The sequence below is a fragment of the Callionymus lyra genome, chromosome 12, assembly GCF_982586985.1.
Source record: "Callionymus lyra chromosome 12, fCalLyr1.hap1.1, whole genome shotgun sequence".
Classification (NCBI taxonomy): Eukaryota; Metazoa; Chordata; class Actinopteri; order Syngnathiformes; family Callionymidae; genus Callionymus; species Callionymus lyra.
The window spans coordinates 26908072-26980160 of record NC_141829.1 but is presented as its reverse complement, the minus strand read 5'-3'; the positions used below and the strand labels follow the sequence as shown (position 1 = coordinate 26980160).

Below are 72089 nucleotides of genomic sequence, written 5' to 3'. Positions count from 1 at the left end.
GACAGTGAAGTTGTTAAACTAAACTTTTTTTCAGGTGTCGTCACTGAGGGACACCTGTCGACAATAATGGATGGCTTCTCTGGAGGTAAAGCCTTGAAAACATCTGCAGCTGAATCGCTCAACAAAAGGAGATTTCTTGATGATGGTCCTCTGGTCAACAGCAACACAGTCGAGTTCCCTCTTAATGGAATTTCGCTCTTTAAATATTTTTTAAAACAGTGCCTGAAAATATTGTGAAAAATGTTGGGATATTTGTAAAAATGTATTAGTATAGATCATATATAGTTCATCTATAACAGGTCTATTCAACTCGATCCTTAAAGCGCCAGGTTGGCCCAGGTTTTTCATCCAACCAGTTAAGGCCATGTAGTAAAACGGATCAGGTGTGTCAGTCAGGTGCTGCTTGTATCAGCTGACATTTGTTTCTTAACTCATATGTGGTTGACTGGTTGGAACAAAAACCTGCACCATCCCAGCCCTATGAGGACTGAGTTTAATGGCGGAGATCTATAAGATTAAATAAGGTATTCCGAGTGCAGTACATTTTGAGTTTTTAAAAAGTATTAATAAGATATAACTTGACAAATGTCCTAAACTGAATATATGAATAAACCTTCAATTTATGTATTTGTAAGTGTATGATAGGGCCCATCATTAATGTGGTTAAGGAGTTACACCAATTATTAGTAAAATATAGCAATACATATAAAAATAATAAAATGAGAGGTAATAGTAATAAGTGGGTAGTAAGATAGTAGATACGTCATTTTGTAGTTTAAGGGCAATTAGATAATTTGATGAAGATTCCTACTTCATTAACACCATCTTGCCAACCATCTTACCTCTGTGTCTGTTTTTTAAAAATTGTAATAATGTGAAGTTACAGTCCTCAGTTTATACGTACGAAAGTCTCAAATCTGAAGGCGAACAGGCCCTTGGTGAAGAGCTAGATAGTTTGCTGAATAGACCTCTCATGATGAAAATTAACATAGAACCATTTTCCCTTGTCCAGGCAGTGCTCCTGGCCTCCCCTTAAAGCCAGTCCTAGAGGTGGAGCTCGATGTCAATGGCCCCGTGGCCGACTGTGGGGCTCAGCCGGAACCAGCCCTAAAAAAGAAACATGTTGTCATGCGGTCGACCATCGGCTCAACACCTGCAGGAGTTCATTGTGAGGCGGGGACCTTGGCTTGAACCAAAGTGTAATATCAAGAGTAAAAATAATTCTTCTGATAGTAAATGTACATTTACAACAAGCCACCAAGTACAGCTGAGACTAAGAGCTCTGAATATACTGGGACAACATCTTCATAGGATCCATGTGTTTGTCTGTATGATTTATCTTTCTAATAAAGTTGTGTGATGCATCTAACGACCAAAATACGTCATCTCTAACATGAATCATCTGGAGAAGAATGGGGCTGTGGGGAGGATACTTGGTCATGTGAGTCTCTGGGTGGGCTGCTGTTCTATCAGGTTATTAAATGACTGCAACATTTCTTTAACCTCAGGGTCCGAAGCCATCATTGCTCGTGTTTTTTGTTTTTTTTTGCAAGGTCATCTGACACAGATGATTTTAAAATTCTTATTAGAGAAAGGATAAAAACACTGGTGAGTGAAGGCGGTGAGACATTGAGGGGATGAAGAAGTGCATCAGGATATTAAGATGATGTATTCATAGGACTGCAGACAGAAGTGGGGGGAGGCAGATGTTGACAATAATTCACAAAGCTGTCCAGCAGAACCTGGACCTTACTTTCTCTTTAATTGTCTTCTAAATACAAAAACATAAAATCCCTACATGAATTCTAAAACATGTTTGCACACATACAATTAGCATATGATCTAAGATTAAATACTTAAATAACAGATTAAATGTAAGTGCCATTTAGTATTGATCTTATTCAGTGATCCATACAGGAACAACGTCCCTGTACAGTGTACATAGTAAACTGGCGGTATGTTGAATTGTGGATTGCTGCATGGATGCTTCAATTATACTGTCTAATAATATTTTGCTCAAGATTGATAGGAAATTGATCCCAAATTGGATATTTTGTGCCTCTAGCTGCTTTCCGAGGGTCATTGCCTACTTATCAGCTGTCAGTTTTGTATTATAAAAGCTTGACTGGACCATAATCCAATTAGTCAAATCCAACTTGAGCAAAAGTGGAAGTTGTTTTTTGGGCTTTCACAAGATTCTCTTTAATCTATTATATCTTGCCAGATAACTAATCTTTCAAGATTTTTAAGCTTTGACTGTGTGATGTAATATGACTTTTTTATGTTTTAAGAAATGCTGTTTTTTAAGGGCCACTCCTAACCAATGTTAAAAATAAATAAATGCAGAGTTTTAAGGATCCGCGATCTGTGAGTACTCCTATTAGAGTTGGTAAGAGAATGCACAAATCAGCAGTGCTGTGTCTCAAATCGCATACTAATCTTAGTATGCTAGAAGTTAGTATGCATCAGTTTAGTATGCATACTAACTAGTACGCAAATTCTCCGCAGATAGTATGTCTCAAATCAAACCCTGAAGCTACACACTAACCGGAAATCACATGACAGCTTCTTCTTCTACTTCTATTTAACGATGTTTCAAGCAGCTGTTTGAACGCTATCGCCGACACCTGCTGGCAGCACGTACTGCAACTTTGGAAAAAGAAATAAAGAAAAAATATGAGAATCTAAATAATCGCGAGATATTTAAGCTGGTATCAGCAGCAAAGACGTGTTTATCCTCCTTCTGCTGCTGAAAATACACATTTAAGTATATGCATATATATGCATTTATATATGACGTAACTTCCGTTTAAAACGTCACTAAAATGGCGGCTGTTTAGTATGGTTAGTGTCCATCGAACCATGCTAGTTTTGTGGGCGTGTTAGTATGCCAATTTAGTATGCATGGCGCACTAAATTTCGCATACTAAGAATTGAGACACACTAACGTACTAAAAATACTAACTTTTAGTACGCTAGTATGCGATTTGAGACACAGCACAGGTGTTCTATAAATCAATTCGAGAGACTTTACTTTTTTCAACATTTTTCACTTCCCAATGAATTACTAGTCCTGGACAGGGCGCTGAACTCCAATCAATGTTGGTTCAAAATGTCTGTATGTAGCTCTGAAATTTGTTGGGGACCCATAATTAAAATGTTTTACCCTTGTAAGCAAACCAGAAACACAAGTGGATGTGTAGGCCAGGCAGACATTGCCTTCTTTACGTAAGGTATTATTGTTATCCTGGTGATTGTAATGATATTAATGGTTGTGTGCTTTGTGATTAAAAGGTCAAGATTATAATATGTAACTTACTCCCACTGAGCAGTTACTTGTTCAGTCAGAAATAAGTCCCCTAGATAAGTCCATCAAGATAACACTGAGTCACCAGCAAACACGTGTCTTCTACAAACATGTTGATATGAAACATTAAGCAAATCTAAACAAATACAGGGACAGTCCAGCCATGACATTAGGCACCATTCCAAACATGCCATTAGCACTTGTCAGAAGATCTTATCTGCACGCTTCAGTCCTGGCTCATCAGCTGATAGCTGAGGATTTAAATAAACCTCATGGTCAAAAATGGATAAATGCAGTGACATGACAGTTTTTTGACATAAGAAAATGGTCTTTGTTAAAAAATCGAAGCATTCAAGTCAAAAGCTCAACAAATAAACTTGTGTAAACATTGCTAGGATTTTATGTTTGCTACAGAAGGTGGAACAGGCAAGGGAGGAAATAACATTGACCAGTAGAGCAGAAGTGTAGGGTTCGACTGAGAGCAGATCTGCTTGTTTTGTCTCAGATATACCAACAGGGTGTAGTTTAAAACATCCAACTTCAAAGATCTGATGTGTAATGACAGTTCTATTCCAATTTGTGCAAAAGATAAGCTTCATTGATCCACCTTGATTTTAGTCTTAGTTCAAGACCTTATGCTGCCCTCCAGAGATGACCCCCTCCCCCCAACTCCCACTTCAGGGGCAAATCTTGTTGCACCCTCTTGACATTGTTAAGGAGGAGGAGGGGAAACATGTGAATACAGTTGGACCAATTTTATCTCTGACTTTTGATCATACACGCCTCCCGTGTTAAAGTCCATGTTGATTAATTTATGCTCCCATAAACGCACATAGACTCACAGTTCAATATTTGGTTTCATTTTTACTTCTTTCTTGCAATGACAGTTTGAGGGACGCTGCTTGCCCCCCTCCCCTTTTTTTGCCCCCTGCACCTCCTCCTGTTGCCCCCTTCCCCTCCCTCTCTTTCCCTAGTTCCACCTGACTGGCCAATGGGATAGGGGAGATTGTTGAGGGCGTGGAGTAAGTTGGAACTGGTGATGGGGATCACAACTTGACTGGACCATGCCGAAAGTGGAAGAGAGAAGCTTCCATTGCTCATTCTTGCCTCTTGTGAATGGATCTAAAAAGCATCACCAGCAGTGAGACGAGGACATAGAAGGAGAGACATTTCTTTAAGGTCTAGCACATTTGAGTGAACCAGAACCATGCCAACGAGAGGACAGAGCTTGACAGACATTGAGATGTTAGAGGGGATGGAGGGAGAACGCGCCGACGCTGCCAGGAGCCGGGCTGGGAGCTGTGTAGAGTTTCACAGTATCAGAGTGAGTATCAGAGGGTGTTTTCTCACACATTTCATGAGATGAAGAAACCTTTCAAATACTTCAGCAATTACATATTTGTTTTACAAAGTTGAGATGTGTACAATTTAACAGAATGAGTTTGAGAGTGTTAAGGGATCATGCTGCTCCAAAATGTTTGTGTTTGGAGTGATTTATTTTCGATACTAAATACAGAAACTAAAGTAGCTCATGGCAATCTCTCTTCAGCAATGTCATGTCATATTTAAGAATTTGTACAATGATACTCTGTTTCGTATTTGTCAAAAGATATCTATATATATAAATATAAACAAAGACAAGGTTAAATAAATGAACAAAACATAAAGGGACCTTACTCTACAAGACAAGACACCACAATTAATTCCTACAGTGAACTTAACTTTTCTTTTAATAAATAACATCTATCATAACTGAGGGAAAATTAATTGGAAATAAGGTCAATCAATATTTGCACATGTGTAATAAAATATATTCCTTATTTCTATTATATTTATTGGTATTATTGTTATTGTTATATGCTCTTGTCCGTTTCTTAGGTTCTATCCTTCTCGCTGTGTCTCAGCATACAATAGTGGTCTTTCAACTCCTTTACGGGTACACATGACCCAAACATGGGCACGCCTCCATACAGTCCACTCCACAGAGATCAATTGACAGTGCAGAATATTTATTTATTTTATGGATTCATTTGAATTAGGACAATGAATATTCATCAACATGTCAGCATAGAACAAAAATGTAAAAACTCTAAAAGGCCAAGACATAAGACAAACACAGGAGTCCCAGAAGATTAGGTAAAAATAGATGATGCAAAAGAGAACATAAATCACAAGACATTACACATTACAGGTAAACCATAGAGACAGACCATAGACAAGTTAGATGTAGGTTAAGATTAAGAATTTGGGGCCCAAGAGAAAAAAATAAAAATAAAAAAAAATACAAAGGAAAAAAGGTGAGTAATCTAACTATGAGTGCATGTCTGGTTAGTTTTCAGCCATTGTTTCAGTGCAATTTTAAAATCGTGCATAGGTGTCCGTTTCTGACATGGGGTGGTAGTCTCTTCCATGACTGTGTGGCTCTGAAACTTATAACATCCATTAAGGGAGGGGGAGCAAGTTTATTTAAAACTCTGAAGATGAGGCAATCATCCATGTATGAATAAAGAATATGATGGTCTTGGTCTTGTCTTGGTCATGACACTCTCCTGTCTATGTATTGACTAAAGGCTGAGTTATCTTTGTTGCTTAAGGACCCTGCGGCTTTTTGAAGCCCAATGAATGAATTCATTAATATTTAAAACTAATCCAAACAGATTTCATAATGTTGGTCAAATCCATGAGCAGACAAGATCAGCTGTATCTAGCTGGATAAGATGAACTGTTATCACTTGTTTTGAGCTCTGCTAAATCCAGTGGGCCAGAAGAGATTTGTATGTGATTGAACCAAGGAGAGCTGGAGGGTCTGAACATACCTGCCATCTGCTCACAGTGCCACCCAAACTGGTTTTTGAATAAGCCTTCACCAGGAGGGACTCACCTAATTTCAGAGATATAATTATCTACCATCCTGTAAACTTGTCTGTGTATCATTTTTTTTAATTGCAAATGATTGATTTGGCCTAAATTGTTTAATCCCAATTTTTGTTTCAATTGAGGAGCTTTGCCCCAGGACATTTATACATCATAAAATATACCTATACATTGTTAAACAGAAGTGGTTTGAAATCAGCTACTAGAAAACATGTGCAACGTGCCAAAGAGCTGCAGTGGTATATGTCTGACCACATTAGACATGCTTGAAATATACTGTTTTTTTGACGCGGCCATGGATGTTGTACTACATTCAAGACTTTGACAATAGATGATTCAGCAAGTATAATTTGTAGGAAAATATCTGGCACATTAAAACAAAGCCGTCCTCATTTCAACATAAGACTGGTGTATTTTATCTTGCAGACTTTTAACGTTTCTATTCAGTTAGTTTAAGACTAAATCATGGGATGCATGCATGTTGTCGCACACTCTCTAAATTATTCTACCAGTGTTACTGATCACCTCTTTCAGTGACATTTGGTATTGTTGCCGGTAACCTCCAGCTCTGCTAAGCTTTTAATGTTCATTGTCATTGATAAAATACTGCTTCAACCCTCTTAAAGTGATAGTTCACCCAAAATGAAAATTTCACTCATTTTCCACTCATCCTTAACTAAGGTTTGGGATAAGTTTAATCGAACAGATTAATCGGTTCCGTTATAGGCAAATCCATATTTCAACATATGAGACACATTACGCAATCATCACTCTTTGAGAGCCACTTACATCAGTCCAAATATATCATTTGACCTTGTTTTGTAACTCATCACCCACAGTTGCTCTATAAATACATTTTATCATTGTTACATCTCTATTGAACAGCTGTCGCAACAGACAAGGAATGTTTTTGCTTTTTATACAGTAGCAACAATATTTTTACAAATAGATAGATAGATAGATGGATGGTAAAAACCCTACAGCAGAAACAGAGGATCACACAGGACCCCATATTGTAAAGTTTCTAATTGTATGAACATCTGTTCATGGGAACATTTGCGATGGCATGATATGGTGTATAATTAAAGCTATCTTAACTCTTTTAAGGTATATCATTACAGTCCCAAAACCACAACAAATCCTGCTAAACTGGTGCTCTGTATATGTACTTACTCATGTATGCTGCCTTTGTGTGTACTCTGTTTGCGTGAATACAGGAGTGTAGGCATGCTACGGTGGCGGATGAAGAGGAGGACAACCATGGACTATTAAAGCATGAGCTTGTTCTCCTATGATTGATGCACAGTGTGCGTGCATAACCTGTGTGTGTTGCTTTTGTTGCCTCACTGCTTCCTTGTTGAGAGGATATTTTATGAAATCAAATAAATTAGTAACAACTGTATGAAATGGAGGCAAGATGATTGACCAAATCTTGGTGTGCTATTTGGTCTCAAATGGAATGGGTTGGGAATGTGTTTGATCTCTGCTTTTACTGTGTTCAGTTAAGTGTGATACAACACGTTTATAAGATGAAGTATGTGTGGACTTGTTTTAAGTTGTGAATTTATGACGAATTACAAAAATATTAAATATGACCTATTAAACGATCTTAAAGGGCGACTAATGTAAAAACCCAGCTATGCTGACTCACTCACATGTTTCAAATGTCTTCCTCTCCATGATACAGTAAGTCTCTCATCATGACAATGTTCTAAAGTAATTACTTTATAAAGTTCTCTCCCATCTGAAATCTTGGCAAACGAGAGGTTAAGAGAGCGAGTCTTGGTAATGGTAAACAACAATTTAAAAATATTTATTAAAGCAATTACCTGAAGGAGATTTCTAGAGGGATTAATGAAGTTTTTCTATCTATCTATATATCTCAAGAAAAACTGAAATCGTGTTTTCAATATTTTCTATGGTAAATATTGAAGTTAAAATACAGTTGTGTACAAACAGAAACATACTAATGAGTACAATAGTGGTCCAAGATCTATTGAAGAGACACAAATCTACCCTTTAGTTACCCTTTAAATCTGTTTTACTTATCATGTGTGTTTTTCTTTCATAATATTTACTGCTCCACATTAGATAAATCATGTTACAACAAAATAAAAACATGGAGTTTGATAATTATATTAGTTCTTTACATGCAACAAGTGGCTCCAGATTGGAGTGGAAAGGAAGTCACAAAGTTCAGAAGGTTGTTTAGGACAAGTAGTATAATCGCTGACACTACCATACAAAATACACCTGTCCTCTAAACTTATCCTGAGAATACTATACTGAGAGTACATCCTCTTCTCTTTTGTGAACATTTCATGCTAGACATACAAAATATTCTCCATGACACTTTTAAGGGTTGCCTCTCTGTTCAAGTTTGCATTAACTGTCTATATTATTTTTTAACTTATAATAGGATTTTTTTATAAAAATATCTCCAGAAAATGGATTACTGTTCTCCTGTTATTTACTTTATGGTACCTCTATTCAATGCTTTACAATAAAGTTTGTCATTTTCTTTACGACATTAATGATAATAAACCTTCTATCTTATCTAAATAAAGAATCTTGTAAGAATTGTATAAGATGCTTTATTGCTCATTAAGCATGTCATTTAGCCCACTCCCTGGTTGTCAGACAGAGCGTCCTGGAAAAATAAAATGCTTATTTTTCACTAGTGATTTATTAGTTTTTTGCCTTTTTCTATTTGTTAATACCTTTTTTTGTTTTGCCTTGTGTTTCATGTAACCGTCACCGTGCACAGTAGTAAAAAAAAGATGTGTGTTCCAGATGCCAAGTAAGTTATCAGTTCCTTGTTGCATTATCAACATCCCTTGTCCGTTCCATTTTGACTTATTTCATTTATTTCATTTGCTAACAGATGGGACAATTCATTTCTGAGTCTTGATGGGTGGCCCTTAGGTTTACAAGGGGGTTCTCTGCATGTCACGTTTCGGGTAACTCTCATAAGGCTAGCAAGAGATTTCACGTCCAACTGAATTATGTCTGCATGGCTTCAGACGGCTGTCTTGACACGGCAGGTTGTGAAGTCTGAGACGTCAGGGTGGCGGCAGGAGGTATTAGTCCAGCTGTAGGTGGGGGATTACGTCCCACTGACCCTACATTCCCAGGTTAAGGAGAGAGAGCGGAGGAAAGGGGAGGTAAGAAGCAGGAGGTGAAGAGGTAGGAAAGCGGGTTAGAAGTAAGTGGTGTGGGAGATATGGAATGTGAAAGAAAGAAAGGAAAAATGTGCTAAAAGGAGGGTTTTGGATGGCATCTGGCAGACTTCGGCTGAACGTTTTGAAATCCAGCGTAAAAGGTAGCGCCATCTGCTGCGTTGGCTTTGAACATACTCCAGATTTCCATTACCAAATATATCTCTTTTGCAATCATCATCACTTAATATTTATTTGTAACAATTGACTGGTGGCTGGCTGCACGTATATTTTTGGGCAGAGGAAAATAGAAAATAAGAAAAAACATGCTTTTTTGTCAGAACAAGAAGAAAAATACTTTATGGAATGAACTTTTCTAGTAAAAAGATCACTGTTTTTTTGGGGTCAAAGGAGAACATTTGGATTTGAAAGTTTGGATAAATAAAAATAAACTGATGAAATGATTAATTCAATATACTCATGATACAGTAGCTTATTTAACACGTTACCTGTTACCAGATCCCCTCTGATTACCTAAAAAATAAGAACTACATGATTGGGGCAGGCGGCTTTTTTAATAACATCTTGGATTGAACAACCTCTCAATAAGTGGTACAAATTAACTTTGATTTTAGCTTTTCTATTGGGACATGTAGTCGGCATGCCTAGTGTGGTCCACATAAAAATGTCCTCTACTTCTTTCTCTTAGCCAGGCAAAGGTTGCAGAGGTAGCAGCTTCTGCAGGTAGGCCTTTCCTCTCGCCAGCTACATCTTCTAGAATGTCCTAGTTTCTCCAACCCTGAACCCCTTTCTCCCCCACGGTCTCCTACTGGTGGGACTGAGGCCCCGAACATCTCACAAATGAAGCTTTCAGGAGGCCTCCTTATCAGATGCCTGACCGACTCCTCTCAATGCGAGCGGCAGATGGCTGTGCTTCTTACCCTATCTAAAAAGTAGTGCCCAGCATCCTTTCATAACCCTAGTGAGGAAAAGCATGTAGATCTACTGTTAAACTGAGGGTTTTTCCTTTTGGCAATAACAATTTCTAGTGCCAAAGAAAGCATCCAAAATATCATTGACATTCTATTTTCACATTGGTTACTTTAAAACCTTGAAATGATAAAGTAATACTTTCAGAAAACCTATCTGTAAAGTTAATGTAACTTCTTCACTGAGAAGAGAACAATAAACTAAGTTAATGCATGACCCAATAACATTAAACTGTTACTATAGCAGCAACACACACAAACATCCATCAAAGTCCAGAAGCTCCCTCTTCTGGAGCTTATCCAGACTGTTTTCAGAACAGGGTGATGGAAGGGGTTTTAACTTTCGTACATGTGAAGAAATGATGTGCCAAAATGTTCTGTGGGGTCACTTTGTGGTAATTTGCTAAATGGTTTCTGAAACAAGAAGCGGAACAGCGGAGGAATCTGATTCTCTTCTTTTTTGGTCTCACATTGGGGGGGAACTTACTCCTGGTATAGTTCACAAGAGGAAAAAGTTTAATGAGGAAGAATATCTAGTCCAGCCAGAGAGCACAGCAGGTGCTGGTGAAATATTTCACTCTGGACGTGCAGTTTTATACACATACGAAAAAGTAGTACAACACTGGCTGATGCAAAGATAGTATGTTCCCATTTTTTAAAGATTTAATGCTGCTTCATAAAAATACAAAAACACATTTTAAAATATATATGTCACAGTACAGATTGGAATCCAGTAGGATCTGGAATCCTACGTACTAGTACAGATTGAAATAAGTAAGTTAGTGACTCAGTATAAAAGAGCTAATTTCCCCTCCCAAGCAAGTCAAAGTGACGGCATAAATAGCTATCAAAATAATGTGATGTCCACCAGCATAAGGAGATTGTCCTGGTAGAATTCCAGTTTGGTAGGACAGATTGGAATTCCAATATTCAGAAACCAATACAGTAGTAGGATTCCAATCTCTCCTAGAATAGATTCATCATGGCCACACATACTACCTTGTCCATCTTGTCCTGAGGTTCTAAATAAATTATTCAGATGCCAATGGTAAATTTTCGCCAAATCCTGCTAACAACAAGTAGCTCTTAGCTTCTGCACGACATTTTTTCCGAAAACACTCACACAATCACCTCCGGGTCACACTTGTAGTTGCTTTGGTGAATTGATGTTTCAGAGATTGTAAGTTGTTTTGTTTGTGATTTGATGCCGTTGTTACAGGGATTGTGTTTTGTTTCTTGAGTTGGTCGAGTTGTTTCAGAGATGTGTGTTTTGTGAATTAGTTATTAGTTTTCGCGATTGATTGTTTTGTTTCATGAATTGTTGTTTTTGTTTTTTTATTTACCTTACAACTACCGTAGTTTCAAACATAATTAATGTAATACTTTTTTCCTAACAATGACCTAAAAAAAACCTCATTGTCAAGGTCCGGTCATCTGTTTTAATTTCTTCTGAAAACTTCTATCGTCTTTTTGCAATGTGTCAGTTCAAGTCTCACCATCGATTCATTGATGTCAAGTTTTCAATGCAGAATCCCAATTTCTGTCTTCAACAGCGAGATAAATCTCACACTTTGCCTACTGCTTGAGCACCTGCACCATTGTGTCAAACATTGTGGAAAAAGTCTCAGCTTATTGTTGAAATAATTTGATGGTCTATAATATTAATCTAATCCAAATTTGTGTTCTGGAGTATGTGCGTTACGTTTATTATCAATCGCCATCAAGTGATTTTTTTACATCGTTTTTGGAGAAGATTTTAGTGTTGTTGTTTGTTATAGGTAGTGTTAATTTCTCAAATTAAAATAAATGTTTTTGAGTCGTAGTAGTGCATTTAAAATAATAAAATTTGATGTGAACACTAATTCAAACAGGGAGCAGCAGCTAGTCTTTCCAACCATGAATAGCAAACCACATATATATAATATGTGAGGCCTTGAGAGCAGATGTTGACCTAAAGATCACTTTTTCCATGATCCAAAATCACATTAATAGATCAAGTGACACCAAATTAAATTAATTTATTAAATTGTTTTTTATTATGCTTGCTGGGAATTTGTGAAATAATTTTGTGTATAAGTCCAACTATTTTACATTAATTTCTTAAATCAAACTAAAGGCCCTCTGCCATAAATACAAACTCACTATGTACCATATCCCTGACAGGATTAAATTATCTCCATGTTTAACTTAAATGGTTGAATTTGAGGCCACTACTATGAGACATGAATTGACGAATTAACAAGCAGTGTCCGTCATTTCAACAGGTACTCAGAGGAGGAGCTCATGGTCCACAACGACATTTAAAAGGTTTTTTTTTAAGAACAATTACAACTAGCTCATAATTAATTAACTAACTTTGGATTTGACGTGAAATCAATTAAAACCAACACCGGAGACTATTATTTACCGAAAAAAAAAGTTTTCTCAGAATGAAAGAGCAAATAATTGTGGCCTTCGAACAAACTTTGCAACCCAGTGGCAGTTGCTGGAGCAAAACAGTCATTTAGCTAAGAAGAGGATTCCATTTTTTTTCTCTTCACATGAAGAATGTATTGATACCTCTTATCCTTGCATACCTCAAATTTTTCATCAATCTATTTGAATTCACTGTTCTCAATGTAAGAGAGCAGTCATTGCAGTATGTTGATTTCTCTTTATGTGTATCAATTCCATGAAAGTTTAAGTTAATTGGTCTCATGGCAGGCGATTTCAGGCGGGATAGACTGTTAGTTAGAGTTTTCGGGGAGGTATATCTTTGGTTTCTTCAGTGGTGAATCCTGAGCTCCACAGGGCTAAGACAACGCAGCCATCGGCGCCATTAAATGATATGTATAAAGGTTAAGTGGTTAGGACGAGCTGTGTTTCATGTTCAAAACATAGTAGTGAATGTTGAATTTGCAGAAGACAGCTGAGAGGGAAGACGATGAAGAGGAGGGGGCTCTAGTTTAGAGCCCTGGGGGCACACCTGAAGTGATGTAGGAGGGGATGGATTTAAAGGCCTTGAGTCTAATGTCTAATGCAGTGTGGGAGATGCTAATGGAAGGTAACCTGGTGAGGAGGGTGGAGTGACAGGTGGTATCAAAAGCTGCACTGAGGTCAAGGAGGATGAGGATGTTGAGAATTCCAAAATCAGCTGCCATGAGGAGATAATTTATGATTTTATTGAGGGCTGTTTTCTTCCGACTGTTTATAGAGAGAAAGGACTCTGGACTTGTAAATTATTTTGAAGCAAGACTCTTTGGACTTTAGCGCCATCTTGCGGACATTGTGGGTTTTTTTGTGTCTTTATTAAATTGTTATTTTGTAAACTTTTCTCCTGTCTGAATTAACATTGTCTTCCACTTTTGGGTCACTTTGTTAAGTGATTCATGAAAGTGAGTGGAGTTGGGTTTTTTCAAGGATTTGGGAGATGAAGGGTAGACCAGAGATGGGAGCAAGGTTGTTGAAGTTGGAGGGGTCTCCAGGTTTTTTTTTAATTGGGTTAATGGCAGTAGTTTTGAAGGATATGGGGACAGTTCCAGTGATTAGAGAGGATTGAATGAGGGCAGAAATTAGGGGGACCACAGAAGGGAGAAAGGCTTTAACAAATTGTGTGGGTACCATTGGCACGTGGAAGGCTTGGATTTTCAGTTGAGTTCTGAGAGAGTTTGGAGCTGGAAGGAGGGGATTGATTTAATATGTTGTATGTTTTTGAATTTTGTAGGTGAAAAACGACATTTTGTCAGGATTGTTTGACAGGATATATTTAAGTAGGATTCACTTCAGAACCCTTATGAGAAACAAGTGTATTACATTTACAATTACTTATTGCTTATGTTCAGGTCTTGTCTGAAGGCGTAAAAGACTCTGAGGGTTCTTTCCTAATGAATATACATTCTGCAGGATGCTCCACTGCCTGCCTTAATTTCTCTGAGATTTGGTGACAAGACATCTGCAAAATATTGTGACACAAACATTATAGTTATGCATGTAAGTGTGTGACCTGGAGGAATGCAAGCAGTAACCTCTTGACCTGTGAACCCCTTCAGTGATGAAGCTGTGAGATTACCCCTGGTACCAACTGCTCACACAGAGCTGCCTGTGGATGCTTGGTTTGTGGTTACTGCCTGACAAACTCACACAAGCACTCATTGGGGTGTCTCCACTTATATAAAGGATTCTGATGAACGCTTCTCCTTCAATCCAGTGTCTGGAGAGAAAGCCCTGTGGAGCTCATGAACATAATTGACTGGTGAGTGATGTTGAAAGACACATCCTGCTGAGAAGAATGACACGATGTGAAGGTTGAGGGCAGCAAAAGTAAATTACCTAAAAATAGCTTGTCACAACTCTACCGGACAACTTTCATGTCTGGAAATGGATTAAACCTGTTAAACAAAAGGCAACGGTTTGTGTTAAGTAAAAAACCATGAAAGGGCTTCATCTTTAACTTATTTATTTATTTTTTTGGTGCAGAATAAAAGAATAAATAAGATAACACACACACACAATAGAAAAACGGAACCAAACATTAAGCCTAGCCATTCTGCGGCACCTAAGGTTTGTTTGAAAAACAATAAAAGCTATTAAGATCTGTTTTCATGAATCAGAGTGAAGTTTAGTGTTGCTCCGCAACATTCTTTTTTAATTTTCTCTGGCTCCTCCTTTTTTATACCCCATTGATATGATTGACATGTAAAAGGACTATTATATAGATATATGCTACAAAACAAATATGCAATAAAAAAAATAGCTCAGTGACATACAGCTTTCAAATATACAGTTGAATAACAGCAAATTAAAAGACCAAATAAACATCTTCTAAGCTAAAAAATTTATGTTGAGATTTGTATAAAAGCTTAATTAACACTTGATGCAGTGAACAGAGAACAACGTGAAACAGGTGATGAACTATGAACAAATGATACAGAATTAAACTAACATTGTCTCAGACAGTCCAACATCATATCTTATATCAATTACAGCAGCAGATCTGAAGTGACAGAGATCCTCAAACTCTTTCGCGCCTCATCAGTCTCTTTAAAGTATCATCCAACGATCATACCCTCATGTTAAACAGTGAAAGAGAGTTAGAACAAGCAAAAAAAAAACCTTGTTTTATTATTTTTCATTAAAGATTATGGTTTATTGTATTCAAATAAATACCCTGGAGGAGATATTTCACCGAATTATTTGGTTAAAAGAAGTTACCACTTCCCTCAAACTACATTAAATAGTCAATGAAAATCCAATAAGAAGTAGGTTAACTGTGAGAGTTCAGATGGCAGCCCCCTAATTCTTAATAACCATAACCCCCCAAAAAAGTTGGGAGGTAAGTTTCCAAAAGCTGAGTAGTTTTCGCGTGCACGTATGTCATTTCCTTTTTCCGACAAGTTGTTCTGGCCAAGCAAATTTGGAGCACCATTGTTTAATTTTACGCTTGTTCTGACTGGCCAGTTCCAGGAATGATCTCAGAGTATAAAATACAAAACATCCACCCATTAAGCATTATGATACATCACTAAATCATGACTCACAAGCTTGCATTTCTCAGCCAGTTCAAGAAACACACATGATCCTGTGCAGAACTAAAAATCTCTTCTCTGACCTGGTTTATAAGAGCATGGATACACTGTTAAACTGAAACAAAAAGAGCATACTGTATAAGGGGATCATCTTTTCCTTTAATAATAGCAAAAGTTGCTTTTTACCTAAATACAAAAGTATTAAAATACACAAGTCAACTTTAAAATTGTGCTAAATTAAAAAATATAATTAATGTACTTGTCAATCACCCGCAGATTTTCATGTGATGACAAAAGATATAAACACAAAAAGATGGCCAGAAACCCTTAAAAATTTAAAAAAGATTATTGAACACTGCTTCTATTACAACAGAAAAACTGCAAGAATAGTCACTGTAGTTAATGTCAAAATATGGTGGCATTACTGCCACCTCCTGTCCCAGTCCCAGACACTATTGTATTCCTCGGTACATGAAGTTTTTCAGAAGACAGTCAAGTGTTCAGCTCCACATCACAAGCTAGTCAGTTAAGGGAAGTCCAACCTGAAGTTCATTAAGTTCATAGGTTCAGGTTTAGCAAGTTAGTATCTGAAATGTCTTAAATGCAGGAACGTACTTACATGTGCCTATTAAACATTCTTCTGCATATTTCACCAGTGTTTCACAATTATTCAAAACAAATCATGATTTGGCATAACATTGACTGCTGAGATAACAATCTTATCATATGTCCCATCAATAGACAAATATTTGTCTGCAACTAAAGACAATGTTTTTTTTATGGTTTACAACCTACAGGATTCCCATTGTGCACAATCAGAAATGTCACAACACCACCTCAAAACAGAAGCGGTGTGTCAATAGCGTCCACCTCTCTGTGGGGAGACTGCACTAATCAGATTAGGCTCAGTGGGTGGAGGAGGGTCTGTGTGTGTGTGTGTGTGTGTGTGTGTGTGTGTGTGTGTGTGTGTGTGTGTGTGTGTGTGTGTGTGGGTGTGTGTGTGTGTGTGTGTGTGTGTGTGTGTGTGTGTGTGTGTGTGTGTGTGTGTGTGTGTGGGGGTGTGTGTGTGTGTGTGTGTGTGTGTGTGTGTGTGTGTGTGTGTGTGTGTGTGTGTGTGCGTGTGTGTGTGCTTGTGGCCACGCAACAACAAGAGAGCAGATGCAACAGTCCAACAGGCTCAGACGTCTGTACTGTGATTTCTGAATCTTGTGTCTGACTCAGTGTTTGTGTCTCACATCGCAGAGATTTCTTACTTCTTTACTGACAACATATCCTTAGCTTTTAAGTTGATGCTAAGCTTTTTTTCTTGTTTGTTTTTGCAGCATTTGAACATTCAACAAATATCCTGCAATTAAACAGACCACATTGTTCTGTTGTTGCTGAATAACCAGTTTATAAAAACAGTTTTACTGAGGCAGTTAGCAGTGCTCCTCATCTGCCTAAACATAATACAGAATAAACACTTTTATTTTGACTTTGAAGCACATTATAAGTTATCTTGGTCTTATGTAGTCACTGCATCATGAGATCAATTATAAAGAAATATTTTCAATAGTTTCTCCTTTTAAGAACAAGAGGAACAAAATATAGATACTTGCCTCAACCAATTATTTTGATTTCAAGATAAAATAAAAGACACGATGAGTGACCACAAAATTTCCCCCAAAAAATGTCCCGACTCCACCTTAAGATCCAGCATCGCCTCCGTCCACCATAAGTGAAGGGGACAGAAACACACTGACGATGGTGGAAAGTAAGGCTGAAAGATTCTATAGAATGTCTCTGTATGTTTGGGCCTTCATTGGTAAGAGCAGAATGTGGTGTAAACATACTGTCAGGTGTTTAGATTATCACTCTGATGTCATATGTTTTGGCCTCATTCGTTGAATATTTGCATTGTTTATGTTTGGTGGGGAATCACTGTATTGTCTGCACATGTTTGTTAAAATGATCAAAGCGAGTGTGTGAGAAGAAATAATAGGGAGTCTGACACAAGGAACTGTTTATATTCACACATTTAAATGGCTGATACAGGAAAAAAAAAGAGTTGGTTTTTGAAGCAACAAGACTCTTTCCAGTTCATAGGAGACAACTGTAGCCGACATTACAAATAGGCAGGACTTGTATTAAAGCAGCTGAGATGGTCAACAAATATCATGTTGTCTCATCCTCATGGCTGCGAGGGTTTGACCTCTGTTGTTTTGCTCATTCACATTTAAAGTGAGGAAAACAGTTTGATGGGCTTGTCTTATTCCACTGTTAAATTGAATTTAAGATGGGAGAATTTAGGGAACATTGAAGCTTTTTTACTTTTCTGCATAGCTCTATATATACATACTGCCATGGCAACATTTAGTTTCCTTAAAACCCATCATCTTTTCCTACATGGTGAAACGCCTGGATTCCAATGGAATATAGTAAACAGTGGACCTTTTTTTTGGCTACTAACAAGGGGTCTTAAATTAGCTTACGTTCTCACCGAACTTCCAGCATTGTTTTGATTACACTCTCCCCTGGAAACTTATTTTCAGTGCCTACATGCTATCAAAGCATCTTTCAAACACAAGGGAGAAGTGTGTGAGGTTGTGTGACTTCTCAGAATCAAGACAAAACTCTCCGCAGTGAACACACATTAAAATTCTCACTTCTCCCAACAGGAAGTCACTCAACGGAATCTGAGTGTTTGGCTTCAGTCTGTGACCCACTTTCTCGCCGAATAAAAACAGCCATAAATGTTATCGATGTCTCAAAGTGAAGGAAACAACATAAACAGAGACACAACTCATCCAACAACGTTCCACAGGAACATTTTGCAAAAGTGAACTGGCGGCCGTGGTCAGACTCCAGAGTTTCCAACCGCAACTCAGACACACCCTCAATTTACTGTCGCCCTTTATGCTCTGCATCCCTCCAGACAGGCAACTGCACGAAACAAAATCTGTCATTTCACCCCTAAAATTAGCATCAATGCTACAATTTTAGTGGCAAATGTGAACTAGCCACACTAGGCCTGGGATGAAAGGAATGCGTCAGAGGCCGCAGCCTGTCTCTGGTCCAGGACCATAGTAGTTCTTCACTGCTGTGAATGATGTGATCAAAAGGTTCTAGAGAACCTTTGCTGCTCTTATCGGTTTCTGCCACTTTCAATGAGCTGATAAGCACAAAGGTGACAATGGTGACAGTGGGCGGGGATCAATCATCAAAAAAAGATTCAAATTTCACTTCAGACTTTCTTTTTTGGTCAAAACTGACACCTGTAGAATTCTTACCTGACTAATGGCTGCATTCACAAACATTCAGGGTTGCCACTGGATTACTCACTTGTTGGAGGAATAAAGTGAAAAAAAAAAATGTGTTAGTGGTCAAAATATCTCACCCTGAGAAGATCACAATCTCACGTTATATGTCCGTCTGCTACAATTTGATTTCAAAGTTCACCATTGCCAAACATAGTGGTCTTGCATTAACATTTGTGTTATCTCAGGGTCAAGTTGACCCGGAGGCCCAAGTCAACTTGTTTGTGGGATCTCTGGTGTTGCTTCTGGGTCAAAATGAACAACCTCCACCACGGCATATGTATTTTTGGCAGACAATGAGGTTGTTCATCTTGATCCAGAGGCAACACAAGGGATACCTCCAACACATTTGTTTTCAGGCCTTGCGTCACCTTTACCTTGAGATAACACCAGGGTAAAATCATTCCTGAGCCCTTTATGCTCATAAATAATACATCATTGGTTCTTTGTGTCCAATGAAACCAATAAATTATTTTGTTATTTTCGACTTAAGGGAGCGTCAGTGACTCTATTCACAAAAGTCATTCTCATTTATAGGAAAGTTCTTTTCACCGTGACAGGCATTAAAAAAAAATGTTGTTTTAAATCTAGATATGTCATCCTAAATGTATCAAAATAATGTTAACTGCTTGGCTTCTCTGAGTAAGATATGTTTTCTTGAAATTAAATTAAATTTATTGTACGAGGATTAACACTACATTCAGTCTTGGGTTCAAATGAGATAAAGCAGCTCCTAAACTTCCCCTCAGCAAGTTCAAATTTCCCTAAACGCTGCTCAACACTTTTGAAAGTAAACAATCCCACCTCTACAGCGGCTCTTACTGTAAGTGGAAGGCTAACGTGTCATGCGTCACACACGTGTAGAAAAAAAATTGTGGACATTCCTCCTCATCAGTCATGTTGATTTTGGCGCTGAGCACACATTCTTACATCTGGAGCAGACCCTCTGAGAACAGGCTGCTTCTATATGGCACTAACTGACCGACGAGGACACACGATAGGCCCTTTAAAAAATATCATACATGCACACACAAGGCACACACAAACACACAATCACATACAAAATAATATGTTGTCAACGAGCCTTTTGTCAGCAAAAATACTTTGTCTGCAGGTCTTAGTGTGTGAACTGAATAAATGAATTTGTATGTATTTGTAATATGTAATGTATTTTTCTTTGCAAAATTGTGTAAAAGCTTTATAAATAGGTAGAGTGAAAGTATCTGGATGTTCTGTTCTATGTTAGTCTTTGTATCCTTTGTCTTTGTTATTTTTCTTTGATCTATGTTCTTTATCTTTATCTTTAGACTTAGATTGTGTCATCTTGTTCTTTCTCTTTATGTTCTTCTTCTTATTTTATTTTTATTTATTTTTTATAAAAAATTGCTGTATGTATTGGCTATTGAAAAAAAACAATTTAGTCAATAAAGTTTCACCTTACCTTACCTTACCTTACCTTACCTTACCTTACCTTACCTTACCTTAAATTAGAAATACATCGAAAGCAAAAAACTTATATTAGATATATTTCTTAACAAAACTATTTTATAAGTTAGGTTATATATTTAGTATTGCTTTTTATAGAAAAAAATGCAAGTAAGTAAGTAAGTAATTTGTATTTATTTGGCGCTTTTCCAGACCACGGTCGCAAAACGCTTAATGTACTTATTTTATCCCGTTTTTCTCTATTTCAAATCTTACGTATTAGTACTATGTATCTTTCATTTGACTTCAAAAGGACCAGACGTGCATAAACGTTATATTCTGAAACGGTTTTGAGTTTACTTTAGAGGGTCAAACCGGATGTTAATGGACTCACTTCCTCCAACTTGCCACCTCGCGCGTGGCTCGTGGGTCCCTCGGTGCGCGTGTGTGTGCAGTCAGACTCAGATCAGCCTCAGTGGAGTCTCGCGGGTGTGTTTCTGCTCCTCGCTGTCATGGATCGTGCTCGCGTTCACCTCCAGGAACTTTACTCTTGATATCATGGGATTATTCCAGTTCCGGTGCGCTCGGCCCGGTGGATGTATGTGGTGTTGATGGACAGCATGTCACCTCAGCAAGGTACCATGGGTCAGAACCGAACCGACTCTCTGGCTGGAGAGAGCAAGACGCCTCCAGACAACAAAAAGGTACCGTTGTTGTTCTCCTGTTAGATGCTCACCGTACATTAGGATTTTTTTTTTCAATATTTTATTGTTTTATTCTTAAATCGCTATTTTTTCAACCGCTATAAAAACTCAATGTATTTATTAAATAGTGTGACTAATTAGTAATTAACTCAATTCTAATTAAAACATGTCTTAATAAAATGTCCAACCATTTTATAAAAAATATATCATGACAATGAAAGTTTGGCGTTAGAACAGGATTATAGATCCTATAATACATGTATAGTGTTCATAATGTGTTCATAAATGAGATGTTACTTCCCTTTTAAAAGTGTTCTTTGTTTGTCAACGTGTTCATTTCTAGCAATGTTGTGTCATTTTTCCAATATTTAGAAATGATATTTAAGTAATCTCAATCTAGTTTTCAAACATGCGCGTGTGAGCGTGCGTGTGTCTCATGTTGGCAGTGATTCATTGTTGACTGTCAGTCAGGAGTCACATCAAGAAGAGGAAACCTCGCTGCGTCGACGTGTCTCTCTGGATCATAAATCAATAAGTTTTAATTTCAATATACAATATCAATATTTCAATATCTCAAGAATGTTTGTGACCAGATTTGTGCTGATTTGAATGAGGTAGTGAACAGCGCCCTCTTACAGGTGGACCTGGAACTACACGCTCCAAAGTGACACCTTATTCAAATCATGGTGACTCTCCAATCAAATCTGTGTTTTAATAATCAATTGTTTACCTCTTATTTGTTCAACATTGTCTTGTGTTTTTTATTTATATTGCATTTTTAACCATCTGCAAAGGAGATTGTTACATTATGTAGGTGTTTAGTTATTTTCATTTAAATTCATGATTTTGGCAGATGAAACAATTGATGTATAGTTAAAAGTTTCAAGTTACTTCTTTTTTTAACAGACTTGAACAGATGCCGTTTAAATTCTGCCGAATTTGAGACTAGTCAAGTGTTGCTGCCTGCAACCTTTAGTTTTTACAGCAGGCCTGAATATTACTGGGTTCTTTTTCAAATCATTAGAAAATAAAACATCCGGTCCATATAAAGTATTGTAATTAAAAATTAAATATTATACAATTCACCGGATCAATCGATGTCCACTCACATGGCTTTCATGTTTTAAATGTTAGTCTTCCTCTCCAAGATGCAGTAAGTCCCTCATCATGACGATGTTTTGAAGTTAATACTTTATAAAATCCTACCCTGTCTAAAATCTCAGCAAGTGAGAGGTTACGAGAGTGAAGCCCATTATGACATAATGATGCTTCACTCTTCCTCCAGCCAGCTTTGATCACGTCCCACTTTGTTTATACAATAAGTCTTTTGGAATTGGAGACTCGATGACGTGTGCTGACAATCTTGACCAATCACAGCAGAGTAAGAGTGGTTATTGTAAACAACAGTTAAGTGTTTTGATTGGGCAGGGCTTAAGCACATTTTCGAATGTAAGAAAAGCAACCAAAAGGGAGTTTTGTGCACAAAGACACATACTGATAAGTAAAATAAAGGTCCAATATCAATTAATGGGACACTCAAATCAACCCAGGGAGGTTGTTCACCTTGACCCAGAAGCTCAGATTTGTGACGTAGTTAAGCGAAGAAGTGTTCAATTGTATTTATTTTATATAAGCCATATTGTGCTACAGTAAACAACGTCTGTGAGATTGTGCAATTACAGGACGTGTTTCTTCATTTCGTCTGTTCCTTATTTCCTTTTTACTTTCCATCACAGTTTCCTCCCTCCTTTTTTTTTATTAGCTCAGTGTCCACTTCTGTTTTCACCCCTCAAAGTTCATCTAATTTTCTAAAATCACACTTGTTTTTATTGCATTTTAACTATTCAATAGCAATTAATTAAGAGGACAAAACACATGTTACTATGGCTATTGTTTTAACTTAATTCTTATTCATTGGTGCAAATCATTTATATTAAAGAAAGACTTAACAATGTGATGACATACTTTCATAATGGTGTCACAACAAAACAAGACATCATTTGTCGAGCTTGTAAGACTAGAAAGTATCCTTTGGATATTCATGGTTGGTTTTGAGCAGGGTTAAGGGTAAGGGGGTTTTGTTGAAAGCCCCATGACATCTCCAGAGGCCTCAACAGCAACATCTGGCGTTCCAATAATATATGTGTTGTTGTGTTGTGAATAAACTAAGTACCAGTATAATCTGACTTTAATAATTTAGTAATCTAAGTAATCTAGATAAGATTATATCTTTTCAATTTCTAAAATGTAATTTTATTAAAAGTGTCAACTGTTGGTTATCTCAAGGACCACGTGATCCGTTAAAAGCAGTCACTCAAATTTGAGAACACTTAACCAGGCCCCCTAACACCCTTACTGTGTTTAGCATCCATAAAAGTTACGAACAGGAACAGTGACAAATAGCAGCCCTGCTGGATTCCGATCCTCACTGTAAAACGAGCACTATAATGTGACCCTAGTTGAACATGTTTCAGTCATCACCTGTTGGTTCTCTGCTGCATTTCAATAACATTCTTTTGTTCATCAACAATCTGTGTTCAAATGTTTGCTTGGAAACTGTATTTTTTTGGTAGAATATATACGTAATATTAATTTTCTCAACATGCTATGTGCTATGCATATCTTATGGACCTAGAGAACATAAACTAATCCATTTCCTTTTCTCTGCAGAAGATGAAGACGCTGGCACAGAGACGACAATCCGCTCCATCACTTGTCATCAGTAAAGCACTTACCAGGTCCAAAAGTACATCCAGGTATGGGTTGGTTCACCCACACCAGCGAAAAAAAGAGTAATCGACTTTGACTCGGATTTTTACTGTTGTGTCGAAGAATTTCACGAACCCATTGATAAAAAAAAAATTTGGTTGTCACCTGACACTCACAGATTCTCTGGGTGGGTCGTATAGACAGAGTTATATAGTGAAGAACTTAGTTTAAATAACAACCTCAGTAAGTTATACTACAGTAGTTGTGACTTTTTAAAATTAAAACAATTATTACTTAATTATCGTAAAATATGTGGACATTCCTCAGTCAAAATTTGCATCAATTGCATTTTGACTGGAACATCACGTCGATCCCTAGACTCACGTGTGGCTCAGCAGGGATTTCAATTATTTATCAATTTAGTTAGGCCATGATATCCTACTTTTTATCACCCTAGTATCACAAATTCTCCCTATACCTCTAACCGTGTCCTAAAGACACAGAGAGCAACAATAATTACCAGCTGCTCTTGACTTTAAGACTGACTTCCATAACCACCGTTTTACGATTCTCGTGTCAAAACACTTGAATCATCGTGCGATGAGTCTTGAATGCAACCAGAGCTAGACAGTCTCAGCTGTCCCCCTTGACCTCTGACCTCGTGACAGGAGGGGTAGGCGCCAGTCCCGAGGTCTCGAAGGGTCAACACCTCCTTCGCCGATGAATCTGAGGTGTTCTGTGAAGTGTGGATGTCTATATGCTGGGCTTCTCTGAGATTCTTTACTATGTGTTCAGTTCCTTTCATTGCTCATGTGTTTTATGAGCTGCACTTGGATCCATATTCCAACCACAGTAACAATACACATGAAAGTTGTAAAGTTTTACTGACAATTCATACCACTCCATACATAGTTAATCATACAATGTTGGGTTTTCATATGTGGTTAAATTGTCAAATATTTACACCTTTTTAGTTAGAAAATGTAAGATAAATAAGATATTATTTCACTTTATAAATCACTGAACTATGAATCAGCATCGACTAGCTTCTGTTGCTATCTGGCCTCAGCTTGTCTTTAGCTAGCTTAGCTAATTATTTGAGCTAGTTTTCTAATAAGCTTAAGGGAAAAAAAATGTAACCTTTAAAAATAAAACCCTCACCTTTATTAGTTTTCTGTGTTGAAATGTTTGAGTTATAGCCGAACAAAAAGAGGAATGTGTGCCTGCACATTAGCTTTGTTTTTGTTGTGTTTTCATTTTAAATTAGACATTGTTAAAATGAGCAGCTAGTCAGAAAAAGTCTGATAATTCAACACTTGCATACAATTTTTTTCCTTTTGGCTCACCTAAGCTGCTACTGCAGTTGTAGCTTTTTTTCTGCCAGTAAGACTTTTCAATTCCTCCCCATGTTGATCATGATGCAAGCCAAACACACCGGCTTGAATAACTGACTCTGATGAATTGAGGTTCCACTGAAACGAGTCTTACTCATGGTAACGTTTGACTGTGACAACGTGACGTTCTGCATTTCCCATCAGAGCGCGAGGTGCTGAGAAGCACTCCAGCCTTCAGCTCAGCCACTTACATCACTTCCACACACATAGTTCGCACACACACTCACACCTCATCTAGAGGTATTATGCTCGAGCCTTTAGCCTTTAGCGCACATGGAGGACTTAATTATGGGTTATTACTTCAGACTCAGCCCAACTTTGACTAATAAAGATGCCTGGAGCAGGGAAACACACGAATGGTCAACACCTTTGACCTCTCACTTTTATTTGCTGCCAGTAAGGCCAGCAAACACCTCATCGAAAAATAGCTCAACACTAAGTCGTCACTAAGAGCCAACAACACATACTAGGACACACGTGTTTGGAAACGTTCTTGTATGACAAAATTTCAGTTTTCCTTAATGTGCACAAATGTCCTTCTAAAAGCAGCGATGTGTGTGTCTCTGCTGTTAGAGAATGTGTGAGCATGTTTGTGTTTCAATCATTTATGTGGAATGAGGAGTTTGTTTCTGAATTTTGTTTGTTTTTCTTTTCTAATTGAAACACATTTTAGGCAGTTATAATAAATATAACTTTTTTTTTTCTTTCTCTGGATCCCAAATTTATCACAGACTCGTACCGGGGGTTGTGGTCCACTGGCGTTGACAATCACATAACGCTCAGAAATGACCTCACTATGCCATTGGACTGTGGGAGGTAACCAGAGTGACTAAAACCAATCAAACCTAAATGACCCGTACTTGGACTGAAACATGTTATTGATGTCATAGTGTTTTCTAGTCAAGATTGGTTAAAGAAAGGCCCCAAAATTGAGTTTGGTCGCAGAATACGGATATTCATGAATGGTCTGACCTGACCTATGCTAATTGAGGACATTGTGAAATCAGTATGTTGTGATGCACCGATCTTTGTCCGCTCCCCAAAAAGTCAACTGTTCTCCCCACAGAGCAGACCCCAAACAAAGACGCTTCGTGTACGTCGAGTCGCGGGGAATGCTCCATTTATCAAAATCACATGATAAACAATAGCACCATTAGCAGCACATCCATCAGATTCAAAGGCCTGTCAGCTCTCATTCAGCAGGTGGGATGTGTGGTGAATACTGAAGATGTCGCCTCTTTTTTGGGCCACGGGATGTGAAAGAGGCTCTTTGGGGAGGTTTTTTGACGGGAGTCTGTGTGGGCTGCACCGACTGGGCCACTGACTCGGATAATGGGAGCAGAAGAGGACGGTAGCCGTTAATAAGCTTGTCCAGAAATTTGTGTCAATTATTCTCCCTACTGGTGTGAGTTCAGGTCGAGTTCTCTGAGTGCGAGTCTATATTTTGAAACCAATTTATTCCTTCTTGCAGTCATGTGGTAGGAGCAGATGAGTATCAGGGCTGATGCTGGGAGGAAGCTTGAGATAAGATTCCTGAAGTGATCTTAGTAGAGCTCATAGCCCTGAGTTATTAACTTCATATCTTCATAACAGGTCTGTTAGTATTCAGGAAATGTTCACGTATGTAAATTCATGCATCCGTAGGTTTATGATGGTTGCGCACACATTAAAAATGGTTGGTAATATCCTGTCTCAACTTCCTGTAAATAGTTTGGTAGGATTCAATAAAAGCTCATTTACTCAAGACACGATCGGATTTCCTTCCTTCTGACTCTGACAATTACACATCTTTCTTTATCAGATCAAGATGGGCATAGATATCTCAGCCGGACATTTAAACCACAAGAAAACTGCTGGAAAACAATATTATATATATTGCTATTGGACTGTGGGTTGTATTAGAGTTATTTATTTCTTTAAAACACTTAATGCTAAGCACAATTTGCAATATAAACAACTTCAATATTCTTCAAATATAATAATAATTTTAGGTCAATTTAAATTATATACCCTAATTTCAAGATAAATCTTTATGTTGGTGCTGTCAAACCATTACTATTTTATTTACGATAAATCACAAGATTCTTGTGGATTCATTTCAATTTATCACAATTTAATATTTAAATTTTTTAATTAACCTTTCGTTTTACATTTGACAAATATAGGAATATTCAGTAATGAGTAACAAACTCTATAGTTTATCAAAACAACATTTATCATCAGTTGCATGTCCTTATTTCTCCTCTTTTCTTTTTTTTTTACAGCTACCACATCCTTTTTTCGTAGTCTTTCGTTTACATTTTTCTACCAAGCACAGATAAATAATCTTCAGAAAAAGAACGCATTTTCTTAGACTTAAGTGCATTTTGTGATGTAAATATTTAAATTACTGATGAGTACAATACAGGTCCAAGGTCTATTTAAAGACACTTAAATCAACAAATGAGTTGCCTTTTAATGCAAATTTTGTTATTACCTCATCACCACCAATGAATACACCAGCAACACGGTAAAAGTTGTTGCATTTAAATATTTTATCTATTTATTATTCTTGCTTTCCACTTAGCCTGGAAAGAATCTTCTTGCATAAAATGGCCGTGATGTATTGAAAAATGCTGCCACTTCATCCGTGGACATTTTATTGAAGTTTGAATTGAACAAAGAGTGTGTATACCAGCAGACTGTAAACCTTTTCATGCATAGTTGAACAAAGAGAACTTGATTATGGCGACCGCATCTCTGGTGTCATTGTCTCTTCATTGTTAATTATTATGTAACTATTAACCTATTTAACATGGCGAAAGGACAGTATGACAAAGGGAAGAAGCCTCAAATCATTCTTGTGTTTTGGACTTTACCAGTTGCTCGGTTGATTATAGGTGCTCAGGCTCGTGACGGAGGTGGGCGTGTACATGCGTGACAGCAGCTCTGCTTGTTTGTATACACATGGCGGATGCGAAGACAAGAGATAAATGCCAGGCAGAGAGATTCAGGTCACTTGTGTAAACAGGAAAGGATGGAGTTGCCGACTACTTCCTCTTTCTACGAAAAAAAAAACAAAAAACCTCATTCCTGAGTGGCACACCTCTCATCTTTACTACTTATTTTTGTTCTACGAAAGAAACCATCCATGTTGTTGTTGTTTTTTAACTACAAAAGCAACCCGGTGGTTAATGAGAATTAATTTATTGTTATTCTCATGTGAGTAAATTCTCAAGCAGAGGAAGTTTTGAGATGGCTTTAATTAAGCTCTTTAGTTGATAGATTTGAAATCATCTTTACTGTAGTTAGGTATGTGTATAGTATGGGGTTTTCCCAACACTGCACTTAAACTAACACTTAAATACTCAGATGATCACCAAGCAAAACAAAACTCTTTCAATTTAAATATTTATGTTTTTAAGCCCTCATTGTCCAAAAAAAAAAACTCTTCATTTTTCTCAACCACACCATCCCTTCTGTGATTGGTCAAACATCAAGGTTTGTCATCCACCTTCACGGGAGTCATTTTATAAGAAAGTGGGAATAAAGTAATAACTAAACGGATCACTGTTATGATGAGGGACTTGAACTCCTGCATCTTGGAGAGGAAAACTTCAACGTTTTTAGCTGAGGAAAGACATGTGTCTTCATTGTTCTTCTTGCTTGGACTGGATGATCACTAGTTCAGTTGAAGGAGTGGTAAATATAACAATCTTTGGTCTTGAGCTGCTGTTCAACAACAGGCTTGTACGGTTGTGTCACAAATCTCTCCCGTGGGTTTTGCTTATTTCTCTCTGTGCTTTTCTGCCTCCAGGGAAAGCTGCCTGTCTCCGGTCAGTCCAGAGTCGTGTCCACTTGTCCAGGCATTCCTTGCAGAGTGTCCCGGCCGCCTCTTCCTCGGTCATGCTCAAACACAACTCAAGACTGGCCTCCAGACCCAAGGGAGGCACCTCTTCCTCTTCAACGATCTGCTCCTCGTCACAAAGGCCAAGTACGTGTCGTTATCAAGATTCATCTTAAAGCCAGAAATTAAACTACATGCTGACAGGAATATATGCAACTCTGTCATGTCCCTACCCAATATATAATTATTCCTCATCAATTGAATCCATATGAAGCTGCTCTAACCTAAGGACAAACATTATTGCTCCACGCCCAGTTCAAAAACATGCATTAAAATAGAAGCTCTAAGGACATTGCAAGTCTATATGTAGCTTGTGTACTCACTGTGTACAAGTCATAAACAGAAGGGCCTCTGTTGTCCGATCTGAACGACGTGCCAGGGAGCACAGCTCACTCGTCCAGCACCAGCAACCCATTCTATAATTGGATTTATGACGCTCAAGCTGAACACAGGGCTGGTTCGAGGAATGTGTGTTGGCATTTGTGTTAGTGTATGTGTGTCTGACATGTGTTCATTCCGAGTCGCTTCCTCTATAATTACAGACAGTGGGCAGACACACTGCTGCACAGCCCGTCTCCTCTGAAAGTCCAAAAATAGCTTCTTTTTTTCCCCCTTCACCAGTTTTTCAAGCGAAAGCATTAGAGTTTAGAAAGAGAATTTTTAGCGTTTTCGTTGTTGATTTGTATTCCTGAAGTATAAAATAAACATGATAAATGATGTCAAAATATTAAAAAGCTGACAGAATCATTCATATGATCTGTAATTAATATATCGAATAATCTTTTTTCGTTCAAATTCATTTTGTCAGATGAAAATATTGTTTAATATAACTTAAAAAAGTGTAAATTCATAAAGTAATTTTGTTATTTTGAATAGATTTGAACCAATGCAGTTGTAGACATTTACACTCTGCTATATTTGAGACTAGCCCCAAGACTAGTTTCCACCTGCAGGGCTGAAAATTGCTTTTGTCCAAATCATTAGAAAATAAGATAAGACACACGCATATATAAAGTTATGTAAGTTAACGCATTAAAAAAATAAGCATGATAAGTCATCAGACCAATCAATGTCCAAAACTTTCCCTGCACCTCTTTGACACACATCAATAATGCATTCAATGAAAATGGGATTTCTTTGGTGCCTTCAAGAATGCATGATATTTTAAAACTAGACTAAATTCACTGTTGCACTTACTTGTTTTCTTTGGGGTTATTTTAAAGGTTTCTGTGATCAATAGTAAAGAAAACTTTTCTGTTGTCCTAGAGGGGAAAACAATGGGAAAATCAGTTGATACTCTCAAAAAATTTGTGATCTAATGTCCACATAAGTAATATTCAGTGCACTTGAAATTGTATTTTCCTATGTTATTTATTGTTCTTACCTTTTGTCTGAATTGATTAATCACAGCATCCAAACTTACACTGGCCCGTGCACTTTTGAAACTTTTGAAATAAGTAAATAGTAACTGTAACTAAGATTATATTTTAAAGTTACTTGCCCAACACTGGTTTTCGCGCAAACAACTCAGGCACAAGAAGACCAACACAAAAAGACAACTTGTAAACAAAAACAGTATCATTTAAAAAAAACTATATTAATTATGACTGTTATAATTAATTCATCCCAAAAATAATTTGATATCCCTTTATATATATGAGGAATACATTATACTATTGAATTTGTTTTCTGTGTAATCAACAATGAAATGGTGAGTAAAATCAAGACTTTGAAAAGGAGCAAGGTTCCATTGTAAAAAAAACATATTATATTTAACTCAATTAACACAAAATATATTGTTAACATATCAACAAGGACTTAATATTCTCTTACCAGGACATACTTTTATTTTTTGACCTGATTAAACGGCGTAACTAAATAATTAAAACAAACAAAAAATGTGCTCATTGTGAAAGCTGCCTGACATGATAAATATTTTCTGGAAACTGATGCAATTTTGGTTCTCTCTTCAGGTCGCCCACTAATTTTAAGGTGAAAGCTCGAGTGCGAGTGTCTGAGATGTGGACAGCGAGCTGCATAGACGAAGTGTGTGAAGGAAGCACTAGTGCTGACAGGAGTTTTGTCATGGGATGGCCGACCTGCAACTGTGTGGCCACATTCAGGTACGCAAACGTACACTCCTCTTAACTTTATCATAGATGATTCACCTTTTCTTAAGCCACTCAGGCATTACATGTCAAGATCATTCCCTGAATCTCCTCCATGAGACACTTTCGATGCATTTGTTTAGTGTTAAGAATCAGAGCTGAAGCTTTAGTGGCTCCACCCATGATTTTGTCACTATTCCAGCCACATTGAATTTAACCAAACACACATTTTAGCAGAATGTGCGCACACACAGTTTGTGTTTTTTTGTTTACACCTGACACACAGACAAATCTTATGTTTTCCATCAGCAGGAATTCAGCCGTTGCTTTCAGCAATGTCTGCGGCTTTTGATTTAGCCCGTGTTATGTAACAGAGTGACAGTCTTAAACGCCATTTTCTCCAAGTACGGTTAATTATATTTTGACTTTCCATTTCAGCTCAGGGGAGGAAAAGGAAAAGTGGTTGTCCTTCATCAGAAGGTAATTGTCTTTCCCACTTCTCGATTTTTGTGTGCGAGGAATATATTTTCTCGTCCTTGGTTGCTATTTGAATTTTTTTTATTAAATTAAACCAAACATTCCTTGACACATGTATGAACACTTTTAGAGCGAAGCAGACACTGATTCAGATGTGCAAACACAACAATCATCAACATGATAAAGAGAGTATCAGTATTCAGTAAATATTATCCATTCCAGTATGGAGAGATTATATATACAGTATATATAAATATATATATATTTCCCTTTTACGTTGTATAATTTGGTTACTAACTTTGGTTAAAAAAACCCGATAACATGCGAGAAGCGTTTGCCACGAGCTCCTTTTGTGGAAACAGTACATTTTTTATGCTTCAAAGGGTATTATCATCATTTCACCACTTCAGTAACATTTTACATATGCAGTGAAAAACACGGGTTACTGTGGGGACAGTGGCGCCAATAGGTCATAAGTAGGTGGGCAAAAATTGGTGATCGAAAATATCGTGTTAGGTTGTGTGTCAAATGAACGGCATGTTCATAATATAACATATAATATAACATATAATAAGAAACACAATTGAGGGTCTGTATGATCATGTGCTCAGCTATTCCTGTCTGACATCAATCATTCCTGTTCTCACAGCCAGATCAACGAGGGGAAGGAGAACGACGACCCTAAGACCATTCCGCTGAAGATATTTGCAAAGGATATTGGAAATTGTGCTTATGTAAGATTCAGTAGGATATGAAGCTGGTTTTGGTGATTCATCAGTCCCAAAAGTGAACGCTATTTCTCTTTACCAGGCAAAGACCCTTGCTGTCAACAACACCGACACAACAATGGATGTGATCGGCGTGTCCCTTCTGCAGTTTGGCATATCAGTAAGTGTGACATGAAATCCTCAACCTGTCTAGTATGATCCATATATCGTATTATAAACCAATGAACAGTTTCGTACTAGCACACTGGTGTTTGTTTGACGACGTCTTGTACATTCTGTGTACAAAAAATATGCCACTTCTGACCCTTTTTGTTTTATTTAAGAAGACCAATCTTTTATTAATCCCGAAGCAAGTACTTAAAAGTACTTAATGGTTGCTATGAAATGTTCTAATCTGCTACCATGGTAGCCTGTAACTCATACTATCTATCATACAGGAAAAAAAAAAAAAAAAAAAAAAAAAGTTGATTAAAATATTGTTCTATTTTCAGGGGTGTGTTAAAGACCACCGGTTGTGGGTGAACTCTAGCAAGGATGAGCCTCCCTACCCGTTAATTGGTGAGTATTTCTCTTTTATTTATTATATGTTTCTTCTGTCAAGTCTAACTCAATTGAAACATTAGATGTTGATAATCTACAACACTTATATTTCCATGACAATCGAGAAAAAGTACTTCCTCATTTTATTTATTTGCAATGATTATACATCGAAATCATCAGAAGTACACAGCAGGAACATCAGTACACAATATAAGAGAGTGAATTTGTATCCACTAAATGGCGCAGACCATTAACATTTTGATAGTTCTGATTGTAACTGACCTGTGAATGTTGACAAGTTGCTTGTTTCGGTCCTGTTTACTCATAAAATAGTCAATATTTTTCCCATCCAAATATTTTGTCTGTCTAACACCTCTAAGGTGCTACTTGCCGTTCATTTTCATATTATGCCACTGTGGTATTTCCGTCCTGCTCTAGCGTGCTTTGTTCTGGAGCTCACACTGATCCAATGTTCCTTTAGTTCCACAGCCATGATCAGACCTTTTTTCCCCTCTTTGCACACGTGTCTCATTCTGCACATGCCACAGCCTCTGACCTCTGACCTCTGAACTCTGACCTTTTTGTTCACTCAGGCCACGAGTTTCCCTTCAGCATAAAGATGAGCCACATACGAGACAGTGGGAGCACTGCTGTTAGCTTTGGGGGAGCCGGACGTGACCCGACCACTCCCACCGACTGTCCCGGTGTCCTGCTGCTGGACCAGTGTCTCCCTCCGGACACACAGTGCCAGTTCATTCTCAAGCCAAGCAGGGCCGACCCAGGCCAGCCCCCCTTCTTAGGTAGGAATGTCACAACACAAGACATCAGGACATTCTATAATCTTTATTCTAGTATTTTTTGGTATGTTAAAGTCTGACATAATTATAAAAAATAGAGATTACTCTAATACAAGGGTGGGGAAGTACATGTCCAAGTACATCAAAACAAGTATTAAAAAAATGATGTGCAAAGTTTTAATTACTCATAGTTCATTGCATAGTTCTAATATTTAAATGTTCAGTCCTCTATGTGATGTGAAAGTTTAATAAATAAGACGTTAGAATATAATCCCTGGAAGTGTTGGTATAGCACAGCACTGTAAATATTTACAAGCACATCTTATGAAAAGAACAATCTGCACATCAATCCGTTTGACTGTTTGATAAGGATTAGTTCCACGCTCTCTCAAGCAGCTCCCATGTTTGGTCTCGATGAGGATCAAAAGTGAAATAAGAAGGTTGTTTTCTTAGAATGGTAGGAAAGAAATGAGTCACAATACACTATCAAAACAAGACAAAGTAGAAGAATGACCATAAGGGAAGGAAGAGTGTGAGGATAGGAAGATGGAAAACCTAAGAAACAACACGGCGGGGCTGCTGCTGCGTGAGTCTGAAGGTCAGCAGAGAAGAGGGAAAGAGAAACAATCCAGTCACACAGAAAGAGAGGTGACGAATCATCAGACTGAGTAACTGAGAAAGAGACATCTCAAAATGCTAAAGATCAGGAAGGGAAGGACAAATACCATGAGTTTGGGTGGTAGCAGAGAACATGGAAACAGCAAAGAGAAAAAAAACGTTTTGTTTTTTCCAGTCTTGGTGGCTCCAGTTCGCCAACCACATTGTTAGCCACAGATTCCTTCTCTTTAGAATAATAACTGTCTTACATAACGCCACCGCACCAGCCCCACAGGCATCATTACTCACATCTAACCCAAGAGCTCAAATCATTGGTCATACTGTAGAGCATGGGTCACCAATGTGGTGCCGGCAGACTCCAAAGGAGTGGCCTGTTCAAGACAATTTTTTTCATACAATAACCATCGTGTTTTGTAAGATTGTCTTTCTTTTTGCCCCATTGCTAATATTGAATAACCAATAATGTGAGTATTAGAGAAATAAAATGTATCAGCCTCTGATTCTTACGGTGACATGACAAATATATCACACCATTATTGAAGCAATTATAGTGAGTGAATAAGGACATTTTAGGTCATTGACATCTAGTTATTAAAATATAAATACATTAACCAATCTTATGGTCCTATTTGTTATTAGCGTTAAGCTCAGAGATACCGTGGAGTCATTTATTAAAGCTTTTAAGAGCTGTTGTTACATGCTTTTGCTTATTGTCTATAGGTAGCTCGTATGTTAACCAGCCTGCGAATAAATCATCCACAGTTCTGTAAAAATATTTAAATATAAATATATATATATATATATATATATATATATATATATATGTTTGTGTTTAAAGTCTGTATCAAAGTAGAAAGAAACGTGGAATCAACCAAGTTTTTTGTATAATGCAACGCCAATATTGTGCAATTTTGTCTATAAAGTACAAAGAAATTCTGAGATTTATTTAATTTTTTTTCATACCAAACCAGAACACTTTGTATAATATGTAACACTCTGCATGACTGCGGGTTGTAAATAATTACTTGTATGTTCGGAATGCTGCAGGCTTTATGAGGTGCTTGTATTCCCCACCCACTGAAAAAGCCTCGGATTGTTTGAGTTCCACCCTGTGTTATAAATCACAATGTGTAAGATATTCTTTAATGTTAAATAGTTGCACACTGACCTCAGACAACCTTCTTCAGAGAACAGAGTAACTTCAGCAGTCTCTTGCATTTGATGTTGTATAATTGAAATCATGTGAAGAACGATATCAAGTGAGAATCAAACAAACTTTGTCACTCAGTTATTGAAAAAATGTAGTTTGAACGGCGGCACTTCAGCAAAATATCAGTTCTAGATGTACAAATTTGACTAGGGGCGTCAAATTTGCAATAAATTAATTACCTTCATAGCTAGTTTATTAATCACAGAATCATTTTTTTTATGCTTGAGTTGTTTTATCAAAATAATGGTCGTTCACACCCTAAAGTGGACGTTGTCCGGTCATTCATATAAAATTGTGTTCCCTTAAGGAACTTTATAGTCACTTCAATGTTATAACAAACACACATGCGCGTATACCAAATGTTACTTTATCTGAACATGCTGCCTCGTCAGACATTTCCATGGCTTTATTTAAAGTAAAGGGTTAGTAGACATTCATGTTATTCTGCACATTTGCACGTTTATAACAGAGAGGTTCTGTCACAGACAAGACACATATACAGGAAACACACACATACCTCTGTACCGGCTTGTGTAGGAACATTCACACATGTATGAATGAACACAGAACTCTAGAAGGATACACAGCAAAGTCTCTCTCTCAGTGAATTTTCCTTTATATTTATTTATTTAACTTATAAATTGACGTTTTTTGTGAGCTGGTTGGTTTCCTGCCGGTAACTTAAACCACAATAATCCTAGTATTGGATAGGAAATTGTGCAAGTCTTTAAACATATATTCCAGCTGTGTCAGCATGTGTTCAACCCCAACTTCCCTGTTCCTTTGTGCTTCTGCAGAAGCGGGTCAGCAGAAGACGTTCAAGAGGAAGAGGTCACTGATCAACTGGCCTTTCTGGAAAGGCTCAAACAGCCAGCTGGATGGTCTGCTACTGTCCCCCACGTCCCTCTCCCCGACCATTGGCCAGCTGTTCGGGCGACCACTGAGCTCAGTGTGCTCTCCAGACACTACCCTGCCCAAGCCTGTCATGGTAGGTCACATGATTGGACACCAGGAGCAGGGGTCAGGACCTTGTCTGGTCAACTGATGATTCATGTTTTTCGCTGTATATTAAGAAGAGAAAACTAACAATTCATGTCCAGGATATGTTGGTGTTCCTGTACCTGGAGGGGCCTTACACAAGGGGAGTCTTCAGAAAGTCTGCAGGGGCCAAGGCGTGTCGGGAACTTCGGGACAGACTTGATGCAGGAGTGGAGGATCCAGATATCACACACCAGTCAGTTTTCGTCATCGCCGCCGTCCTCAAGGTAACACACGCACACTTGACCCTCTGAAGAAAGTCCTCGTCTATACTTGTCTGCGAGCGACTGATGTGTGTCCAATGTCACAGGAGTCTAGACAGGATAATCTGTCTCCAGGCAGATCGCCAGTCACACGCTCACAAACACACACACACTTACAAACACAAGGTGCATTGTTCCGCCGAACCTCAACAGCATCAGACCCTGATCCCCTCCAAACTGCAGCTCGCATTCATAGCCAGAATGCAACGAGAATCCTGAATAGTCGACCCCTAGAGGCAGCGTTAGTAGAAATGTTGTGTATCGATCTGAAGATTCAAACTCGGATCTCCCATGCTCTCAGCGGATGTAAACTGTTTGGTTTAGATTTTAAAACTGACGCCAAGTGAGCAGGAAGCAGAACTTCAGGCAAACTTTGGTTTGTGTTACTTATAAACAAGACCATTTTTTGAAGCAACATTTGGGTACAGAAGTTTCCAAACTAAAAGCTGCAAAATCAATGAGTAGTTCTGAACTCTCTGACCCAAAATATTCAGCATGATCATTCGGTGAAGTATGTAGATTATTTATACATTTAAAAGCTATACATTTTTGTAGAACTTTGCAGGCGCATTTTTAGGAGTTATTTTATAAATACAGTTTGTTCTTCGGCTGACTAGAAATGTTTTATTGTCGTGTTGGATTTATTTCATAAGTTGTATGAAAATAGAGGTGTGAAGTTGTGAATTTGAAAACATCTCCTATGACTTGTTGTTGTACACAATCGTCATCGTTCTGTTTTTTTGCACACAGGACTTCTTGCGGAACATCCCAGGCAGCCTGCTGTGCTCCGATCTCTACGATCAGTGGATGAATGTGACTGAGCTGGAGCGAGGTGAAGACATGACTCAAGCTGCCAACAGGTAGACCACGTTTCCCGTCAAACCACATTCAAATCCTTCTGCACTACTAGAGTGAGTGTTCATGTGTTTGATGTTTCAACCATCCTCACCTTCATCACCATCGTTTCCAGGTTGCTTCACCTCCTGCCCACTGAGAACCTTCTGATGCTGCGGCACGTCCTGTCGGTTTTGCACTGTATCCAAGGCAACGCCCTGGACAATCAGATGAATGCATTTAACCTGAGTGTCTGCATTGCTCCCAGCATGCTCTGGGCTCCTGTACCCACCACACCAGAGATGGAGGGCGAAGGCACCAAAAAGGTAAGAGGCTGTTGCGAGCACAAATATCCATAGTGAGTGATGAAACTTCTGAGGAGTTTTAAGAGGATCTTTGCAGAAAAGGTTTTGAGATATATATGTTATCAGACAGACACTCACACATACTGTGTACCTTCAAACACATACTTCCATAATCACTGCCAGAGAACCATTTGTCAGCTTGATGCTGGCTTCCCTGAGGATGTCAGCACAGACCCCTGAGCGAGAGCTGACCCACTAACACACAGCTGCTACTGACACACACAGACACACATTAACAGGCACCGTCACGTTCACACCGAAAGTCCGCTGGAAGCAGTATTCGCAAAATCTTTGAGGTGCGATATTTTGAGCGAGAGCATGGCCAGTGAAGCTTGATCTAGTCCAATTTAAGTTCATGATTAAGGTCACACATCTTTGTTCGTCCACACTTTTATCATGATTAATTTCCACACATGTCGCAATACAGTTTAAGTCTCAAAGACAAATTATTAAAAAAATTGGAAGGATACATTTTAATGTCCGATAACTTAAAATTGAGATGAAAATCCAACATCATCTTGCCTCATTGACAGGACATGGTTATAGATCTCTGTCAATCTCTGTCTGTCTGGGTTGTGGCTGGAACAAACTGAGTACATTGTTGGAGTTCATGAAAGTAGGCTCATAAAAGTAATAGTCAAGTCATTGCAGGACAGCAAATTTAAAAGAAATCATAATTGATGGTGTCAGAGATCAGTGAGTTATTTTGGCTAACCACACACACACACAAACACACATGTAGTAATATCTATTGTTGAAGACAGCTTCATAGTTATATCACTATGTTGGGTTTAACACACACATACACACACAAGTTGCAGTCAACTTGTCCTCAGCACTCACACTTGCTGTACTACCATTCTCAGTGATAACACTATCACTCTCACACTTGTGTGTGCGGTCCAAGCCACTTTCTCCGGGAGAAAAAAAAAACGTGGAAAAAAACTTGCCTTCCCACTTCTGGAGGCACGTGACCTTTTACTTTTAGCCAATTCAGTTCCTTCTCTGCACCCCTCCCTCCCTTCTGGCTGCATTATTGAAATAATGTTCGCTTCATTGTTTTACTTTGGGTTTTCTGAGGCAAAATCAGCTACAGATGGAAACAGACTGAGAAATGATTTTACAAACGTGTTTTTCTGCTGGCTCGGAATGTCAAAGCTATTATTTATGCCAGTAGTCGATCAGATACTGCAGTGGAGTGAGAGGTGAAACAGATGCAGTGGGTAGATTTGAATAGTTTTCAGATGTGTGTGTTGACTGATGACCCCCTCAAATTCTTTCAAATGACCCACTAACTCGATGTAACTCATGTACATGGATCCTCTCGACAGTGTGATCATGTTTCCCGAGTGCTGGAGAAATGCTTGCTGTCCTTACCTACATCTGACAGACATTCTGGCTTGTTGCAGCTCATTTCTTCCCCAAACACTTAAGATAGGGTCGATGATAACGTCTTGTGGACTCAAAGGAGATTTGGGTCCGACTTGGGTGCTGATGGATTGATTCGTAAAAGTGTTGTGAAACACCTAAAGGCTGGTTCTGAGGGTGCTGTTGATCACGTAGCAGCCAAGTCTGACTGAGGAATGCTGAGTGAGTGGTGGAAGGGTTGGTGAACAAGTGAACGAAGTAAACAATGGAAACTTTAAAAAGGCTTTAAGATTGAATTCTTATTAAAACTCTAAACTAGTATAGTGTAACATAAAACAAAATATACTTAAGGTTTGCAACTTAGTGTTGTTGTTGTTCTTACCCTTTGTTTGAAAAATGTTACGTACTGGAGGCATATTTAAAGAGCGAGAGAGAATTACAACAATCTAGTAAACAGACGTATAAAGAAAGAATAGAAAACAGATGTTCGGTGCTGTCATGTGAGTCAATACTGACCATCAGTGAAGGTCTTGGAGAAGAGTTAATGTCTCTTAAACCAATGTCAATCCATTTTGTTGTTAGCTAGAGTCCAGATATCAACAAGGTTAAGATAAGCTACAAGATGAGACTGATGTTGGCTACTGTTGTAAAATCTAATATTAAAATGTCTAAAAAACAAAAAATGATAATAATAATAATATTTTTTTATGTCAAAATGTAATAAGCAAAAGACAAGTTTTCGTTCTGTGAGCAATGGGGTGGGACTAGATATGCTTTTCGATTCTCCTGCTTTCCCTTTCGGACATGTACTGTGTTATTTGAACAAAGATGAAATGTGATGTTGTAAACTAACATGACCAAAATCTACCAATAAATAAACATAAGTCTTCTTTTTTTAAATAGTTGTTAAACTTTGGCCAAAACTGCAAGTTTTCATCTTTCAATCAGATTAAATCTAAAAGCAATATACCAAAAGTTGTGCTGCCAAGAGATTAAAAATTAAGTCCAGATCCTAACAATAACAGAGCATATTAATTATTTTTATTTACTATAGTTAATCATATTTTGAAAACTCACGTAAATAATATACATCAACAGCCCTCAAGTTGAATTCTACGATTCAAAAGTTATGCCTACAACAAAGTTATCCTCTGTTCTTTTGAAAATACAAATACAATTTAAAAAGATTTTTATTGAGTCAAATATTCAAGAAATATAATACCATTCACCAGACAATCATTGTCCATTTTACAGAAACAGTAAAGTTTTATAATAAAAATTAGATAAATGTGATTGGAAAAAAATAGAAATAATTTTCATTAATGAATGAATGACATGATTAAGTTAAGTATTTTCTGGCTGCAGCCATTTATCTCTGAACAGCTATAAAAATTGGGAAGCTTCATTTTGTTTAAAACACAATTAACTTAGGGAAAAAATAAATACCAGGATTTGTCCAAACAAAATCAAAAAGCCACAACACATGCACACATGTGAAGGCATCTTGCTGTTTTGATTGTTCTTCTTCTTTTGTAAACTAAGTCACTTCATGCATGAGAACAACATCTGGTCAAATAAACAAAACCACAAAGAGTCAGTGAGTTCTGTTGTGGTTCCAATGCTGGAAAAGTTAGTCATTGGTCAATATGGCAGCCAGATTCTAGCAAAAATCTCCCACAATTTGGTAAAATGGAATTATTTAGGTCAGTGCTTGTCATAGGACTTTCTGGCTGTTTAGTTCCCGAGTTGTTGACCTTGTCATGAGGATGATGGAATTACTAGAATATTAGCCAGGAGATAATCCCCATCTTCTCCGTTTATACCATCAGAATTCATGTATCATTAGTCAGACGATACCCAGAAGGCGTCTGCTCTATTCCTGATCAGTTTGGAATGCTTTTTCTGGTGTAAGATATTGGATGACATCCTTCTTTGAAAATGCTGCTACGGAGAAATATTTAGGTCAAGATTTTGTAAAAGAGACAGAAGAGATGTCAAGCAACATTGCAACTATTGGCTAAGAGCTAAACTATAACTTGAAAGATGTCATGAAGGTATTGAATCATTGTAATTTTCCTGTGTTGCAGCTTTTAAACCAGATAATGAATTCAATGAAATAAAGAACTTCATGAATAGTCACATACTTCTCTAGTGCAAAAAGAAAACCTATGAAAGAGAACAGAGAATGACGCTGCTTTGAGCATCAAATGATAGCAGGTCAATGTAATAGGATTGCCCTTTGATACTAAAGTGATAGAAGTTGATGGATAAACTTTGTAATCTCTTTTCTGTCTTTTGTAGGTGTGCGAGCTGGTCCACTTCCTCATCGAGAACTGCACCAGCCTTCTGGGCGAAGACATCACCTCGCTGTTTAAGGCCTATGGCCAGAAGAGCAGCAGCAGTGACCACGGATCAGGTAAACACGGTGTTCATACTTTGTTCCATATCTTAGCATTTGAGTTCAGTTTATTCTTGCACCTGGTTTAATATTGATGCATTTATTTTGTTAGTTTTTCCATATGTGCTGTCACTGAAAAGTGTGGTGTACAATGTAAAGCCACATGTTTCTTTTTTTAGCTTGATCATTGGCTGTGAGCTAAGAGAAGTAAATGAGCTGCAGTCATTTAAAACCTTTAAATTGGGGGGCAACCCAAACATTTTTATGACTTCTATTCCTCACCCAAGTGAACATTTCAACAATGTGAGATAGTGTGTACCTCATCAGTTTTAATTCCTGAATAGAATCGAGTTTATTCATGTACAGAGAAAAACCAAAATGCCTTGATTGCAGTTGACATTTTGACCTGTACGGGTTGAGTGTTACGCTCATCAAATATTGTCACAAGGCTGTTTTAGTGTGCACTTCTTTGCTTACAAGACTCTTTCAGGAACGTTGATTGGGGTCACAAGACTGACCCGGGGTAATTTCAGCGATTTCCAAGGTCACAGGTGCAGATTTATGGGGGATTGAATCACCTCTTTCATAAATAATAAAACACTTGCAGGAGCACTGTCCTCTGTTTTCTTCATCTCCAGCAGTGAAGCAAGGCGTTGTTCATTCAGCTAAGAGGCCACTTATCTGACCTCGTCTTCAGTTCTGTGGATGCTTTGTAGTATAGCCTTGAGAAAGACACTGTCGTCTTTGTCTACCTCTGTTTCAAGATGTGCCGTTATCTGTGTCTTCTAGATGCGTCATCGTTCCAGATGAATGATTCCTCCTACGACAGTTTGGAGAACGAGCTGAACGATGACCCGGAGTCTCCGTTTCAAGAACAACTGCCTCTACTCGACAAGCCAGACAGCCGAAGCCGTGACTCAGTCATAACTCTGAGTGACTGCGACCCTGATCCTGAGACTGAGACGGACCACCTTTTGCAGCTCCCCCCTCTGGCAAGACCCAGAAGGTTCAGCCCTGCAGTAAGACAGACCCGTAGCCGCCAGGCAAATAGCTCGTCACAGGGTCCCAGAAGGTTAAGAAGAAGTTCCGAACCTGCGTTAGAACTTGCCAGCACACCACCTTCTGGCACACTTGACAAGCCTTGTGCATCACTAAGGAAGGCAAGTTATGATGCTGCCATTGAGGGAGAAGGAGAGGAAGAGGAGGATGAGCTATTTCTGACAAAGGGAATGGCTGAACTTCAGGTAAAGGAGAACCTTTACAGACATGAGAATGCAGTGACTAAGGTAATGACCGCTGGAAGACGGAAATTAAAGCATGCCCCTCCACCTCCTCTGCGACTGGACGCCAGCTGCTCCAGTCTATCATCTCCTGCAACGTCCCCTACAGGCTCCTCCCTCAGCTCTCTAGACTCTGCCTTCTCACAGTACTCCACTGACTTCACCTCTAATGGAGGGATTTCATCTGGTGACACAGCATCTCTCTACCCTGGACAACCCTATCTTTCTCCCAAGAGTTCAACTCCTCAGAAGGAAACCTCACACTCTTATCCATCTCGGACAAACCAAGCCCCTCCCCACAGCGCTCATCCTAACATATGGCTATCAAAAGATCGCCGGCTGTCACTGAAGCAGTCTAATGGAAACACAGCAGAAGAAAAAGAGAAAAGTTCCCCAAATATAAATGGCTCCATCAGAACAAAGGAGACCTTGGATATAAATGGAAACTGCCAACAGAGAGCCAGCAGCCCCCCATCTTACCAACAGGCTTTGCAGCAGCTACAGCGAGGCCACTCCCCATTCTACAGGGGCTCGGAGAAACCTCTGACAGTCAAAGAACTCAGGCTGATTCATGATCAAACCTGCCAATCCAGACCGACCAAGAACACTGTGCCTCACCAAGACAGTGAGGTCACACATAAGCCTGTTGGGGGCGATTGTGTTAGCACCCCACAGGGTGTTTTTTATGGACAAAGTGGGACCACTCTTGTCCTCAAGAGACAGAAATCACACTCTCTAACCCCTAATGTGGCGGGATGTACAGGGAGCAAGACCCTTCCTCGCCGTGCATCAGAACCTGCCAAGATGGAGTTTGCAACTCTTGGCGCCAAACCCTCCAACAGTCGCACCTTGGACCGACGCTTTTGTAATCGACAGAATCCTCTGCAGATGTCAGATATTGATCTGGACCTCACACATAAGTCGTCTACCCCAAGTTACTCCCTGTCCCCCTCTGCTACCCGCACAGTCACGGACTACTTTTCCTCGCAGGGGAACGTGGACACTTCGACGTGCCTGCAGAGGAGTCATGAGGTAGCCATGGCGATAGTTCAGGGGAAAAGGGAGTGGCAGAGCCGACAATGCAGTGAGGCACGAGTGGATGAGTTTGACAAGCTGTTTTTTGCTGAGGAGTCATATGTGTAAATGCAAATTTTATAACGACCGTCTGCCTTCAAGTCTACTTGTATACTTTTAAGTTTCTTATCACAGATTTCATAGTTGGTACAACAATTGAATTTTTGACATCTGGTTCATTGGCTTGCACTTGGTTCCACAGTTCTTAGTGGAAAATTGTAATCTTAATGAATATAATGAATGAATATATGTGCAAAACCTAGTGGTTGTGAATCATTTAATCTCTGAAATTGTGCAGGAACGAGAGAATTAGGGTTTCATTCGTTTTTTCTGATGTGTTCACACTCGACAGAGAAACTTCCTACTACAGTGTTTGGTGTTTTTAAAGAGAAAGTTCTTTTTTTATATTTTTTTTTGTCAAGTGGCTGGAGGTAGATGAATACGGAGCCCCAGGCATGACATGTTAAAAAAAAAAGATAAATTCATGCCATTAATTCATTTAAATTGTTTCATTCATGAATTGCATTTAACCCCTTGATCTCACTGGCCAGGATAGCTCAGTATCACGCGATCCAGACCCAAAACTCGAGGGTTTGATCCCTGCTTTCTCATTTTACCTGGTTATTTTTAAAATCTCTTGCGGCTGCATTAGCAAACTTGTGCAGCTGTGTTTAGTGTTGCCGGATAATTTATATTTATATTCTCACCTAATTCTTATTTTTATTTTGATGAATAATCGTCTGTATTTCTGTGTCTAATTGGAAAAACTATTTAGATCAATAAAGTTCTACCTAACCTAATTGACACCATAGACTTTGTTCAGAAGAATATAATACCTCAGTATTTCTATGTTTTTTTTGAGAAAAGAACAGAAATATTAGATTTTATTTAGTTAAAAATCTGAATATTTATATACATTTATTATTACCAATAGTCTAACATATCTTTCATGAATAAAATAATCTAAATTAATTTGTGGCCAGGAATTAGTATTTAGTTTTTTTTTACCATGTCAGTTCTGGGGCTCCGTAGGTGAAAACATTCCTAGTATGAAGTTTTACCATTTATATTATAATACAGGTTAAATGTTTCATCTTATCTTAGTGTCTTATTACAACCCAAAATAATGAACCATCTATACATTGGCACTGATCATGAAGGTCGAGCTCTTCAAACAGCTACTGTTGACAAGAGATCTTCACCAGCCACAGGTGTATCATTCTAATGTTCCATCATGGCATAAGGAGAGTAACTAGGATTCATCACCTCTTGATACTAAAAATGGGATTCTAGTGTTTTGGATTCAACCTGTGGCGAGCGTTGCTCTCAGCTGATGTGTATCCATCGTTTTCCTTCAACTGCAATTTATACTTTGTGCAATTCTTGGATGAACTTTAATGTACAGGAATGTCATCCTCTTTATTCTTCCCCCAAGAAATGGGAACAAGCCAGGTCCGTGTTGATGTTTGTGTATGTCGGTGTGTGGTGATATTGTGATCATTACACGTATGATCTAGGCAGGAGTGTCAATTTTAGGAGAATCTCACCTAAACCTGCTTCCTAGCACTTCTTTCCTCCATTGTGTAGTTATGCGTTTGTGTGTGTATAGCAGTTGTTTTTCTATTGTCGGTAAATTGATGTAAACTTTGTCCATAATAATGATTGTTAATTTCAGTGTCATCGTGGTTGTTGGTCTGATGAAAGAAACTCAATCAACCATGTTAAATTAAGTATTTTTGTTTTAAAAAAGTATTTAAATTCATAAAATCAAAGCTGTTTCGTTATGATGTTGCCTTGTTAATGACATGTTCATATTTACGTTACTGTGTTTAGGTTCACATGTACATTCTTCGTATTTATGATACATTTACAGATATATAAAATAACTCAAATATACGTATGTAATGTATATATGTATACTTGAGTGAGCCTTTTTTTGCTATTTTGTTTTAAAAAGAATAATCTAAAATGTATTTTTGTACATTCTGCTGCTGCTGCTCTCTTTATAGAGAAGTATATTTGCTACAACCGCACCATTTGTATATTTGTGTACAACTGACGTCCTATTAAAAAAACTAAGTATCATTGATTTAATAAATGTTGTTAAAAACAATAATGAAATTGAGACTTTTTATTTTCAGTCGCAAAACGTGTACAAAATGAAAGTAACGCACTGACCATGAGCAAGAATCTTATATTGTTGGAACTGTTCAAAAAGTTATTTCCTTTCAATTTTGAATATAGTTGGTTTAAGTTATCACTATTCACCATTAACACTTCAATTACCCAACTTCCCAAAAGTCCATTTGTAAATGATTATATGTGTTTATTTTTTTCTATGCCCTTTTTTTGCTCAGCTTAAGCTCATGGGTTCCATTTTTGCTTCTAATTGGGACCTTAGCAATTATGTGCCAGATGTCTCCTGTTTAGTCTTTTCCCTTCCAAATAATGTCAAATCAAGATTCACACTGTCCTTTAAAGATCCCAGATATATTATATCGTAAACACGATCCACCTGAGCTCAATTTAGAGATTACCTTTATTTTTGTTTTTATTTAAATTTAAATGTCAGTTATTTATATAAAACATATGCTTCTGATCCAACCCACACATGTACAATTATAAAGGTCCTGTAAATGTCCTGTAAACACAGCCCATCTGAACCTCCACTGCCGTCTAAGGCATCAAGTGAACGCTTGTTTAGGCCTGTTGACTTATGAGTATACACCAAATTAGATATTTACTACTTGGAACATTTTCCTTCAGCTCTCTTACACAACAAATTTCCCCGTAAATGTTCCGAACCACGATTTATGGTTGGTAACTTGAGCAGTCGGGTTTGTTTAGTAATACGTTCAAGTTCTAAAACAGATATTTTCGGATCTGTAATGTACACATGCTCGGCACTAATGTGTCCTGATGATTCGCAGGTTCAACACAGATGAAGCCGATTGCTCTGATGATGATGTAACAGAACTATCTTGCGCAACGGGGCGAAAAGTCAGCCTGCTTTCCAGTTTAATTTCTGGGGTTGTGGTGTGGTGTTTGTGATGATTCCAAACAAAGAGTTGTAGGTCTGCCCGCCTTTGTTGCCATTTCAAATCATTTCAATAACAGTTGGTTGTGTTCTCTTCTATGATATAGAACCTAAAGAAAACTACAAAAACCTTTTGAGAAGTGTATGATAGATTTCGGAGATGGACCCATGATGAAGTGTCATAGGGCTGCAGGCTGAACTCTGGAGATGGACTTTTATCTTGATTTAAGTATTTTCCATAATGTTTGTGCATTGTCGTGAGGGGCTGTTTTTGTCGTACTTAAAGATGTATTTGCAGGCTCAACTGAAAATCTATGGCTTTGCACACAAACTGCTAGATATTCTCACGCTTGATGTCAAAAAACAATTACACAACTAAGAGATATGACATCCACAAGTGAACATGAGCAATTTCTACTATGCCTGTCATAGACTGTGCCTGGCAGTGCCTTGTTTTTTATTTACATGTTGAGTTATACTTCTTTATACGTCTTTAGAGAGTCTTCAATTTACAGGAGAGAACCTATCGCTTTTTATATATGTTTTTATTACATGTAAAAGTTCGACTTTAGCTTTTTTGCAACATCTCAAGTCAAACTTAACACAAAGAGAGGATCCACACACACCACTGATGAGGAAGTGTCATTGCTCCTCCTTACTCAGATGTATTGTTTATTGAGACATCAGACAGCAAACAAAGGGCTACTCAATTTTTGGGGCACCAAAAGATGTAAATTACATTTAATGTTTGCTAGCTTTGACCAACATGGTGGATGTTTGCAATAAAGTAGGAAGAAAGGAAAAACAACCAGCACTAGATAAACTTTTGATTTTGAAAAAAGCAGAGTAAGTGACAAAACACTTGAGGTCAACTAGGAGTGAAGAGCAAAACATTTTTAAAAAGCATTTTTAAACATCTGCAGCCTGAGGCATGCGCATAATGGTGTGCGCGTCTGTTTGTGTGTGTGTGTTGGAGCACAAATGTCAAGTGTGGCCAGTAACAACCAGCTGTGAAGTGCATTGATGTTGCCGGCATCTGGCAACAAAAAAGAGGTTAGATTAGATTAGAAAGTTGAATAGTAGTGATTCATTGTCAAGTTTTTGCAGCAATATGCCAGTGGCTACTGACCCTATGGGTCCTCTGTCAGAGGATGATGTCATCATGAATCAAAGACTGCTTTCTTTTCAAATATGAAGTTGTGATTATTGTGCTATTTGCGTGTGATCATATTCCAATTGTTGCCTCGGTTCTGTTTATCAGGGGTGCCAAAACTTTTTTGTACCATCGAATGGTTTAATGTCAACATTCAGATAGAAAAAAGTAAAAAATACAATAGGATGACCTGCAAAAAAAACTCTCACCATAGCGCTGATTCAGCAAGAGCCCTCGACTGGTTACAACAAGATGTTTGTGTATTTGCATCTATGTACATTTGATTGTATGCTGACGACAGTGTTCTGTATCTGTGTGTCTCCTTGTTTTCGTCTAACTTTGTCCCATGTGTTTTTCTTTTAGAATTATTTATATGAAATGAAGACTCAAAAATGTGTTTTCTTTTCTTTTTCTTTCTGTGCGACCCATTAAAAAATGTCTATTGGTTTTGACGCTGTGATTGATACACAAGGGATACATGGAAGGAAAACAATTAATCAGTGTTTCCTGGCCCTTTCCCCATACAGCTTAAAATATGAATAGAGTAAAGGTCTCCTCATGACTTTTAATAGTCATATGAGTAAAATTGTAGAAAAGTTTCGACCTCTATATCTGTTCAAGACTTCTTCACAGGTGTTCCTGACCGTTCCTGAACAGGGTTTTTTCTGAAGGGATGATTTTACGAAGACCAGCCTGTCAGACGAGAAGAGGATGAGTGATGTCCATACAATTGGTTTCAGATGGGATACATCTTGAAAGCATTTTTCCATGACTTGAATCTGCACTTGCAGGGTCCAGGTCAGAGTCACAGTTTTCTTCTTGGCAGCTTAAGAACTTTTTTCACAAACAAGGGGATTTTAGGGCAGTTTGGCTCATTCTGAGGTTTATTCATCCAGCTCTCGCTGCTATGAGATCACACTTGATGCACATTAGAGATTTTACCCCTGCCTCCTCCTCAACTTTATTATTCAGCCGTTCCAAAACATGTCCACTCCCTTAACAGAAGTCCTCCTCTCAGGGGGTTCTGTCTTGCAAAATGAGGCAGAATAAGAGTTGCTGACTCTGCAACATCCACTGATGCTGACTTGCATCACTATATCGTGACGGTCACTCTTGTGAAATACCAACACTGATCGTTTTTTTAACCTTGAAATATGTTTGAACATTTCAAACATGATCCCTTACTCTCTGTTGGCTTAATATTTACGCAACATATCTGGTGAGATTTATTAAACAATCAATCTATTTTAATTGTTGCTTCATGGCTGCCTTTTCAAGTTGGTAAAAGAGACCCAGAATTGTTTTTGACCTGGTTATGTCACACTTGTTTTTTTAACCTGGTTACATTATAAATTATGAGTTTAAATAGTTATCTCATATTTCTGCTTAGCTGTATCTATTACTTGATAAGGAAAACTTTCTAACTTTTTAACTGTCTATCTTTCTAACTATATCTGCTGATCAATAGTGCTTACAAAAGAACAGATTATTTAGGCTCACAATGTAAAATATTTATTTTAGACTGAAAAATATATAAATATTTTTCAAGATATGTTTCTAAATATAAAATCGGCCAAACATTAATGAATGCAGGGTCTTCTTCTTCTCTCATCTAAAACATGCTTACAGATTCAAAAATGAAAGACAATGGCTTTTGTCATGTAAGGTAAGGTAAAACTTTATTGAATTTTATTTTTATGTACCCCACTAGAATTTTATTTTTATGTACGCCACTAACTTGAATGAACCCGTTTAGATCGAATCTAGAAGAGATAGATACATAGTACAGGCCTGTTTTTGCACACATACACCCACTTATTGGACCTGCCAAAGCCATACCTGCTAAGTGTCCAAGTTCTGCTGTGTTGCTTTTGTATTGCACCCCTTTCATGTATGAACCAGTTGAAGTGGGTTCGGGGCCAGCAGAGGAGCTGACCTTTGCTGACATCAAAAGTAACAGATTAGCCCTAACTTTCATCTAGCTCTTTTGTTATCTCCACCAGCTCCGTGCAAATTTTTCCCACAAAGAAGAAACATTTCTTTGAACATTCTTTCTGTTTCTCAAACACTCCAAGAAATATTTGGGGACTTATAGTGGACTTACTATTTAGAGTGTAAGAGCTAGAAATGAGCTAGAAACCAGAAAACGAAATGATGAATCAGTGATTCATCCAGAATTTCTGCTTTGTCCTGATAAGAAAGTGCAACAAAGTAGGCTTTTTGGTTCCAAATAGTCTGCATCAGACAGTTTCAAACATCCAGCAATTTTTTTTGTGCAGACTTGCTGGTTAGGATTTGTTTTGGTTAGATAATGGGCCAATGTATTATATCACTCTAGGGTTGTAAACTAAAAAGTGTTATAATCTCCGACAAAGACAATATAACCTCAACACTTTACAGGTAATGGAAGATTCAAATTTGATACTTTGACAGTCTTCTAAACCACGGTTCAGCAGAAGGTTGGTGGTGCAAAGCTGAGGAGTAAAATAGTTGTGACAGGAAAAAAACAGCTAGAGGCTTCCACCCCTTGTTCAAGATGAGGTTAAAAAGGCATACACTTGCTTATGCCAGAAACTTCACCAATGAGTCATGCCAGGAACACCACCTGGAGAGGGGAGATGAATCAACCTAAAGAGTTGCTAAGTCATCTCAAACGGCTTCTGTAGATGGGGATGAGCAGCAGTTCAATTGTCTATGAGGCTATCCTGAGACCGAGAAGGCACTCTGCAGAGGAAACTCTTTCCAGGCTCTATTTTGAAGGTTCCAAAGATTGTGCAGAACATGGTTCTCCAACTCGATGACACAAAGGGCTAAAATCGACATGGTTCTCCAACTCGATGACACAAAGGGCTAAAATCTTTAAGAAGATTTAGTTGTTGTCCAAGAAAATGCATATTTACCAACAGGAAGTTGATTCAATATTGTATTTTTATTCTTGGAGGCTCAATCTATCCTAATTTTAATTGTGTTTTTCCCACATCAAATTCCTTTCTTTGGACAGTCAAGTTTTACTCTTATTGGAAGTGTATAATTGTTGGCATTGATCATGTGTGTTCCCTAAACACTGGCAAATTTATAGGTCAAGCACGTGAATCTACTTTGATTTGGAACATCTGGTGGGCAACATAAAAAGAATAGGTAGGCGACATGGTGTAGAATATTTAGGAAGACGTCTCACAAGTTCTGAAACCTCTTGGATGAGAAGCATAACCTCTGACCTGTTAAAATTAGAAATTACAATGACATATTTAAGGAACTTGCATTCCAGGCCCAATTCTATAAATAATTAATATCAAACTAGGGGTTGAACAAGTCTTGTTAAGGTGCTAACTGGTACACTTGTGAGGCCACAAGAACAAGGCTTCTTGTGTGTGTCCCGCGTGAAGAAACACCAGATGGAAAAAGTTTATTCCTTATCACCTCGTTCCCTTTGCCTTGAATGGACCGGCCTTTGAAACTTGCTTCTAATAATTTCTACCCTGTCTTTCTCTGAATTACTTAAATAATGACCATTAAATAGCTGCTCACCAATCATATACATGTGGATGTTTAGACTTCCTAGAATTGTGTGTCAGAATGCCTGTAACACCTGCTGAACTTGACAAAAACAGCAGAATTTCAGAGCTGCAGGGCCGCAGGTGAAGTTTAGATGATACAGCGAGAAGGTCAGTGTCCTTTTCAGGCCACATTCATCACACTTGCTGCCTTTGACTTTGATGTGAGTGCATCCCCACACACACAAATCACACACACATGCCCACACACTTACATAACCTCTCTTTTTCGTGTCAGGAACAATTGGCGTCAAGAGGAAATTGCACAAGATTATGTGCAATGTGTGTTCTTCAACAAGAAAGCTGCAATTGATAAAAAAAAAAGTAATGTGAGTGTTGTTAAAAGTGTTGGATGTTACATGTAGACTAAATTCATCAACAAAAGTCACATGGTCAAAAATGTCTTCAATTGGCCATTCAAAAACATTCTCACTTTTAGAAAGTGTTCAATATTCAATCAGGCAAAATTATAAATGAAAATACTATCTTAAAAAAATACTGCTTAAGCCAGAAAGAATTATTGCTACAGAATGAAATATTATATGATGATGAAATGTAAAAAATATGTTTTTAAATTCCATTTAGAAACACAATATTGTCAAAAAAATGCATCTAGAGCAACAGATGAATCCAGCAAACCTGAGTCATTTGGAAGATATCTGAGCTGTCTGCCGTTACTACTTCAGAGTACTACACACCCAAGTTCAAAAAGAATTGCAATCAGAGAATATTGGTAATTTGTTTAAACAGTGTAGTAAATGGCACATAACATCATTTTTAAAATAACAAAGTTCAATAACCAGGAAAAAGAGCAGACAAAAAATCTCTTATTGTAGAAGTTTTTTTGGTACAAGGTTCATTTCTAATGGGGCCAGATAAAATAAAAATGAAAAAAAAAAAATCATACACAACCTAGGATAGAAAATAAAGTGTCAATAATTGCTGTTATTTGTCGTCATGAATGAGATTTTTGTCACATGTTTAGAGAGTGATATGATCCATGATGTTAGATGTAAAACATATGTATCAGAAAATATGGTAAAAACATAAACAGAAAAATGTTTTTTTATAACATAAAAAGATGTTTAAAAATATATTTAAAAATGTTCAGAAAGGCAACTAGAAAAACAAAATAATATATGTCAAGATGAACCATACATTATAATAATTATTACTATTATTATTACAAGGGTCGTGGTCAACTCACTATGTATATTCACAAATTGACTTTCACTTGACTGAAGCTCAACACATCTCTTATCTGTATTAAAATAATAAAGTAGAAGCAAATATACATGAAAATAAAAATAAAAACAACCTTGGCAGGTTTCTATTACTTTCTAATTGGAAACATCTGGCATAAAACCAGATTTGTTTTTCCTTCGAAGCCTTGGAAATTGTGTTGAAAGTTGTTAAGGATGATTAAAGTTCCCTGAGACGTTTTCTGAGGACTACCATTCCCATTAAAGTCAAATAAAATTATTCTTAGCTGGAACGTTTCTTTCTTGGAGACCTCACCACAAACATCTGAAAACATATTTAAATTATTTCAGCTGTACTTGCGAGAAAAGTTGTGGTGTGGGCAGACATCTGTGATGTCACAGCATGTATGGTCGTCTACATCTATTTCTGACTGAGACGAATAAATGATGTAATCCACTTGAATTGCAATTTAACAGAAAATGCTTGATATAATCCAGACAATTCAGTGCTTACGTAACATAAACGTCGGCAAGGTGTGACAACAATGATTGTGTCACATACATTTTTACAAGTGTGTGTGTGTTGACAGCCACTGTGTCACAACAGAAGGAATGTGAAGGATGTTGTTCTGTCAGACACATGTCAAAGTCAAAACAGGCTCATGATCCAGTCATTGTATTTTCTTTGTTTGTGTTTGTTATATATCTGAGAAAGACATTGTGTTATGTGTTTTATTTTTATTTTAAACAAGATGAAAAAAAATTGTCTCAAATATTTTCACACAAACTGATTAAATACTTTAATCCAGGGGAATGTTCCGACTAAAAAAACAGGAGATTAAATTGTACCAGTGAATGCGATACCTTAAATACTGTGCAATCATACATTTTACATTTTACAGGAGCAAAGATATTGATTGAACTTAGAGGGAAGTCTTTCCAAGTTTTAAAAGAAAAAAAAGCTTTTATAAATGTTAACCTTTTGTAATCCACCTAAACGATCCTCAAATTGCAGAAATATATGCCTTTAATTAGATGGACTATAAATACTGGCAGTGGAACACAGTTCAAACTGAACACAAAAAATGTAATTATTTACACAAAGAACAAATCCCTATACAATAATCAGTCCAAAATTAACTCAATTATTAATTTCCATTCAATAAAACGACTGGCTGTAGCAACATTGATATATTACATGCACCCCTCACCATGAAGCCTCAATAAACGTTTTGATGCTATACTTACTACACCCTAAAACACAGAGTAGACTGTTGACTGGTTGACTGTGCTGGTCCATGGACATAAAAATAGTCTTTCAAATTGGTCGTTATATTTCATTATTGTATTTGGTTGTGAAAATGTCTATTGGTGCAAATGTAATAGTTTACATAAACAATACTAGTTGTTATGCTCAAAGGGATACATTTAATCAAGTCACAAAAATGGCAGTACTGGTACATCCCATAATCAATAAAGCCCCCATAGTATTAAAAATGAATACAGTACTTATGAATTGAATGCTGATAGTAAGGAAAAAAGATGAAGAACTTGACTTGATAAATGGAGTCTGGTATCATTTAATAGGAATATTAGATTCTATAGGGAACATTCAATGATATAATGACGTCATTTGAGAAGGTTAGAAACTGTTGTGGTTTTCTTTTGGTGGACATATGGTTTGCCTTTATATCTGCACTTTCAGAACAGATATAACATATATATTTATTTTTAGTAGTTTATACTGTAAATGTTTCAATCTAAATGTTATTAAATCCTCCTTGTGTTACAAAATACTTCAAATTCAAATGCTTTGTGGCACAGTAATCTGGATTTATGGTTTCTCATTTCTCTACTCTGACTAATATCCTCATAAAAACGATACAACGGATAGTACAATTTCCATTATTCATCAGATCAACAGATCTGTCAGAAGGATTGAATACATAAAACCTTTAAATCAGATTATTGCAATCATTGTTAGTGGCTTGCCAAGGCTTTGACCTAATCATGTTCATATCTGACCTACTTAACAATAAGCCACTAAAAACTAATATTCTGGCGCTTCTGCTCCTCTGACAGGAGTAGCGCTCGCACACTGACCCACTTTCGGCTTTTCATCTGGCCGACAGCCCAGCGAGTGTCGTACACCAGCTGCTGTACTCCAGTTTACTCATTCAATTTAGATTTGAAACAGGCCGTGTTTGTGTTTGCGCTGATAGTCTCCAAAAACAAGACAATTTGACCCAATTTTGTGAAACAAAACCAATTGAAATGAAAGATTTCAAACTTCTCATTTACAAAATCGACTTCTGTAGACAGATGATGGTCAGCTGGAGAAAATGTCCAAAATAAAACAATGAGTCAGATTTAATTTTAACTGCAGTATAAAAGAGAGGAGAATTTGAAAAACGGTTTGGTTTGGTTTTCTGATGAAAGGTTTGTCCTCTCCTACATTCTTCAACCTGAGGGAAACTTACATTTGTCATAGTCTTGAACTTGTTTCCACCTGGAGAAATACTGCTATGACGTTCCTACGTAGGATGAGTTAAAGAGCTTTTTTAAACGTTAATATGCTGCACATGTTTTAAATTACAGCCAGCACATATGACTAAAGAACCTTCATAGAACCTGGAAAATATTATAGCATTATAAGGGTTATGTACATTACAGTGTATACAAAAAACATGTATTGCCAGATCATAGAGTGTGAATCTCAATGTCTTAATATAATGACTTCAAATAATATATTTCACTTTAAAAATGTTATGAGTAACATCCTCTTCTCAGATGACAACAGAAAGCTAGATAGCTTTTGCTAAAAACAAAAAACTTTATTAGAAAGGCTGGATTAACATATTCTAATCAAGTATTGTTGCTAAATTGAACAGGGTAATTGCCTTAAGATATTTTAGGGTTCAATGTATCGTTGCTAATGTAACAAATAACAATATTTGCAGAGTGAGAGCTTTACAGTACAGTCCCAGAACCAGGTTTCGGGGGGAGCTCCTTCAAGGTCAGTCCTACTAGAAGTCATCATAAAGAGGACAACACAAGATAGGTATGATGACGTCTCTTAGTCTTAGAGAATAAGAGCTGAAGTTCAGAGTTCTGAGTGAGCTGAAGGTTTCTAAGTTCCTTTTTTGAGCATACTGACAGTGTGTTTGAAGGTGTTCTATGGAGGCATAGAAGTCCCCTGGGGGTTCCCCCCTGCATCCAAGTGTTTCAAATTCAGTGCCTGTTACTTGAGTCACTACTTTTTACTATTTCTATTCAACTTCTAATAAACAACTCCTACCCATAAAAGTCCAGAACTTCATTCAATTCACATGTTAATAATCTTTCGATGCCAATCACAGCGAATTTGGTAAGGTTACGTGCTGTGGCTGCATCGCTCTGTCACATCTACTATCATGTAGCTCAGGGAACATAAAATGTTTGTTTCACCTCTTGCTGCTACTGTCTGACTCAAAGTCAAAGTGCAATGTGGATTACGAAGACACATCATTCCCCATATGAGGTGCTAATTTTACTTTGGGGATAAACTAGATGTTTTAAAGGTTTCTTTTGTAAACAAATTTTGAAAAAAGTTGGGCTACAGAGAAGGCACATTGACAAGCAATGATGAAAGAGAAGAAGTGTGTAGACGTGAGGTCTAGGGGAAATATAGCTGTCATAAATGACTAGAGGTAATGTTTGATGATCTGTGGATGGTAAATCGTGAGAGAGAGGAAGATCGTTCCAAAGTTTAGGAGCAACAGCCTGGAAGGATTTCTCTCCTCTGGTCCTGAACCGTGTGCTTGGAACCATCAGCAGATCCTGATCCACATACCTCAGAGCCCGAGCAGCTGTATTTGATTCTCTAAATACAATAAATATATAAAAAAGGTAAGTATGTTTGTCTCTGTGTGACCAAGGACACATGGGCCTAAACAATTCAAGAAAAAATATAAAGATGCTGTTTGGCGGGCGGTCCTGGTGGGCTAGGATACATTTAGCAGTAAAGGAACTACTAATCTGCATACCATGTCTCGAACTCCCTTGGAAGAAACTTGCAGCTGATTTGTATAAGTTCAAAGGAAAATGTTTCATAGTAGTCGTGGATTATTGAGACTGGAGACATTAGTCTTCACTTGTACCACTACTGAAGCTGTGAAAAGCAAGCGACTGATTATATTTGCGCAAAAAACCAGAGCAACTGTTCACTAACAATTGGCCCACAGTTTTCATCGAAGCAGTCCAAGCTTCATGTCAAGTATGACGATTTCATTTATCTGCACCATTCCCAAGCTGAACCACTTGCTGAAAGCTGCATGGCCCGATCTGGCTACAGTGAAGCAGAATGACATCAGAGCCAAATTGAACAATGTTAGCACCTACAAAACCACTTCATGCTTTAAATGTGGATGACGCCAGGAACTGGTGTCTTCCAGGTGACAAATGCTTCACCAACATATTTCGTTGAGAGAACGGCAAGAGGAAATATCAGCCAAAATCGACGTCACTTGGATCTTGTTAACAAGAAGGTTTCGGAGTACCTGCTGTGAAACCTGTAGTTAGATAAACTCTTTAGTTTGTTGGAAGGAAGACGAGGCAGAATAATACTTCTTTCTATTTCACCAGGGAGTGGCAGTCCCTCCACTAATCTGTAGTTTAGAAATGTAATGTTATGGTACATACATATTTGTGTTGTTGTTTGATTTTAATTCAAACAATTTGAAATCTTGGTTGTGTACAATTTACTTCATGGAACATGCCTAACCGTTTGTGTTACTGTTCTGTATTAATTATATAAACTGACTGTTCATTGGGCTTAACAGAAGGGAAATGTGGCGTAAAACAGCCTCATAGTATTTATTATTGAACCACAGAGTCAAAAGAGGGCGCTCCTTGTTCCCCTTGTTGACTGAATAAATAAAAGACCCATAGAAACAGCTCTCTCTCGTTTGTTTAAGAATATATCGAACGTAAACTCTTTACACCATCCTTATCCATGTCACAGCACATAGCTCAGAAAAAGTGTGTGTGTGTGTCAAACACACTTAAAACTCTGCAAACACCAAGGTCAACAGCATGGAGGGGAATATGATCGGTGTAAAAAAGGTTAAGCCAGTGAGCTCGTATCACAGTTGCCAAGTGAGGATGGAATTGTCAATATTGTCACAGCTCACAGAGTGAGATCCAACCTGATGATTTCAAAAACATTGAACCATCATTTATGTCTCATGCAAGGCAGTGATGTTGCCCTAAGCAACCACGTACCGCAACTTCTACAACATGTGTGAACATGAGAAAAATAAAACAAAAGTGAATGTTATTATAGTAAATTGATTGTTAATTTATTTTTATGTATATAGGTTTTATTACATATGTGCCATTGTTCAAACAAAATATGAAAGAATTGTGTCAAGACAACAGTTAGCATACTTTTTTGCAGCAGCTAGATCCTCAATAAAACTCATTAATACCAAAGACTATACAAATCTCTTCCTAATTCTAAATTGGTTAAATATTTATTTTATATATAAAATAACCTTTTTTTTCTACAAAGTTTTTTCATTTAAAATGTGTATATACTGTTCGTCTTATATTTATTTCATGCTTGTTACTGTCCAGATAAAGTGTGTTATAGAGTACGTTCTTTCTTTGACACGAAGCTAAGGGGGGATCACTTAAGGACGGGCGCAGACTTACATGGTTATGGTGCTGAACTGTCCATCTCTTGTGGGGCTGATAATCACTGTTTTCCAAACCTCAGTTTCAGGTTCACTTCCAGCTTGAGGCGAATTGTGTTCTTTCCGTGTGGAAAGAACATGCATGTTTTCCCTATGTTTGCATGAGTTCATGCCATTTTCCTCCAACAGGTTGATGATGCTTGAATCAGTAATGAAATGATGGGTAACATCCCTTTCAGAAAAGCACATACCCCAGAGGAAAAAACACCTGAGTGAATGCACAAATCCGTATCAGAAAAAAAACCCATTACAAGTTCGTTTTTTGTAAGCAAACTGTAAATATGAGTGACACAATGTTCTGTCCTCATGATACACATAACTTTACCTCAGAAATACTTTCCACTGAATCAATGTAAGCACTTCAATTTGTTTGTGTCTGCTGTCTGGAGGGAGTTTACAGCCATCTGTGCTCAGGGTGATGGATCTTGAAAAGTTTACAGAGACTAAGTTGTCTGTATTTCCACTGTTTACTGATTCATACTGAAACTGCCTTTTCAGCATGACTGCATGCACCAGATTTGTCAGCACACTTGAGTTAGGCGCTGTAGCCAGCCGCCTATGTCACGTCTCACGATGTGGAGGTGTTGGATAAAAGGAAAACAATTTAACGTGTTAATGCTCAAAGTAGTGACAAATGAGACACTTAAACTCAATCAAACACACACAGAGGTTGACAAGTTCACACAGAACTGACTGGACTCAAAAGGCTCTTGTTGTGCCTCATTCTGATAAGTTACAATGTAGTTATTATTATTATTATTATTATGTTGTTGTTTTTGTTGCCTTTGCTTGGTAGCATTAGTCAAACACTTTTGTCGTCACTGTGAGCTGGATATATTTAGACACACCTCAACGTATAGTGCAGGCTCCAGGAGTTGTCAGGTTCCTCCTGGCTGCCCCGCGGGTTTGGGAACGCCTCCTGGTCCTCCTGGAGGAGCTGGATGATCTAGCTGGGAAGAGAAAAGTCTGGGTCTCCCAACTAAAGCTGCTGCCCGCGCAACCAAGACAAGGTTGTGTCTAGCCGTGTGAGCTGTATTTTGTGTCTGTGGGTTGAAACATTTACAAAAGGAAGTGAGGAATGGAGCGCTACACCCTACTCCTCAACTTACCAACCAAATCAACCAATAACGCAATCACAGCTCAACTGTCAAGTTTAAGTCTGTTTCACCTGCTGTCAGTTCCTCCTGGCAGAATCTCCTCCTCACCATGCACCTCCATTCTTCATTCATTCTCTCCATTGCCTCCCGTTCTCCTTCCTCTTGCTCTCCCTCTGTCTCAGCCGGCTGCAGCAGATGGCCGTTCACCAGAGTCTGGTTCCCTTCTAGGCTTCTGCTTCAGAAGGCTGTTTCCTCGCAACTGTACTCTTGTGATTTACTTGTAACTGTTTTTCTCTCCCTTATATTAGTTTTGGTTAAATCAACTCTAGTGAACTCCAGATATGTTTTATTTGTGCAGGCTTTCTGATTTCTTGGACTCCTGTGTTTGTCTTATGTGTCTTTGCCTTTTATAGTACATATTTTAATAGTGTTTTGTTGTTGATTGTTAAAGTTCTTTGTAAATCTGGTCTAGAAAGGCTCTTTACAAATAACCACTACTTACTTACTTGAAATAGCACATACTGCCACTGTGACTGATCAATGACTTCTCTTGTATTGTCTTCACTTTTCCAATAATGTTTTGATACATTTTGTTTTGTTTTGTTTGTTTTTTTGTTTTGTTGTTTGCATTTGTATTTGTCATATCATCGTTTGAGCCATAACTGGCTTACTGAGTTAAACAAAAATACTTCTTTAATCTATCACATGGTTTGCCAGGTTTGATGATAGTTGACAGTAAAAATATATGAATAATTATATTTGTTATTGTTTCCTGAGCATCAGAAACACAAGCTGTATTTGAAAGATTAAAGTTGGGTCCTCAGTCTCTAAACATTCATTCATGAGAGTGTGGGATGTGTTTGTGACATAAATCAGCTTGTTGACTTGTCCCCCTCTCCTGTTGTTTTGTCTCAATTTCAGTTTTTTTTTCCACTCCTGCTCATCTTCTTCTAGCCACTCTGAGTTTCCATTCAAAAACTGATTCCACCATATAAAGCCATGGAAACAGGACACACATGGCACATGTCACTGTGAGACGGAGGCCAGAGAGTGTAGGATGGACAAACTAGACGAGCAAAACACGGTATACCGACAACCTGCAAATATTCTTCTGCTTGTTATGTTGCAGATGAGGAACCATCAACATGACATTGCATAAAGACTGTGCGCTCGTGTTTATGTTTCACTATTGCCAAAAAAATACAATTCGACGACCATGTTGGACAGTTGAACGAGCTCCAGGCAGAAGTGTTTACATGTTATTACATTCTCAACAGACCAATTAAACAAGAACACCAGCCAATGTGCACTGTTTAGTCGTTGAAGCTATTGATATTTTGTAGTGTTTCTTCTAAAATAATTACAAACATACTTCACGCATTATGTCCCAAGTGGATTTGTTCAGGGATCTCAGGACCTAGATAAGAAAAAGTGGGCAGGAGAACAAGTGGGAGGAAATCTGTCACGAAGAGGGAGCTGAGCTAAAAAGCAGAATGTTTTATATAACCGGGCAATGTATGTCCCTTTCCTGACCTGTTCTGAGAAGCTTAGGGCAGTGACTGAAAGAAAAAGATCATGCTAACGTGCAGAAACGTCACTGGCTGGACTCTCAATTTGAGGCAAGGTGAGGGAGTGGCCATCTGGGAGGGGATAGTAGTAGAGCTGCTTAGAGTTTTGGAAGTGCTACTTGTGTGCAGTTTAACTGTATCATTCCACTAGTAGTTTTCCTTAAAGTACTTGTGGAGACATGTTCATTTAGTCATTGGTCTACGAGTAACTTAACAGTAACATCTTCCCATGGTGCAGAGAACTTTATAAACTCTCCATTAAGGAGTAAGTTTCTTTGTGACATTGTGTGGAATAATAAATGAAGAGTGAATGATGAAATGATAACTGTGCAGGACAAATGATTGACATGTCGGTCAGTTGTTCTCCGAGCTTGCTACTCACTTTAAAAATATTGGGATCTTTTAGGGAATAGAACAAGTTTATAAATTCACTGGAACAATTGTAAAACTCAGCTGTGATGAACCTGCATTTTCTTCAGCTGAACTGCTTGTTTACAGGGACCATTAATAAATCCACTACATTCAAGCTCTTCAATGCATCCTAATGGAATGTTTCACGACTGCATTTCAAGCAACATTTTTATGCATACTCCCAACATCACAGATCATATAAAGTGAGCAGTACACTTGAAATTTCATTCATTCAGATTATTATCAAGAATCATTGTTAATCAGGTCATTAAGTTTGTCCTGTTGTCCTGGCTGCTTTTTTTTCTAACCTTGTTTTATTTCCCACCTCGTTTGTACTGGACAGAGTTGAACAAGATGTTGAAAATAAATCCACTGTAGCTATAGAACAGTTCAGAAGATCAAGATGTCTGGCACAGAATTCCCCAGGATCCCCAAGATGGAGACCAGGCGGAGCTGTGATGTGCAGGTCCAGTATTATCAGTGGCAGACTGTTATTCGGGGAGTAGCACAATGATGCATGGACACGAACCTCAATGTTCTGCCGATAAAGTCCGCAAGACATCTTGGAGTATTAAAATCCCTTTAATAACATAATGTGGATTATTAACATAGCACTTCTACGGCCCTCATGTTTTCCATATGGATCATATTCTGTTTGGCAGTTCCGCAGCCATGATGGCAGACTTCCCACAATTCCTTTACGCTGATGCTGAAAACATCACGTCACCCTGCAGACTGGAGCCAAATCTAATGTTGACCATGTGGATGTGTTGGTTTGTGTCTGGACACCCAAACACAGCTCGGGCTGATACATGTAGAAGCTCATATCTGACAAGATTTTTAATATATCTTTACACAAAGACCAAGAAACCTTTTAAATAAAAGCTAAAAGTCAGAAGTTCGGTTGTTTATTAGAGACTTGGAGTTGATGCACTGCGTGTACACAATAAAATAAAAATCAGCAACCAATAAAAGTATCTTTGAGAGAACAGATTTCATTGTGTATTTAATAAACTAAAGAATGTAATATTTACATAGAAGTCTAGCACTTGACTTGCATTAGATAATTTATATAAGCTTTGTCTTGCTTTTAATGAGGAGGTTATCTTCAAATAAAGATGTCAAAAAATGTTGTTGTTTTTTTTTAATTACTGGTGGGACTCAGTGTGTTCAGAACAAGAGTTTAATCACTTTGCAGTTCCTTCACACAATGTAAAAGTTGCGCCATGAGCAAACACTGTACAGTGTTCTCTGCTCTGTTGACTCTTCTTTGTAACTGGAACACAAATCGGTTCATTCAAAATGGATCGTTAGACAAAGAATGTCCCTCAATCTACACTTTGGTTTGTTTAACACTTGAGGGGGAAAAATAAACTGTAAACCTATTTAGACCAACCTGTCCTGGCTAGTAAGGGTCACAGGATCCGTGCCAGCTAGCTTCAATGGGTTAGAGGCATTTATCAGTGCTACTCAAAATGTGACAAGTGAAATATTGCTGCCATATTCTTTAACTAAAACTTCAAATGCAAATTGAAACGCAATTCAAATAAATGGCATATATTCAAATATAAATTGAGTTTTCTTTCGATCATATAAATCAAATCTAATTGTTTTCATTTATTTTACGAACATTAAGTATATTCCACATTTATTATTTATTAAATATATTGTTATGAGGATTCCATGCTAAAACGCTACTATGTTACATGGTCGGTTGGTTCCCCCTAGTGGGGATTTTAGTTGTAGTTGCTTGCACTTACAATACATCTGGAATATAAAACAACTATTCGAGTAAAACTACCTCTCATTTTTTTTCCAAACAAACATCAATCTATGTGTGTTATTTACTTAATATTTTGTATATTTCCCACTCATGTGCCAGAAATTATTATCTCTCTAGACACTGAAAATGCATTTGATTGATTAGGATTGGAAATACTTGGAAAAATGTGGTTTTGGGTCAACATTTATATCTTGGATCAAAAAAAAATATTTCACACTAGTACACGACTGTATTCCGTCAACATATTTTTAACTTCACAGAGGAACAAGACAGGTTTGCTGTCTCTGACCATTTATTTTTCATCTGGCTAGAGAGCCCCTGACTGTGGTGTCTAAGGAAAGAGGAATGTTGAGGAACAATAAGATGAATAAATTTCATTATATGCCGATGACTTTTTGCTGTATTTCTCTAATCCAGTTCCAGATTAAATATCTGGAGTGATTGAAATATTGAAATGATTTGGTGACAAATAGGTTACAATTTTTTTTTTCTGTTTGTCTAATCAATCAATTAGCTAAATTAATTGACTATAATGTATACTATAAAGTATAAAGTATAATATAAATTATTTTTTTCAGATATCTACAAATCAGTAATTGCTAATAAATATTTCCATATGTGCAGTCCAAAAACCTATCTAATAAGATTCTTTCTCCAATCCATACATAGGAGGTAATTTTTCTAAAATATATATGGTTGGTGCAAAATTGAAAACCTCTGTGGAAGCTAGCTTTGTTTTAGCCCATTTAAAACAAAGCTAGCTTCGAAACAAGACTTAAAAATGTTTAGACACGAGAATAAACTGTTATAGTCTAAACGAGAAAACAGAAATGCATGGATAATAAACTTCAGATCGTGTTGTGCCACCATTTTCTCAAATTTAAAGATGGTTCTCAGTTGAAGGAAAAAGTTTCAGAGCAATAATAAGTTTCAGTTTTGTCCACATTTACCTGCCGTTTGTTTTCACTTAGCCACTGTTTGATTTTTAGCAAAAAATTGACTAAGCTGTTCAGCCTCTGGGGCTCAGTTGCATCAATAGAGCAGTAGAGCTGGATGTCATCAGCTGTCTCCGTAGAGTGATGTTTGCAGAAGCCAGACTGAAACTTCTCATAGATGTCGCTCTGATCCAGTAACATTGACAGCTGCTCAGACACCACCTTCTCCAAGATCTTGGACAAGAATGGAAGCTTAGAAATAGGCCTGAAATTACTGAGGTCAGTCCGGTCTAAGTCTGGCTTTTTAAGCAAAGGCTCCACAATGACATGTTTAAATGCATTGGGAAAAACCCCTGTGGAAAGGGAGATGTTCACCATTTCGGTAACCCAGGGGCCAATTACATCAAACACTTTAATAAAGAGCCTACATGAAAGGAAGTCTGACAAGCAAGAGGAGGGTTTCATCTGCTCTGTAACAGGCTTGGTCACCATTTACATTACAGGTTTATCAGATGTCAGATCACTAAAAGCTTGAAGCTTGGACAACCTTTCATGAGTACTTGTGTTCCCTTCGGTGCATGAACACACTTTTCCTCATACACTTTAGCCATATCAAGTCTGAGGGAGTCATCAAAAGAACCCACACCGCCCCTTACCGGGTGTGAGTCATCTAGTTTAAATGTGGACCTTCTGCACCACCACCATGGTTAGATTGTGGTGGGCCCTGAGTAGGCTGCATGGTAGAGTTTCTCTTCCAATGTCCAGGAGATATACATTTCAAACAACATTTTTCTTGTCTGTAATGAGATAACGTTGAGTGCTCAACAGCTCCACACACTCGACATGTTCTCTGAAAGGAGCGTGTAGTTGTCAGTCGATTATGAACAGTCTATCTAACAAACTCACTAGACTCCTCATACAATCATTATCAGACTTAGGAACATCTGGGGTTGTTACAGACGTTACATTTGAACTTGCATCTTTTGGACGATCTGCCGAAGGTGCATGACACTGGGAGTGTGCCCTGAGTAATGAAGTTGATCGTTCATGAAAACCCGAGACTTTACCTGCTGTAAATGTTTATCCAGTCTTTCTTGAATCTCACAAGCTGACCATTTTTCTGCAGACTTAAACTTGAAAATATTAGCCAACTACTGTTCAGGACAGTGCTTGACAAACTAACTAACAATCATGCTAACTTCATGGCCTGGATTATCAATGTCACGGCCCGGCCCCTTGAGACATTCATAAGCAACATCAACTGACTTAATAAGGTGAATCCAATAGTCCATAGCATCTTCACCCAACATGGTTAAGGTATTGTAAAAATCTGCTAAAGGCATGATAGAATTTGTCTGATCACTGAAATGCTGCTTTAGGATGTTGAAAATGATACCAGGATTTGCTCACAACACCCCCAGCCTTGTGCTGTACACCAAATGTATCAGCAATCTATGATATTAGTGATCCCAAGTCATGTTCTTGATCTGAATGTCTTGGTCTTTCCTGGTCAACATAGCGAGTTGAGGTCTATTGTGGCATGAGAAACTCACACTCTGGTCTTCTGGCATCCACGTTTCGTTGACAGAACTCTGTAACGAACCCGGAACAGGTTACTATTGTGTCATGGTCCTGATTCTCATCGTCATCGCACAAAATGGTTTCACCTTCTGCCATGTTGACTCAAACCTTTTAAATATACTGACAAATCTGAAAATGTCCCTTGACTTGTTGGATCTCACTGTAACTCAAACTCTTAAAGTGACGGTACAATACAACAACTGAATACAATCAACATATGTAAAACAAACCCACAAAAAATGAAAAGTAAAGGAAAATACAGTTAAAATAAAATACAATGGGTTTGGTGTAATTTCACTTGGTAATTTAATACCTGAAGGCCCGGAAGGTGGAGACACACATTTCTCTTTGATCAATTTAATTTTGTCATTTAAAAATCACAACAATGCATTGCTGTCAGCTTCACAGAAGACAGAGGTGATTGGAGCAACAGGAAAACTGACAGAATTGACTTTGGGGGTTTTCTTATTTACTGTTACCAGTTTCCGAATGGAGCAGTTTCCACCATCTCATTGGATGAGGACATCAGATCCCTTAGGTGAAGTCTGTGCCCCTCAAGTTTAGTAAACTTCCATAGATGCTCGGTCTTTCGCCAAGGTCTCTTCAGACTCAGGAGATCTTCATTTGTCCAAGATGTAAGGAAAGGCCTTAGTATTAACTCTCTTAAATTTGATCATTATTATTCCTCCTAGATTTGGTTTGAAAGTCTATTGCTAAAGTAAATGGATAATATCAATAGAAAAAAGTGACTATGTGCAACCATTTCTGCAGCCATTTATGTAATTAATTTTTTCTATAATAGCATTTCTATCGTTGGAATTCTGGACCTAAGTTTATCCAATTAATAAAAGACTAACTAAGACTTACTTTATGAATAAAATAAAACAGTAAAAATCTACTCTATAAAATATTTTTCTGATTATAATTATAATGATTCATTCTTTTCTTTTCTTGTCCTTTGTTAGATATAGACCCTTATGTTCCATTATTAACCCATTTATTATCTTTATATTGAAGTTCCCCAAAGAACATTTAAACTCTAGTATTAATATTTATTTTATGTTTCCTTTCTTTAAGACTTAAATCAAATCATTTTGTCATGTGGATGAAGACTAGTAATTTTCAATGCTTATATAATTCAATTACATCATTAAATTACACTTGCAAGTCCATATGTTGTCAATTTTAGAATTCAACTTGTTTATATTCCATCAATCTCTTGCTCTAGTTCTTATTTTTGCTCAACTTAGATTTAAGGTATATTTATCTTTAACAAAGATTCTAAAGTAATTTAGAAACTGATATGATTCTGAAGTTTCTAAATATATAATTTACTATTTTCTTTCTTGAAGGCATCATTTATTTATTTATTCTTACATTTTTCAGAGTCAATTCTTTTCTCTGCTTTATATTTTGTTTAATGTTTATAGTTGCCTTAGAATGTTAGAAGCAGCTTTAGAAACACATTTCCATTTCTCATTAAACTTTTCAATTAATTCAGTTTTAATGCATAATTATATATATATATATATATCATTTTTTTTTATTTAAGAGAAATGCTCATAAATTGTTTTAATTAAATGAATCTGTGTTTCCTCTGTTGTTTTTTCAAAATATGTAATCTTTGTGTGGCACTATACAGATGATGATACAGCCTTTCACACATAGAGAACGATTAAACAATCCCAGATTCCCAGCAAGTCTGTGAGAACCTGTTTGAGAACTTACACTGAAAGACAGAACAGGCCAGCAAGTCGCTGGGAATAGATTATCTCTAGAAGACAACAACCTTTGGTAAGTTTCCACGACGAGCACGTGCGTTGGCCATCTTAGAATCAAGTGTTTACAGTTACTGACCAATCCTAAATGTACAATTGACTAGAGGCGTTAACCTGAATATTCTACTATAAAAGATCCACCATTTTGTGAGATCTTTGCGTTCTGGCATTCGAAGACGTCTGCGATAGATCTCTCTGCTTGCTAGCGCCCGTGTTCACGTAAGTTTGTCTCTGACTTTTGCATAATTCACTAAACAAGCATTTTTCTTAAACTCATCCATGTGTCTGTCCTTAATTTTCCACCGCCACGTACGAGACTGGGGAGGGGTCGGTTCACCAGAACACAAAATCCCCACAAAGAGCACCATTTTTTCTAAATTGTCAAGTTAAATTTAACAGGTAACACTTGATCCAGTATTTCAACACAATGATTAGTGAAACAGTGAATCAAATTGTCAACTCCAGTTAGAGGAAGAGAAGCTGGAAAGATGCTGTGACCACCGTGGAGCCATGCAAATCCATTTTCTATTCAATGACATCCACCATTTCTTCACAAAAGGATTGAATAAGAGGTCATTCTGTATTTCGTGAATGCATATTGATATAAGAGTACACATTCACCAGCCTCAGAAATGGCAATAAAGTTAGTATGTATTTACATTTTTACAGATTAGATAAACTTAATTTATCCTTCTAAAGGGTCTCCTTCAGCAAATTGTTTTTCCAACCAGCTCACAGCAACACAGACGATTCATAGATAGATTCATAAAACAAGAAAAAAGTGCAATATCATATTTTCACTTCACTCCTGCCCCCAAACTCAGAATTAAACAGCCTAATAGCACGAGGGATCAATGAGTCTATCCCTGAGTCTATTAGTGTTGCATCTGAGACGGAGCATTTGTGCACTCCATCTGCTTCTCTGTTCACTGATGAGAGTGTTCAGAGGATGATTGATGTCGTCATCCATGATGGACAGTAGTTTGTCCAGTGATCTCCTCTCTGCAACTGTCACCAGTAAGTCCAGCTTCATTCCAACCACAGAACCAGCCCAACCTGTCCAACCTGTGTACACTCCTCTTGGACACGTTCCCACCCCAACACACTACAGCATAAGACAGGACACTGGCCACCACAGACTGGTAGAACATGGAGAGGAGCTTCTTGCAGATGTTAAATGATCGGAGTCTCCTCAGAAAGTACAGCCTACTCAGAAGTGTATTATACACATGGTCTGTGTTGCAGGACCAGTCCAGTTTATTGTCCAGCCACACACCGAGGTACTTATCTTCTTGACCTTTAAAGTATATACTTTATTGAATATTGTTTTGATTGTTTAAGTGCTTTGTGACCCTGGTCTGGAAAAGCGCTATATAAATAAAAAATGACTTACTTACTTACTTACTTATAGTTGTCAACTATCTCCACCTCGTCGCCTCTGATGGACACTGGATTTGGCTTTTTCCTGGACTTCCCGAAGTCCAAGACCAGCTCCTTGGTCTTTGAGGTGTTCAGCTGCTAGTGATTCCTCTCACTCCAGTCCACAACGTCACGTATCAGACTCCTATGCTCGTCCTCGCTGTTGTGCCTGATGCATCCAACAATGGCAGTGTCGTCAGCATACTTCTGGACGAGACTCAGCTCGGAGTTCAGAAGTCTGAAGTGTAGATGGTGAAGAGGAGAGGGAACAGCACTGTCCCCTGAGGTGCTCCTGTACTGCACACCACAGTGTCAGACGTAATGTCCTTTAGCCTGACATACCGTGGTCAATCAGTGAGATAGTCCAAATCGAGGAGACCAGACCAGGGTCCACATGCATCTTTGTCAGTTTGTCCTGGAGCAGAGTGGGCTGGATGGTGTTAAAGGCACTAGACAAGTAGTAAAAAGGATCCTCACTGAGCCGCTTCCTTTATCCAGCAACACCAACCGCGTGCTGGACTTGTGGCCTGAGAAGTTTGAGGACCAGATGCTCCAGTGTCTTCATGAAGTCATTGCCAGCTGTAAAATCAGTGCCACCGGTCTATATTCGTTCAGTTCGCTCGGCCAGATTTTTTTCCGGGACTCGGACGATACAGGAGGTCTTCCACAGGGTTGGTACTTTCCCCAGCTGTAGACTGAGATTGAATACATTCTGGAGCGGAACAGCTAGTTCAGCATCGCAGATGTTTAGCAGCAGAGCAGACACCTTGTCAGGACCAGCAGCCTACCCTGGACGAATCCTCAGAAGTACATCGCTTACCTGGAGTGAGGTGATGCTGGGAAGTGGTTGTGTGGGGCTGAGGGGGGCAGAGGAAGGTGGGTGAGGTTCTAAAGTGAGCTGCAGAGAGGATGAGATGACCTGCTCAAATGTAAACACACAGCTCGCCTGGTAGATAGTATGGCCGCAGGATGACAGCCAACACTTCTTAATCCTGACAACACAAAACTTACCTCACAGTAACGTGTCTCGGGCTACACCAGCGTTTATCACATACATGATGAGCCCTCCTCCTCGGCAAGCATGTGTGTCTTTGTCGGCGCTTACGATGGTTAAGCCCGACAGGTACACATTAGCATACGAAGTCAACTGAGTGAACCACGCCTCTGTGAAGCTCAACAAGCTGCTCTCTCGGTAGATCCGCTGGTTGTTGAGGGTCGACAGCTCGTCGATCTTGTTTGTCTAGAGAGATGGTGCTATAGGTTAAGCTTGCTGGAGTGGTTATTTACAAACTTACAAACTTACTAACTTGTTTTTCTGTCCTGCATCATGTCTCAACACCTGTACACTTCATCTAAATTGGAAATATTTAATTTTGGGGAAGGGGGAGTCGTCTTTGTACCCCTTTACATTGAACAAATAAAGATGGAAATCTGGAAATCTTTCTTACTCTGTATGTATTACAAGTTTTTAAAATTGCATTAACTTCCTTTGCACCTCATGGACACATTTCAAAACCCTACACTTGAGGGTAGGTAGCTGTCTGCAAAGCATTGGCTTGAAGAGCAGGCTAGCTATCTGGAAAATAGGTGTTTGAATAAGCAGCACATAGCTACCTGCTTTCACGTGCCCCACCACGTGAAAGCAGGTAGCTATGTGCAAAACCAGGGGCCTGACACTGCAAGTTGAGGGTCATGCTATTGCAGCTGAACTAGTAATTTATATTTATAGTGCGCTTTTCTAGACCAGGGTCACAAAGCGATTAAAAAAAAAAAAAGAAAAAAAAAAAAAGTCTGCTTACAACAGTTTCACAATAATACTTGCGGTTTTTGCATTTTGTCACTAGATGTCAGTGCTCTACTATAACATCAGTTTTTAGAGGGGAATCAACTGGATTCAAGGACCATTCCATTCAATCTCAATGGAACAAAATGTGATCTTTGATTGAGTTCTAACAAGATTAAAAAAACATATTCATGAACCCCTTGAGACCCGATTATCAGATAAATAAGGGTATACATTTAATAAGGTCAAATGTAATCTGCAGATGGGTAAATGCTTCGAACTCTCACAATCGAATGACACCGATAATTTGGACACAGGTGTATTGCGAAAAGTTAGAATAACAATAACTAGAAAACAATTGAAAAATGTAAATATTTATTGTTCGTAGTTTAAAAAAAAAAAAAAAAAACCCTCACTTGTCTTGAGTCATTTCCAAAACATTTGGAAGCGATCGATAAAAAGATGCTAATATTTAAATAATTATTTTTCCTTTTTTTAGAATTAAGATGTGAAAAAAGAAAAGAAAAGGTTGATCTTGTGCATCTGATTTAGTAAAATGATCTCAGTCTGATTTTAAGTAAATTGGCCAAAGCAGCTTGACGCCATTGAAAAAAAGTAAATATATTGAATAATAACTTGAGGTGTGAAATATTAAAACAAGAGATGCATATTAAGAAATTCTGGTTCTGATCTTAAACGTACTTATATC

At 37.9% G+C, this 72089-nt stretch overlaps 1 protein-coding gene across 1 annotated transcript; it reads left to right on the top strand.

Moving 5' to 3' along the window:
- The first annotated feature begins 21019 nt into the window (after nucleotides 1-21019).
- arhgap20 (Rho GTPase activating protein 20) lies at nucleotides 21020-46444 on the top strand. Its single transcript, XM_087803715.1, has 15 exons — nucleotides 21020-21257; nucleotides 23928-24013; nucleotides 29157-29333; nucleotides 31220-31369; nucleotides 31793-31834; nucleotides 32481-32565; nucleotides 32642-32719; nucleotides 33051-33117; nucleotides 33693-33899; nucleotides 36522-36712; nucleotides 36825-36989; nucleotides 37776-37885; nucleotides 37996-38185; nucleotides 41894-42008; nucleotides 42780-46444. The coding sequence occupies exons 1-15, from the start codon at nucleotides 21150-21152 to the stop codon at nucleotides 44411-44413; spliced, it is 3405 nt and encodes a 1134-aa protein (XP_087659841.1). The 5' UTR covers nucleotides 21020-21149; the 3' UTR covers nucleotides 44414-46444.
- The last annotated feature ends 25645 nt before the right edge of the window (nucleotides 46445-72089 follow it).

What these genes read in the sequence shown, in the direction of transcription:
- arhgap20 (XM_087803715.1), top strand. Translation starts at nt 21,150, where the DNA reads ATGTATGTGGTGTTGATGGACAGCATGTCACCTCAGCAAGGTACCATG. An exon ending in CCCTGCCCAAGCCTGTCATG is followed by an intron (nt 36,713 to 36,824) that starts GTAGGTCACATG and finishes ATTCATGTCCAG; the next exon opens with GATATGTTGGTGTTCCTGTA. An exon ending in AGGGCGAAGGCACCAAAAAG is followed by an intron (nt 38,186 to 41,893) that starts GTAAGAGGCTGT and finishes TGTCTTTTGTAG; the next exon opens with GTGTGCGAGCTGGTCCACTT.